Source organism: Cornus florida, unplaced genomic scaffold (assembly GCF_030987335.1).
Source record: "Cornus florida cultivar Cherokee Brave unplaced genomic scaffold, ASM3098733v1 CherokeeBrave_3.0.0_Hap2_Chr08, whole genome shotgun sequence".
In the NCBI taxonomy this organism is placed as follows: Eukaryota; Viridiplantae; Streptophyta; class Magnoliopsida; order Cornales; family Cornaceae; genus Cornus; species Cornus florida.
In genome coordinates this window covers 57640853-57701800 of record NW_026775578.1, presented here as the reverse complement: position 1 = coordinate 57701800, position 60948 = coordinate 57640853, and the positions used below count along the sequence as shown (strand labels likewise).

At 34.2% G+C, this 60948-nt stretch overlaps 1 protein-coding gene and 2 pseudogenes across 4 annotated transcripts; 1 reads left to right on the top strand and 2 right to left on the bottom strand.

The window, feature by feature from the left end:
• Nucleotides 1-2799: 2799 nt before the first annotated feature.
• LOC132271786 (rust resistance kinase Lr10-like) lies at nt 2800-19890 on the bottom strand (annotated as a pseudogene).
• LOC132270324 (rust resistance kinase Lr10-like) lies at nt 16236-18282 on the top strand (annotated as a pseudogene).
• LOC132271787 (uncharacterized) lies at nt 19574-33523 on the bottom strand. 4 transcript variants are annotated; one of them, XM_059773264.1, is made up of 8 exons: nt 33055-33523; nt 32618-32760; nt 31530-31728; nt 31250-31407; nt 30971-31059; nt 30753-30842; nt 30538-30642; nt 19574-19890 (listed from the first exon to the last, which is right to left on the bottom strand). In XM_059773264.1, the coding sequence occupies exons 4-8, from the start codon at nt 31290-31292 to the stop codon at nt 19852-19854; spliced, it is 366 nt and encodes a 121-aa protein (XP_059629247.1). In that variant the 5' UTR covers nt 31293-31407; nt 31530-31728; nt 32618-32760; nt 33055-33523; the 3' UTR covers nt 19574-19851. The 4 variants fall into 4 exon arrangements, with proteins under 4 accessions (XP_059629247.1, XP_059629248.1, XP_059629246.1 ...); XM_059773265.1 differs by having other exon boundaries at nt 32618-32739; XM_059773263.1 differs by lacking the exons at nt 31530-31728; nt 32618-32760; nt 33055-33523 and having other exon boundaries at nt 19574-21766; nt 30971-31383.
• Nucleotides 33524-60948: the final 27425 nt, after the last annotated feature.

The following is a 60948-nucleotide window of genomic DNA, read 5'->3' as shown; positions in this document are numbered from 1 at the left end:
CAATTGATGAACCAAATTCAGTCCTTTCCCTTCTCATTCTTCCACCAATTAGGCCCACTATTAATTAAGTCATCCCCATTCGGTCTCAAAGAAAAATGGCTTCCATTTTGAGACGACTTTAAATTACAGTCACTGAAAAAAAAAATAAAAAAATAAAAAACCTTCCATGCATGACAATTCATACTATTCAATGTTGACTGATTCTAAAGTCTTCATCTTTTGCTTACTTGAATGACTTTGATTTTTTAAAAGATTACTTTAAATGAAGCCAGCTTAAAATGAAAAGGACTCCTTTAAATTTATCTTCTTTTGCTTGACTTTGATTTTTCGGAGGACTACTACTCCGAAGTTGCCAGAATATATATATATATATATATATACAATAACAATTAAGAATATGATATTAGAACTCCACTTTTTTCAATTGCATTTCACTTACGTTTGACAAAAAGTCCTTTCAATTCATTAATATATCATCCCTTATTTTATAAGGTCATAATTATTCTATATACAATTTTAACCTTATTTTAGTTTATTTACTTCCTTTACGATTTTTTTTTCCCCCCCTTTTTCCAAAGGTTCTTTTAAAAAAAGTTAATTTTTTATATATAGATAATTTTATTTTTGACAGTCAAAAGAGATAAGTTATTCAATATTATTATTTTTATATATTTTTTACAATCTATCATTTCTTCAACAAAATTAAATATTTTTTTGGTATTTTTGTAGAGAGGTTACTTCTTTTTTTTTTTAATAATTTTTTATAGATCCTCCAAAACCAATAATTTGTTCAATAGAATTAACTTTTCTTTTTGTCTAATCAAAAGATATAATTTATTCAAAAAAGATAATTTTTTTAAAACTTCTTTTGCCTTGTCAAAAGAGACAATTTATTCAACATAATATTTTTATTATTTTGGATAACATTTTTTTATCATGTAAAAAAATTATTATTATTATTATTATTCTTTTCAAAAGAATTAAGCGAGCAAATATGAAAGAGGTTGTTGCAGTTAAAAAAGAAAAAGAAAATGGTATTATTTATTTATTTATTATTTTTTTTTTACAAGTAATAAGTGTTAAAAGTAAAATTAGTAAGGGTCAAAGTCTGTCACTCTAAAATCAGTAAAGGCACTAAACCATCTGCATATTATTTAGTTGTAAAGTTAGTTTTAAAATAACCATTCTTATTAAAATTAGAGTGAAAAATTAAAAAAATAAACTCTCCCTATTAATTATAATAAAGGCTCGTGTGCGCTTTACACCCATGTGGTATCGATATAGTGCATATAACCCCCCATTGTTTATTCACCTTTCCTACAATTTAAAAATGGTGCGGATTAGTTCATTTTGGGTGTTGACCTCTATTGACCGGTACCGGAGCTACAAAAAGACTAAAATAACCCTCTATCTATGATTTAAAAATAATAATAAAATAACATAAAATGAAAAAAAAAAAAAAAAAAAAAAAAAGACTAAAATAACCCTCTATCAATATGCAGTCGTTTCAAGTTATGGCATATTCACAGTTTACAGACTTGCACTCTCTCTGTCTCTGTAGAGAAAGTAAAGACAAACTAAGAATTGTAATGGTTGTTTCTGAAACTTATCTCCATTTCTTTTGGTTCTCTCAATCAGTATCACCTCCCTTCAAATTGAGACAACATCCATCTTAGGAAATTCACACCTCATACCATCTTATATCCAACTTTTTTAGATTTTAGTGCGGTTGCAGTCCACAGAAGAGTCGCCGTAACACCAGAACCAGAGGGTGCAGAAGTTCCGATTGGAGATGGAATGTGATTTCTTGATTTAGGGGGAGAAATAGTTGGACAAAACCAAAAGGTGAGTACAGAGTATATACATCATCTCTGAATATGTGTTTTTAATCAGCACCCATTTCATCATTGCCTCTGATTTTAGTGATACGGTGACGGGTTTTGTTTGAGGTGTTTAATTGTACATTTTTATAGTATGGATTTATATAAACAAATTTAACTACAAGGAGCTAATTTGCACAAATTTAAAAATCATAGGGGTGTTTTTCAAACTTTCCCCTATAATAAATAACTACTCATGCTTCTCCCCTCCTTCCTCTGTTTCTTTGTCATTACTGTCTAACGGAGGACTTTTAGTTTTAAGTCATCCTTGTTTGCTTTCATTACTTTTGATTTTTTTAGGGAACTACTTAGCATACAATATATATATATATATATATATATAGAGAGAGAGAGAGAGAGAGAGAGAGAGAGAGTGAGAGTGTGTGTGTGGTCATGTAATAATTTAAAGTATATCAATTACCGTGTGGTCCAATCAAAAGTATATATATAAACTGTACCTTCCAAATCAAAATAAAAAGGACTACCGTGTGGTCCTGTAATAATTCAGTTACATGTCAACTACCTTTCCCTCGTGCTTTTTACATCTTTATTCATATTAACCCCACGAACAAGTGATTCCAACTCATTCTAGATTAATTTGTATTTTTCATTAAAAAGGGTAATGTACTTAATGAGGTCTGTTGGTTATGTCCGAATCATTAAGTAAGCATATTTCAAGCTTCAACTCAACTAGTTCAACTAGTCTAGCCAATTTCAAGGCTAAGCTAAGGCTCAACTAGAACTCCAAATAAAAACTGACAAGGCTATATATTAATTATAATTTACAAATCAAGAGGCAAGTTTGCAAGTCTTGACTAGTTGTTTCACCACCATTTTTGCAAGTCTAACCAAACCGCGTTGTGGCCAGATTTTTAAGGTTTGACAACATAATTAAGATCTTTCTTCTAACAACATTAAATTAAACATTTCAAGCAGTCATGGAAACTAACATAAGAAAGAAAAAGAAGAATTATTCAAGATCCCCTGGATAGTTACAAAAATACAATACTTATTGACGAGTAAAACATATTGTGCACCAAACATTAACCAGAAAAGAGATAAAAAAATATGCTCTTTATTTCATTCTGAAATAACTGCCAACTCTCTATTGAAAGCTTTTGCAGGCTTAATTGAACTTGTGTTCGTTTCTGTTGCAGAAGCGATAGGATTTGGTGGTATGGTCAAGTTGTTTCCTTCTTTTTCAAGCATTTGAACTACAATTTTCATGAAAGGCCGATTCACAGGGTACCACTGAATGCACCACAGCCCAACAATAGCTAATTTCTCTCCTATCTTAGCATGTTCCTCTTTCTCGATGCTGTTCACACCCAGCTCTTCTTCTTGATATAAACGATTATAAATCCACTCTAGAAAGTATGTTTGGCTAGTGTTCTCTACTTTAATATCAACATTTTTCCTCCCACAAATCATTTCAAGCAACAACATTGCAAAGCTATATACATCTGATTTATATGACACATTCCCGAAATTCCTAGAAAAAACTTCTAGGGCAATGTACCACATGGTACCTCTTGCAGCAGTCATAGAAACAACACTTTATTCCTTGGAACACAACTTTGCTGGGGCAAAATCAGAGACCTTAGGATTGAAATTGTGGTCCAACAATATATTATGAGGTTTAATATCAAAATGAATGATTCTTTGATCACACCCTTGATGAAGATATTCAATTCCTTTGGCTATGCCTAGAGTGATATCTTGGAGCTTCTCCCAACCGAGGAAATGGTTCTCCTAATCTTTTGAAAAGATAATTTTTCTAAAGAATCATTTGGGCAAAACTCGTAAACAAGAGCTTGTCTAGATCCATCAACACATAATCCCACCAAGCGAACCACATTCACATGGTGGATTCTGCCCATTGTTCCCACTTCATTGATGAACTCTTCTCCATTTCCTATTGAATCCTTGAGGACCTTAATAGCTACAAAAATCTCATTGGAAAGTTTTCTTTTGAAAACTGTCCCATAACCGCCTTCCTCGAGTTTGTCCTTGAATTGATTTGTGATCTTTTTTATATCAGCATAAGAGTATCTCAAGGGCTTGAGTGCTCTATAGTCATCCAAAAACTTTTCAATCTTTACTTCATCTTCTTTCAACATTTTGTTTGAGCTATAGACACGTTAGAGCACAACAAGTACAAGAGCAAGAATTAAGAAAAGTGGGATCACAGTAGCTGTAATAAAACAGACAAAGTCAACCGAAAAACAGAAAAATCAAAAAACCCTTTTCCAGTCCCTGATAATAATAAACTAACGAAAGGTGATCAATAGACAACTTTACCTGTCACAACTAGTTTTCTTGATGGACCTGTAAATTAGGATCCAAGTATTAGTTTCCCATATATGCTTATGAGATAAGAACATCTGACTAGTATATATATATATATATATATAGATATATATTGTTTCAATTTTCCTAATGACGATATGATAAAGAGAAGTACCTTTAGTTGTTTTAGGCATGTGTAAACATTGAATATCATCATGTCCCGCAGAATGATTCTTGCTTTGTGGATCGCATATCCGAGACTTTGGTTCCAACCAATATAATACAAGATCATCTCTCTCAAATATATCATGAGGAAATGATGAAATGAAGTTGCGAATCTTTGTGCAGGAAGTCAGGAAATAAGGGTACCCGGAAGGGACACCATAAATTTGATATCCAGGCACGGGTACCAAGGCAAGGGATGAAGTCAAATGGATCTCTATCCGGTTCAGAAGTACAATTGTACAAAGCATAGCCGTCACCCACGCTGATATCATTACATATTCAGCAAAGCGAAAAGAAGAGGCAGATAAAGTGAGGTTTATAAGCTGTCTAGGAAGGCAGCCTTCCCCGTCATACAGCTGAATGGATTGAGACGTGTAATTAATCTTCTTGACAAGCAGATATACTGAATTTGGGAGCTCTAGCACGGTTTGATTTCTCGTCGCACGTTAACTCAAACTCCGGATAGCAGAGGTGACCGGGCAGGGACACCGACTAGCTGCCGTTTTTAAGCCAGAAGGGGAAACAGATGGGTGGACCATTCTCCATACACCTCGAAACCTTGTACTCATCGTGGCCTTCTCCTTGCCTTGCAAACAATATCAGAAACAGCAAGAGCAAGAAAAATTTGGCCATTTCAGAGTAACCGCCTAGGCTCGAGATATATGGCACACACATGTCTGTATATTAGAGAGAGAAGGAGTACAGAAAAATGTAGGAGTGGTAGCGTTTTAAAAGGAAGAGAAAAGGGAAAAAGTGAGAGAATGAGACATAGGAAGTGTGGATTGGTCCGTTATTTATAGTAATCATAAATCAAATTCAATCCTCTCTTCCCACACATGTGCCATATATGTCGGTGGATTCAACTCTCTCAAGTACATGCAATTGAAATTGAAGGTGGTGGCGTCACTTTCCATCTAAAGCCCAAAAGTAATAATTGGTTCATCACCCCTCACAACAAAATAAATAAATAAATAATAAAGTAACACTTTAAATTATTTAAAAATGGAAAAACTCATGTTAAAGGAAGCTTCCAAGAAAAATTAGAATGGAAAAGTAGTCAAGAAATGAGAAACGGCCGGTGTTACTTATTTCGCCTTTATTTATAGGGAAAATTACGTATAAGTGGTATTAGCATAGGTATATTACCATTACATGAACGTAGTTTGCATATTTACGAGAACATGAACTAGAAGTCGGGGCACTTCATAAAATTATATTTTTGCCCCTAAATCTTATTTTATGTACAATATATCTACAGAAGAACTTCTACAAACTCCAGAATGTTGCCAAAGAGCACTTAGACGCTGTTACTTCGCCCAAGAATTAGGAAACACAACGTGTAACCTACAACGAAGAATAGAATAAATTAGATCAAGAATTATTCGAATACAGAATATTTTAGAAGCAAGCTAGATGACAAAGATTTTAGTTCATGAATAGACTCGACTTTAATAATTTAGATACTTCTATAAAACGACTCGAAGAAAATCTTGATTATATTAAAAAACAAGTAGTACAAAATTATAGTCTAAATAATTTTAAATAACAAGATAGTATTAGTCGCAATTAAAGATATCAATAGTGATATTAAAAATATTGCTAAAAATCAAAAAATAATTATAGACTACTTAAAATCTCTTAAAACCGATATCCAAAGATTATTACAATAATTACAATAATTTTATGAACACTAGTAATCCTATTTATTTAACTGCGTTAGCTGAACTTTACAAAATTGATAAAGAACCTATAGGACTTACAAGTTTTAAAACAAACGTACAATCAACTAATATACATATTAGACAAAATAATTTTTTAATTCAGTTATTACTCAAGTTATCTGATAAAGTTAATAAACTTGAAGAGAAATTAGAAGTGATACAAGAAAGTATTCTCAGAGAATCTTCTAAAGAATTATCTGAATTATCAGAAAAAATAAAAGAAATAAAGTTGTCAACCAATAATCAGTCCTCTCCTACTACAACAAAGCGTGTAAATTTACTACAACCTCAACCTCATAAGCGAATACCACAATGGCCATTATCCTTAGAAAAGCCAAAGAAATAATAAGAGTAGAAGATCTATATGATAATGAACATAATGCTAAAAAATATATAGAACAAAGAATGAAGAAGGTAAAAAATAAAGTTAATCTTTATTCCAATAATTTATTAGACTTCCAGAGTAAGATCTACAATCATTTTAGCCAAAGAAAAATAAGTGTAGTTAACAATCAAGTTAGTTTAGACCTTATAACACCCGAAGCATGTCAAAAATTAACTGATAATAATTTAGAACTCATGCATTTAGGCGTCATAATGATAAGATTAGTAAGGATTAAACAGAGCAGAAATAGGAACTAGAGCACTTGCTTATATTTACGATGACCGATGGAATAACCATCAACAAGCACAAATAACTAGCGCCGAAATAAATTTAGCCGACAATGCAGCAATAGTAGGATGTATCCCCAATTACACGATGACTACTAGAGAATTCAGTAAACATATTAAGATAGCTATATCTACAAAATGATACAATATGACAGGACAATTTGAAAATTTATTAGTTAATACTTTATTTATGGGAAAAGCAGTTAATCAGTATAACTTAAAATTTAAAATCCAATTTAGTGAAATAATTAAAACCTTTTAGTAGCAAATATGTCCAGATGATAGAAGCTAGAAAAGTAAGTAGTATTACCCATAAAGGAACAGAATGGAAATTACCTAAACTTACTACTACACCTAAAAAGATTCTAGAAAATAATATGATATATGTTTCAAATAGCAAAGAAGCTAGCATAAGGTTTAATAATTATAAAAGACAAGACAATTTAGTAGATGATACCCAAGAAGATTTTTTAACTACACTGATCGAAATAGAATCTCCTGAAGAGATAAATGTCCTTTATGATAGATTAGAAGATGAAATTCTAGATAAAATAATGTACGATTTTGATAATTTAGAGCTAGAAGCGTTGCAAGACAAGTATTCATAACCTAAATACAAACTTATAGAAAGTATTTACTTAGGGCAAGGAAATAATAATGATATTAAGAAAAATATTCTAAGCGTAGGATTTGAATTATTTTATACAGCATCAGAGTTAAACCCAGTAAAAGAAGAGTTAAATATAATAAAACATACAGAAGGAAAAGCACCAGAAGAATCAGAATCTCAGTCAATTGACCAAGAAATGACTGACCAAAGAAAGACTAACGGCTCAAGTAATAATACCATAAATGACAACTATACTACTGGACAAAGATTAAATCCCTCACGTGAAACTTATGTAGAAAATAGAGATATACCAGATATGTACACATTAACACAATATCATAGACAATATGATAATATACCAGCACAACAAGCAGGAACAATATTAGACATAGCAAGACACGATCCCCAAGATTGGGCAAAAGTAATCGAAAATTGGAGCAAGATTGTATTAGACAATCTATTTCGACCAATTTTGACAATAGAACTCAAGCCCTATCCTATTGTGAAACCTTATTAAGAGGAACCATTCATGACTGGTGGCAGTCTTATAAAGTAACTTATCCCAATGATTATGCCCTCTTACGAGATAATTTTAAAATTCAAGGCTTTACCAGCTTAATCAAAAAGGTATCAGTTGGCGAAGATAGATTACTAGATGACACCTTAATAAAGTAAAACGGCGAAGATAGATTACTAGATGACACCTTAACAAAGTAAAACAAAGCTTTACGTAATTTAGAATTATTGCAGATTTGTGATTTTAGATACATAAAAGACTACACCAATAAGTTTTTCGAGTATTTTGCAGCCACTGGTAAAACAAGAGATAAAACCTTACTCGATAGGTATCTTCAGAAGCTACCCGGAAGCGTAGGAACTAAAATATAGGAAAAATGGTTAGAAAATCCAAGACACGATACGCTAACCATAGGAGATAGAGTTAATCATGTGTATAACATGTTAAAAGTAGAATGTAGACAACGTTAAGAATCCAAACAAATCAAAAAAGAATTTTATTATACGTATAGACAAATAGATTTTCCACCTCAGTATGGTTGTATGCCTCAGAAAAATTATAATTATAAGCTCAATAAACCTAAAAAATATAATCTACACAAAAGTAAGACCTACAAGAACTTTCGTAATAAAAAACTATATGTCAAAACTAACCCTAGGCAATTCAGAAAGCAGTTTTGGTATAAAAAGCAAAAAATAAATAAAGATAAAAAGGATAATAAAGACAAGGATAATAAGGTAAACACTTTACCCACAAAAGAAAGACATTGCAAATGTTTTATTTGTGGAAATCCAGGACACATTAGATCAAATTGCCCTCATCGATACAAACAGAATCCTATTAAAAGGATACAAGAAAAGATCAACATACTTGAAGATATTGAAGAACATATAGAAGAATTATATGAACTAGAAAGTATTTATGACTCTGACGATGATAATGAAAGTATATATAGTATCGAAAGCTTAGATAGCAACTTTGATAATGATGAAGACTCTGAACAAGGGTTTCATTCAATAAAAGATTTCGTTTACACTATAAGTAATCCATCATGTCAGTATAGCTTACTTAATTTTCAATTTTCTTCTTATAATTGTAAACAGTGCAATAAATCTATTTAAAAAGGTCATTACTGTGAAAACCATTGTAAAACGTTATTATGTCATAATTGCTATACAAAATATGAAGATAAACAAGAGGACATTTTAGTCGAATCTATAAATTTAATATATAAACCATCTAGTCTAATTCAATTCCCGGTGACATTAGAATTTAGAAAAAAATTAGTTCAAACCTCAGCTATGCTTGATACTGGCGCATCCAAAAGCATAATTCAAAAACATTTAGTACTAGATGAAGCCTTAGTAAGGTTAAACTATAATGTTAACATAAGCCAATATAATAATGAAAAACTTCCAATAACCCATTATGTCCAAAACAATCTTATATTAATTAATAATGAAAAGTTTGTTTTACCTCAGACTTATATAGTTAATAATATTCCTAGCACCTATGATTTTATCTTAAGATTAAATTTTATAAACTCACTCACCGAAGGATTCATGTATACCCCTACAGGTTTATAGTTTCTTAAGAAATGAACCTTTATTCCATCTAGAGATCCTTATATTCCTCAAAAAGAAAAAAGAACAATTACTTATGTTAATACTTTACCTATGACAGAAGAAACTACAGAGAATTTATTTGATGTATCCGAATTTTTAGAAGACGTTTCTGAAGCTTTAATATTACTTAGTCACCTAGATGAACCAAAGATTTTCCTTAATAATAGTGTTATATTAAAAAAACTCCAAACTAAACAAAGATAATCTTATAAGACTAGATGAAACCACAGAGATTTTAGGCGAAGATCCCCAGAAACACTGATATAAAAATAAAATTGAAGCAAAATTAAATATAATAAATCCTTTTATAACTATAAAGACGTAAGATAATCCTCATACCCTAGACAATCAAGAAGAATTCCAAAAACAAATTAAAGAACTACTATTACCAAAAGTAATAAGAAAAAGTAATAGTAGACATAAGAGTCCAGCTTTTATGGTTAGAAATCATGCAGAAATAAAAAGAGGAAAAGCTCGTATGATTATAAATTATAAAAGATTAAATAATAATACTTATGATGATAGTTATAAAATCCCTAATAAATATATTTTAATAAATCAAATCCAAGATAGAAAATGGTTTTCTAAATTTGACTATAAATCAGGATTTTGGCAAATCCGTATGACTGATGAATCCATTAAATGGACAGCGTTCACATGTCCTGAAGGACATTATGAGTGGTTTGTTATGCATTTTGGATTAAAAAAATGCACCACAAGAATTTCAACAAAAAATGGATACTATTTTCAATAAAAATTTAAAGTTCTGTTATGTTTACATAGACGATATTTTAGTTTTTAGTCAAACTAAAGAAGAGCATAGAAAACATCTTGAGATTATTTTCAACGAATTTATAATACAGGAACTCATTATAAATAGTAAAAAGATGATATTAGAAAAATAAGGTATTGAGTTTTTAGGTTTATACATAAAGGATGGAAAAGTATAATTACAATCCCATATTGTCAAAAAGATTTTAAACTTTCTTGATAAATTAAAAGAAACCAAATTGTTACAAGCATTTTTAGAATTATTAAACTATGGTCGCAATTTCATCCCAAAATTAGGACAGTTAGTAGTAGGACTATTGTATTCAAAGCTAGGCAAACATGGTCAAAAATATTTTAATACGCAAGATATAAAGTTAGTTAAGAAAATTAAATCTCTAGTCACTCAGTTAGAACCTTTACAACTCCCACTTGAAAAAAATTATAAAATAATTCAAACAGATGCATCAGCTCAAGGATGGGCAGGTTTACTTCTTCGAAGACCTACAAAAGAATCTTCTCGAGATGAATAACAAATTTGTCGCCATGCTAGTGGAACTTTTAATAAAGCACAATCTACTTTACCTTCAACAGATCTAGAAATTCTAGGAGTAACCAACTCTATTGAAAAATTTCATATATTCATTAACAAAGAATTTCTTATAAGAACAGATTGTGATAACATAATTAAATTTGCAAACAAAGCAAAGCAACAACGGATGTCTGCAAAGAGATGAATTTCCTTTATTGACTGTATTATTGGAAGAGATTTTAAACATATATTTGAACATGTCAAAGGAAAAGACAATTATTTAGCAGATATTCTATTCCGTTTACTAATTGATTGTTAAATTTTGTAGTAATGGAAATCAAGAACAACAACAGCTATAGCCTTATACCAGGCACTTCTAATCCTCTTTTGATTATCCAAAACCCAGCTCAACAGTTCCGCACTAGACATAATCTTTTTTCTGACCAAAAACTTATTTTAGATAATATTTGGTTTTCTAAAAACAACCCTGATAGAACCCTCGTCAGAAATCTAAATACTTTAGGTGAATATTTTGTATCATCTAATAAAGCATATCAGAATTTACAGTAAGAACATGAGACGTTTATATCTCATTATAAAAAGTTAAATTTAGCTTATCAAAAAACAACACCAAATCCCACAGAGCTAACTATTTCTGAGCAACGGACGGATGAAGATGAAAATCTTCAGAAAGTGTAATTTCTGCAAGTACAAACCAAGTATGCCAAGCTATTACCCATGTTTTCTCCCACATACAGAAAAATCCTGAGACAACAAGTTGAGCTCTTTCCTGAAGACATCAATGAACTTATCCTTGAAGAAATTAAGTCAGATTGGCTCAAGGAATGAGTTGATATCCAAAATTACCTCAAAAAAAATAGTCCACCCAAAGGAACCCGTTATAACTCTTTTTTCCTACGATTTATACAAATAGAAAACCTAATACCCATGGCCATTATCTTATTAGATGTAAACATCGTTTTCTTCTATCCTTTTGAAATAACTAGAAAAACCATTTTTCTCTACAAAAACAACCATCTTTTATTTAAGCAAGCTGTTAGAATTAAGAATGATTTACAGCATCACCATACCAAAAGATATGCTATTAGAATATCTAAACTCTTTAGGTAACTTTCCCAACCGTTTAAACCAAGCCATTGCCTTCGAACAAAAACTAACCAAAAATTTCATGCCAGAAAGTCCAATTCTCCTTCAAATCCACAATATTCCACTATAATGGGTAAAAGATGGAGCTATAATTCTGGGACAGCATCGAATTTACATTCACTCTGATCCTACGGAAGTCAAAGTTCTTACCCGACATACTGATTTTGTAAATAACTTTCGTAATGAGATAGAACCAGCTATCTTTAACTATCTAGTATACTATAAAGCCTATCGTCAAGTTAACCTAAGCTACAATCCTGGTTTCAGACTCTACAATCATAATATCAACATGGAAATTTTTGTTAAAGCAAGAATTCCTCATGTTCTTAAGTCTCCTCCAGAGATTGAGATATCCCCAAAAGTAGAAGAAATAAAAAATGAAGAAAAAATGTTGTTAAAACAATTTGATCTCGCCTACAGAAATGAAGAAACCAGCTTACTAGACAGTACTTATGAATACTTGGCCCACAGGAATGCAAGAGCAAGAGCAAGAGTTGACAGTCCAACAGATAGCACTACCGACAGAAATTTGTCCAATATGCAAGAATTCTAGAGAAAAAGAAAATTCTCCACAGTGTATAGGAAAAAGCAGTTTCAGCATTCAAGAAAAGTAGATTCTCAACATTGTACAGTTAAAAGCAGATCCACCGAAAGCAGATTCTCAACAGTAAAAGTAGATATAATTCTCCAGAAGAACATCAACAGTTCAGCAATAATTCATATCATCTTATCTCTAAAGCAAATTGAATCTTAACCATCCATGCATCATCTTCAAGCTCAGCCGACGATTTATCCCTCTCTTCTTCTATAAATGAAACTTCTCTGTTCAAGTAACAATCATCAAGTTTTAGAGTAATCAAGTCTAGAACCATCGTGTTTTGTGACTTCTTTCAGTATATTTCCTTGTAAAATATAGTGTGAGTGTATCCATATATAAACAGTGTGTATCCATGTATATATTTCTTATGAAATAAATTATCCAGTTTGCTCTTATTCAAAATTTCCTAATCCCAATTTAGTATTTTAAGTACTTTCGGGCAAAAGACTTCGGTCGACAATAAGATCAAATATATAGATTTTATTTAGCCAGACAGTGTAGATCCTAGAATTTTCTTGAATCCAACCAGTACAAGCAGCCTTAGAATTAATTTAGCAATTTTTTATGTAAGTTACTCGAACTGTTGGCTTGTTGGCCCATTCTTTGCTGGTGTTTAGGCGTTTTTACAGGGCGTTATTAGAGCGTTATCAGGTTCGGTAGTCATTTCTGTAATTTAATTGTTATATTATTTCTATGTTATTTTGTTTGCTTCTATCCGGTTAGATCCAACTCAATTTTGGTATCAGAGCCTATACTGTTTCGTTAAATTTAATTTATATATATATATATGATCTTTTGTCTAAAGAAGTTTATAAGTCCATAATAGCCCACTGAGAAACTTTAATTTAGATAAAAATACAAAAATAATTTTTTTTAAGGTATTCTATAAACTTATTTCATGTTTTAAGGTTTTTATGTTATAATAAAATATTGTTTGTGTCATTATAGCATTATAAATTGTTGTGTGGTCCATAATAGAATTATAGTTCATTTTGAAGAAATAGTACATTGATCCATCCACTTCTAAGAAAAAGTTGATTTGTTCTCTCATTTTCCAGAAATAACCCAAGTTTGACTTCATCACGTTGTAGTATTTGGGCCTTAAACCCATGTATTAGTAAAAATCCCTTATTTATATGGTAATACAAGGGTATTATTTCAATAATTAAAATGTGTGTATATATATATATATATATATATATATATATATATATATATATATATATATATTATAATACAATAAAATAAAATAAAATAATTTAATAAAATAATAATTCCAAACTTGTTTAAATCTAAATGATAACGCAACAACATATTTGACTTCAAAAGAAAAGAGATTGAAGATTTCGGGCAAAAGACTTCGGTCGACAATAAGATCAAATATATAGATTTTATTTAGCCAGACAGTGTAGATCCTAGAATTTTCTTGAATCCAACCAGTACAAGCAGCCTTAGAATTAATTTAGCAATTTTTTCTGTAAGTTACTCGAACTGTTGGCTTGTTGGCCCATTCTTTGCTGGTGTTTAGGCGTTTTTACAGGGCGTTATTAGAGCGTTATCAGGTTCGGTAGTCATTTTTGTAATTTAATTGTTATATTATTTCTATGTTATTTTGTTTGCTTCTATCCAGTTAGATCCAACTCAATTTTGGTATCAGAGCCTATACTGTTTCGTTAAATTTAATTTATATATATATATATGATCTTTTGTCTAAAGAAGTTTATAAATCCATAATAGCCCACTGAGAAACTTTAATTTAGATAAAAATACAAAAATAATTTTTTAAGGTATTCTATAAACTTATTTCATGTTTTAAGGTTTTTATGTTATAATAAAATATTGTTTGTGTCATTATAGCATTATAAATTGTTGTGTGGTCCATAATAGAATTATAGTTCATTTTGAAGAAATAGTACATTGATCCATCCACTTCTAAGAAAAAGTTGATTTGTTCTCTCATTTTCCAGAAATAACCCAAGTTTGACTTCATCACGTTGTAGTATTTGGGCCTTAAACCCATGTATTAGTAAAAATCCCTTATTTATATGGTAATACAAGGGTATTATTTCAATAATTAAAATGTGTATATATATATATATATATATATATATATATATATATTATAATACAATAAAATAATTTAATAAAATAATAATTCCAAACTTGTTTAAATCTAAATGATAACGCAACAACATATTTGACTTCAAAAGAAAAGAGATTGAAGAGAACCCACCTAACCCACCAACTAAATATTTGATGCATGTATCTAAGTTGTGGACCATTAAAGCTAGTTGGGACAACCCACGACTATTAAGTCTTCCTTTAGAAACACGCTTTGACTAACCAAAATTGACTGACTAAAGGAAATTTCCTCAAAGATAGGTATCCATCTCCCATCTTTGACTTAAAGCACAAACACAAATTATTGGGGGTAGACAAGTCAGAAACGGCCTCACCAAATCAAATTCAATTCTCTCTTCCCACACATGTGCCATACATGTCGGTGGATTCAACTCTCTCAAGTACGTGCAATTGAAATTGATGGTAAAGTGGCTGATAATCAAGTTGAAAAAGGATAGGAAGAAAAAGAAAGGCTTCGTGTATGGCACATGTGTGGGAAGAGAGAATTGAATTTGATTTAGTGAGGCCGTTTCTGACTTGTCTACCCCCAATAATTTGTGTTTGTGCTTTAAGTCAAAGATGGGAGATGAATACCTATCTTTGAGGAAATTTCCTTTAGTCAGTCAATTTTGGTCAGTCAAAGCGTGTTTCTAAAGGAAGACTTAAGAGTCGTGGGTTGTCCCCACTAGCTTTAATGGTCCACAGCTTAGATACATGCATCAAATATTTAGTCGGTGGGTTAGGTGGGTTCTCTTCAACCTCTTTTCTTTTTAAGTCAAACATGTTTTATTTTAGATGGTTGCGTTATCATTTGGGTTTCAACAAGTTTGGAATTATTATTTTATTAAATTATTTTATTTTATTTTATTGTATTATAATATATATATATATATATATATATATATATATATATACATTTTAATTATTGAAATAATACCCTTATATTACCATATAAATAAAGGTGAAATACGTGACACCAGCCGTTTCTCATTTCTTATCTACTTTTCCATTTTAATTTTTCTTGGAAGCTTCCTTTAACATGGGCTTTTCCATTTTTAAATAATTTTTAAGTTTTACTTTATTATTTATTTATTTATTTATTTTGTTGTGAGGGGTGATGAACCAATTACTACTTTTGGGCTTTACATGGAAAGTGACGCCACCACCTTCAATTTCAATTACACGTACTTGAGAGAGTTGAATCAACCGACATATATGGCACGTGTGGGAAGAGAATTGAATTTGATTTATGATTACTATAAATAACGGACCAATCCACACTTCCTATGTCTCATTCCCTCACTTTTTCCCTGCTATCTTCCTTTCAAAATGCTACCACTCCTTCTACATTTTTCTGTACTCCTCTCTCTAATATACAGACTTGTGCGTGCCATATATCTCGCGCCTAGGTGGTTACTCTGAAATGACCAAATTTCCCTTGCTCTTGCTGTTTCAGATATTGTTTGCAAGGTAAGGAGAAAGCCACGATGAGTACAAGGTTTTGAGGTGTATGGAGAATGGTTCATCCATCCGTTTCCCTTTCTGGCTTAAAACGGGCAGCCAGCCAGTGTCCCTGCCCGGCCACCTCCGCTATCCGGAATTTGAGCGAACATGTGACAAGAGAAATCAAACCGTGCTGGAGCTCCCAAATTCAGTATATCTGCTTGTCAAGAAGATTAATTACACGTCTCGATCCATTCAGCTGTATGACGGGAAAGGCTGCCTTCCCAGACAGCTTATAAACCTCACTTTATCTGCCTCTTCTTTTCGCTTTATTGAATATGTAATGATATCAGCATGGGTGACGACTATGCTTTGTACAATTGTACTTCTGAACCAGATAGAGATCCATTTGACTTCATCCCTTGCCTTGGTACCGTTCCGGGATATCAAATTTATGGGGTCCCTTCTGGGTACCCTTGTTTCCTAACTTCCTGCACAAAGATTCGCAACTTCACTTCATCATTTCCTCATGATATATTTGAGAGAGATGATCTTGTATTATATTGGTTGGAACCAAAGTCTTGGATATGCGATCCACAAAGCAAGAATCATTCCGCGGGACATGATGATATTCATTGTTTACACATGCCTAAAACAACTAAAGGTACTTCTCTTTATCATATCGTTATTAGGAAAATTGAAACAAAATATATATATATATACTAGTCAGATGTTCTTATCTCATAAGCAAATATGGGAAACTAATACTTGGATCCTAATTTACAGGTCCATCAAGAAAACTAGTTGTGACAGGTAAAGTTGTCTATTGATCACCTTTCATTAGTTTATTATTATCATGGACTGGAAAAGGGTTTTTTGATTTTTCTGTTTTTCGATAAACTTTCTTTGTTTTATTGCAGCTACCGTGATCCCACTTCTCTTAATTCTTGCTCTAGTACTTGTTGTGCTCTGTCATGTCCATAGCTCAAACAAAATGTTTAAATAAGATGAAGTAAAGATTGAAAAGTTTTTGGATAACTACCTAGCACTCAAGCCCTCAAGATACTCTTATGCTAATATCAAAAAAGATCACAAATCAATTCAAGGACAAACTCGGGGAAGGCGATTATGGGACAGTTTTCAAAGGAAAACTTTCTAATGAGATTTTTGTAGCTATTAAGGTCCTCAAGGATTCAATAAGAAATGGAGAAGAGTTCATCAATGAAGTGGGAACAATGGGCAGAATCCACCATGTGAATGTGGTTCGCTTGGTGGGATTCTATGCTGATGGATCTAGATGAGCTCTTGTTTACGAGTTTTGCCGAAATGATTCTTTAGAAAAATTCATCTTTTCAGAAGATTAGGAGAACCATTTCCTCAGTTGGGAGAAGCTCCAAGATATCGCTCTAGGCATAGCCAAAGGAATTGAATATCTTCATCAAGGGTGTGATCAAAGAATCTTTCATTTTGATATTAAACCTCATAATATATTGTTGGACCACAATTTCAATCCAAAGGTCTTTGATTTTGGCCTAGCAAAGTTGTGTTCCAAGGAACAAAGTGCTGTCTCTATGACTGCTGCAAGAGGTACCATGGGGTACATTGCCCAAGAAGTCTTTTCTAGGAATTTCGGGAATGTGTCATATAAATCAGATGTATATAGCTTTGGAATGTTGTTGCTTGAAATGGTTGGTGGGAGGAAAAATGTTGTTGTTAAAGTAGAGAACACTAGCCAAACATACTTTCAAGAGTGGATTTATAATCGTTTATATCAAGGAGGAGCTGGGTATGATCGGCATCGAGAAAGAGGAACATGCTAAGATAGCAGAAAAATTAGCTATTGTTGGGCTCTGGTGCATTCAGTGGTACCCTGTGAATCGGCCTTCCATGAATACAAGTTCAATTAAGCCTGCAAGAGCTTTCAATAGAGAGTTGGCAGTTATTTCAGAATGAAATTAAGAGCACATTATTTTATCTCTCTTCTGGTTAATGTTAGGTGCACAATATGTTTTACTCGTCAATAAGTATGATATTTTTGTAACTATCCAGGGGATCTTTAATAATTCTTCTTTTTCTTTCTTATGCCAGTTTCCATGATTGCTTGAAATGTTTAATTTAATGTTGTTAGAAGAAAGATCTTAATTATGTTGTCAAACCTTAAAAATCTGGCCACAACGCGGTTTGGTTAGACTTGCGAAAATGGTGGTGAAACAACTAGTAAAGACTTGCAAACTTGCCTCGTTTGATTTATAAATTATAATTAATATATAGCCTTGTCAATTTTTATTTGGAGTTCTAGTTGAGCCTTAGCTTAGCCTTGAAATTGGCTAGACTAGCCGAACTAGTTGAGTTGAAGCTTGAAATATGCTTACTTAATGATTCAGACATAACCAACAAACCTCATTAAGTACATTACCCTTTTTAATGAAAAATACAAATTAATCCTAGAATGAGTTGGAATCACTTGTTCGTGGGGTAAATATGAATAAAGATGTAAAAAGCACGAGGGAAAGGTAATTGACATGTAACTGAATTATTACAGGACCACATGATAGTCCTTTTTATTTTGATTTGGAAGGTACAGTTTATATATATACTTTTGACAGGACCACACGATAATTGATATACTTTTGATTATTACAGGACCACACGGTAAATGATTTACTTTAAATTATTACAGGACCACACTATATATATATATATATATATATATATATATATATAAATCAAAAGTAATGAAAGCAAACAAGGATGACTCAAAACTAAAAGTCCTCCGGTAGACAGTAATGACAAAGAAACAGAGGAAGGAGGGGAGAAGCATGAGTATTTATTTATTATAGGTCTGAAAAACACCCCTACGATTTTTAAATTTGTGCAAATTATCTCCTAGTAGTTAAATTTGTTTATATAAATACATAGTAGATATAAAAATGTGCAATTAAATACCTCCGGTGAGAATTCCGATAGAAATTCAATGCAAAATGGTCATGTGCCATGCACATGACCATTTTAAACCCTTTATTCCCAAAATTGCCCTTCTTATATTCCTTTACTACCCCTCACCATATATATATATATAACCCTAATCTCTCTCTCCCTCCCTTATCTCACCAGCAAATTCACTACTGTCAACCCTAATAATGGTCATACAAATATCAACGTCAAAAAGAATAGGTTGCAGAGAGCAATCCGATTCGATCTCACAGGGTTGATCTCTCACGATTTCTTGATCTCATTTGTTTTTTCACACAACGATTCCTAAATCATCAAAACAAGATCAAAAATCAAAACCCATCACTATATCACTCAAATCAGAAGCAATGATGAAATGGGTATTGATTAAAAACACATATTCAAAGCTTATGAGTGATTCCAAAATCATCAAATCAAGTTCAACAAACAAAATCAGAAGCAATGATGAAATGGGTATTGATTAAAAACACATATTCAAAGCTTCTGAGAAAATTTCCAAAATCATCAAAACAAGATCAACAAACAAAACCCATCACCGTATCACTCAAATCAGAGGCAATGATGAAATGGGTACCAATTAAAAACACATATTCAAAGATGATGTATATACTCTGTACTCACCTTTTGGCTTTGTCCAACAATTTCTCCCCCTAAATCAAGCAATCACATTCCATCTCCAATCGCAACTTCTGCACCCTCTGGTTCCGGTGTTACGGCGACTCTTCTGTGGACTGCAACCGCACCAAAATCTAAAAAAGTTGGATATAAGATGGTATGAGGTGTGAATTTCCCAAGATGGATGTTGTCTCAATTTGAAGGGAGGTGATACTGATTGAGAGAACCAAAAGAAATGGAGATAAGTTTCAGAAACAACCATTACAATTCTTAGTTTGTCTTTACTTTCTCTACAAAAACAGAAAGAGAGAGTGCAAGTCTGTAAACTGTGAATATGCCCTAACTTGAAACGACCGCATATTGATAGAGGGTTATTTTAGTTTTTTTTTCATTTTATGTTATTTTATTATTATTTTTAAATCATAGATAGAGGGTTATTTTAGTCTTTTTGTAGCTCCGGTACCGGTCAATAGAGGTCAATACCCAAAATGAACTAATCCGCACCATTTTTAAATTGTAAGAAAGGTGAACAAACAATGAGGGGATATATGCACTATATCGATACCACAGGGGTGTAAAGCGCACACGAGCCTTTATTATAATTAATAGGGAGAGTTTATTTTTCTAAATTTTCACTCTAATTTTAATAAGAATGGTTATTTTAAAACTAACTTTACAACTATATAATATGCAGATGGGTTAGTGCCTTTACTGATTTTAGAGTGACAGGCTTTGACCCTTACTAATTTAACTTTTAACACTTATTACTTGTAAAAAATAAATAAATAATACCTTTTTCTTTTTCTTTTCTTTTTTTAACTAGCAACAACCTCTTTCATATTTGCTCTCTTAATCTTTAATCTTTAATATTTTAAGTTTCTTTTGACAAGAATAATTTTTTTTTTTTTTTTTTACATGATAAAAAAAAGGTATCCAAAATAATAAAAATATTATATTGAATAAATTGTCTCTTTTGACGGGACAAAAAAATTCTCTCTTTCATCAAGATCAAAAAATAAAAATAAAATAATAATAATAATAATAATTATCTTTTTTGAATAAATTATGTCTTTTGATTAGACAAAAAGAGAAGTTAATTCTATTGAATCAATTATTTCTTTTAGCAGGATCTATAAAAAATTATAAAAATAAATAAAAGTTACCTCTCTAAAAAAATACCTAAAAAATATTTAATTTTTTTTTAGAGGACCTTCGGGAAAGAAAAAAAAAAAAAAAAAAAATAGTAAAGATAGTAAATAAAGTAAAATAAGGTTAAAATTGTATATAAAATATTTATGACATTATAAAATAAGGGATGATATATTAATGAATTGAAAGAACTTTTTGTCAAACACAAGTGAAATGCAATTGAAAAAAGTGGAGTGCTAATATCTTCTTAATTATTATTGTACATATATATATTCTGGCAGCTTTCAAGTGGTAGTCCTCTGAAAAATTAAAGTCCAGCAAAAGAAGATAAATTAAAAGCAAAAGAAGATAAATTTAAATGAGTCCTTTTCACGAGTGTGGGGCATTTTAAGATGGCTTCATTTAAAGTAATCTTTTGAAAAATCAAAGTCATTCAAGTAAGCAAAAGATGAAGACTTTAGAGCCAGTCAACATTGAATAGTGTGGGGCATTTTTTTTTTTTTTTTTTTTTCTATTCAGTGACTGTAATTTAAAGTCATCTCAAAATGGAAGCCATTTTTCTTCGAGGGTTTCAGCTTGAGTTTTGGGATTCTGACTAATTAAAAAACAAGCAGTGTTTCACAACTCACAAAATATATATAATCATAAGGATTATATAAATGGTAGAAAGTGAACCTGTCCGGAGGATATTTGCCACGAAAAGAGCACTGATCCTTGTCTATTTGGGAATATACCACTCTTATGCTTCGATTTTCATAAGAGATCTCTTGGACATAGAATTTTTATCCAGTCAAGTCCAGAGTTGTGCTATTGTTCTCACAATCCAGTTGGTGGTGACCGGCCCCGCAGCTACAAAATAGTCTGTCAAGTGAAAGGGGTAGCTGATGTTACTGATGTTTCCGCAAGAAAGGGAGCAATGTTTTCTTACTATTATTTGGGAAATATAAGCTTCAGGAAAAAGAGCAACTACAAGAGCCATAAGCCCAACTATACTACTAAATGCTCCTGACATTATATATATATATATATATATATATATATATATATATATATAATATATGTGTGTTAATTCTTGCTTGTGGGTATTTGTATATGGCTGAGACAGACAAAAAGGATGAGATCAAAGACTGGTAGCGAGTTGGATGAGACGAAGATGAGGATGAAGATGAAGATGGAATATTATTATATTCTATTATTGTGTGGCTGTAATAATATAAAGTTTTATGAAAAATCAAAGCCACTCATCAGACAGATGATGGGACGACTTAAAATTAATAGTGGGCTGTGAGAAGAAAGAGAAAGGAAAAAGATTGAGGGGTTCGTCAGTTTTTTTTTTTTTTTTTCCCTAGCAAAGACAGCAAGACAAACAACAACAAAACCATTAGAAGAAAAAAGACAATCAGAATGCATCTGCCCACATGACAAAGCTGCAAGAGCATGAGCCACACAATTCGCACTACGCCGAATATGAGACACTGTAGCCATCGGAAAAGACTTCAATGCTGCAAAAATATCAAAAACCAACGACGCAACTGCAATCGCAGCATCAACCAGAACCCTTTGGACATTATTAATACACTTCCCCCCGGCTTTAGTTTCAAGAAGAGCAAGAATAGTAGGAGAGTAGTGACTACATAACCTTTTAAGTTGCTGGACCGTGAGAGGATTACCCAATCCCCGACAATTCCATACAAGAATTTTCGCTGGTGGAAGAAAAGGTTGAGTTGCCAAAGCCAGCACAGATGGTGTCCCCGATTGCGGAAGCAAAGACCCCAAACGACCAGAGGAAGACCCAGGCTCTAAACCCACCAGACCAATCCACGCGATGGTGAGGCAAAAGAATGGGCCCAAAGAAGATCCAGTTGATGCAAATTGGTGCGGCATTAATAGAAAGCCCAGAACAGTAAAAAGAAGAGGCACCAAAAAGTGGGCCAAAAAATGGAGGCCCAATGCACCAATGGCCCCAAAACAAGGCAAAGAACAAGATACACTTGGGTCAAACCCTACGAAAGAATCAGCGCACAGCAACCAAATAGTCACCGCCGACACCCCAAAGAGGCGATACCGGAGACTTCCAGCAACCAATCAACCGGAGACAAAATCACCACCCAACACTACCAGAGAATCAGAGAGAGGAACAACAAGCGAACACAACCCCCCAAACAAATAGAAAAGAAGAAACCCCCCAATTGACACACAAATCCGGCAAAACAAGCGAATCGGTCAAGCCACCTCCCAATCCAACCAAGCTCAAAGCAGTAGATCCAAGAACAGCAACAACAAAACACCCATCACAAATCAAGGAGAGCAGCAACAAGCACAACCACGAAAGCCCACAAAAAGAGACAACGCAAGAAAAGGAAGAAAGAACAAAAGATACCAGATCCCAACCTCAGATCGGAAAAAACAAGCAACTCTAACCAGTAGAGACACAGTGATTAAACGGAGAACTCCGACAAGTGCGAGAAATAGGACATGAGAGAGAGAGTCGTTGGAGGAGGAATTAAGGTTTCACGGGTTCGTCAGTTGGCAGCTATAAAAAAGTAGCAAGAAACAAACAAACCACAATACATTGGCATTACTTTCTCTCTTTTCATTTTCTTCTTGTTTGACTAAAATAAATAAATAAATAAATTTTGACACTGTAACTTATGATGCATTATCCATCTTTTCTCTCACGTTTTATTAAACACCCTCTTTTATTCTAGGATCACTTTTTGGTTTGTATTGAAAAACCAAATTTGTAAGAAAAAACTTCCCAATGTGTAAAAGTGATTATGAATGGTGTAGCAAAATTCATAAAAAGTTACTACATATTTGTTTATATATTAAATTCTTTTTAAAAATTTTGGTAGATGAAAATTTGGCCCTAGGACTCAAAAAATATAAAAATAAAGTTAGACTTCTGTCGAGTGCAAACAATTTCTTGAAAGATCGAGGATGTGTTATATCAAAAAAAAAAAAAAAAAAAAAAAAAAAAAAAAAAAAAAAAAAAAGAAAGAAAGTTATTCATAAATATGAGGCTTCTTTTCATATTAGAGGAAAAGGAGTTTTATCAATTTTCAATATCAATTATTAATTAGATAGGAATTAATATAGATTAAATTAAATTCTATTAGTGGGGACCTAAAATAATTGGTATACAATATTTTCCTCCAAACCTATGTGTAAATATCCTCTCTTTTCATAATACTCATAGGCCATACTATATAAAAATGGAATAACTAATTTCGAATAAGTTTATTTCAAGTAAAACTAGGTTAAACCAATTTTCGCTAACTTTTCTTTTGTTTTTTTTTCTTTTTTCTTTTATAATATTATGAATTATGAAAGACTAGTGTTACATTCATATTTTGTCAAAGTCTTACAAATTAGTGTTAGATTTTGCAATGGCATATAATCTTATAATTGAAAACATCTATTTAAAAAGATAGATGAACATTTAATAACTTTAAAATTAGATCAGATGTGGGCCAAATGAAATACAACATTGGCTACTAGTTTTAGATGTAATAAATGGACAATCTAAGAGGCCAAACAGAATTAATTGGGTTGTAGTGGTAGTGACTTGGGCCTAATGGGCCTAATTCATTGGGTTACCTTTTCTAACTAATTGCTATTAGTTAGATATGGTATAATATGGGCTTGGTTAGACCACGCCACGTCTCTGAGTCCAGGCCTTAACATATGAAGAATGTGCATTTTACAATTATTTTTATTTATTTATTTTTATTGTTTTAAACATTGACTAGATACACACCAAACTACGACTTTTTGTATGTATATGAGTAAATTACTCTAACCTCCTTTAAAATTTGTCCAAATTATTCGTAACTAAAATTAGGTGAAATTAAGAGTTCCTGTGAATTACTTTCTAAGTATCAAAATTACTCACTCTCACCCTATCCTTTTCTTTCACTCTCCTTATTTTTTCCTTCTCTGTCATTCTGGTTATATAAAGTATTTTCTCTCTCACACACATTGTCTCCTCTACCGGTCTAATCACCTTCAACCTTTGTCCTTGCTTCTCTCTCCCAACCGATTATCATCACATTTTTTAAAAAAAAATCTCTATTTTCTCGGTACCAATTAAGTCGGCCATAGTATTCGACTCTTTTTTTGGCAAATTTTGCATCTTTTGATTTCGTAGAAGAAGACCCAGAACCTGACCTCCCTCTTGTTCTAAAACTTTGATAAGGAGACTTCACCTATGAAGTTTGACCGTCACACAAGTCTGTAAATCAGGATAAACTCTATTATCTTGGATAAAAATAAGAAGTACTTTCCCCCTTCCGTGTTGGAGATGTAGGAGGTATAATACTCCTTTAATGCAACTTGACAACCCTATAAAGAGGGCGTTCGAGTCAACAGAAAAGGTACGACACAAATCCCTAAGAAAGTTTTTTAACCTTCTTTCCACCCTCCTGATCTAGCACTAACTTGATCGTCGGAGGCTCTTAGGCCGGTATTACACGGGTATCCCGGTCACTTTTTTCTTCCTTTTTCAGGTACGACGTTACTTCGGGTCGCCGCAGAATCCTGCATCATCAAACTTAATCTTTACTTTCTTTGTCTATATTTTTTGATCCACTGTTCTTTAATATCCTTCACTATTGATTGTTTTTCACATATTTTTCTTCCAAACTTATATTTAGTCCTGTTGCAAAAAATGCAACAAAACCAAGCAACAATTATGAAACATGACAGAAAAATAAACATACCACACACAAATAATACAAGATTTATATGTGGTTTGGCAAAGCCTATGTTCACAGTGGAAATCCGGCGAAAGTCCTCAATATGTGTAAAATCAGAGATTACAAGTTCCGGTCCCTTGCTCTCTTTTTGTACAATTTTTAGTGTCTCTCTCTTCCCACTCCAAACCCTAAACACCCTTATATATTGGGTTACAAGAGAGTACTAATTAGGGTCCACAACAAGTAACGCAAAAGCGGGTTGCAACGTGAAAGCAAGTCACGTGCCAAATTCGCGACACAACATGACAAGTTCTAAAAGCATAAAACCCAAAAAAAAAGTTTCTGAAGCTAAATTTATGTGTAACATTAGTTATTCAGCACTATATGAATACCTTGTGTTTGAGGGTAAATGGTGAGTGAGTAAGCTACTTTGTGTAATTACCGCATCCAAATGCGGTCTCAACGGCACTTAAACAAATAAGGATGTGGCCAAATATAAGTTAATTAATGTGCACCACATGGGACAACAAGGCAAAATGACTTCAGAGGATTCGAGCCCCTAACTAGATAGCCTAATAGGAAAAAATGTAATATAACAAGCTGATGGTCGGGAATTCGAATTCCTTTGAAATCACCTCCACTATTTTTTTTTTTGGTAATTTAGTGATGTGGAACAAGGACCCACTGAATTTTTTCAATAGTTGTCCAGTGCACGTGGGATGAATGGGACTAGTGGACTACATGTGTGCGTCCGGTAATGAATTATGGGATATTTTAATAGGCCGGACAGCACCATCGTTGACACACAAAATTGAGTTGAGTAGTTTGAGAAATGCCCCCGCCCCCAACTTCAATTGAAGATCTTTTCTAAAGATAATATATGGAAATAATGAAACTAAATAAATTAGATTAATAAAATAATATGAGCATAATATGAAATGGAAAAAAATAAAATGCCAAACACCGTTGAATTTTCTAGATAATTGCTGTGTAGATGAGAGCCCGATGATAAATTATGAGATGCTCGAGGACAAATAGCACCAACGTTGATGCACGCACACGAGAAACATTCCCTCCCCCAAGTTCAGTTGAATCTTGAAAAAATGAAACTAATTAATTTAGATTAATAAAATTATATGTGCATAATATGAAATGGAAAAAAAAAAAATGTAGGACTATATCGAATGTTTTCGGTAATTATTCGATGCATTTATGTGCTTAATATTAATTTATAACGCCACCATAGTCAACACACACAAAAAATTGAGTTAGTGTTACTGGGATAGAGAAACATCTCCTCACCCCAACTTTCATTGAAGATCTTTTCTGAACTAAAACATATGAAAATAATGATCATATAGATTAATAAAATCATGTGTGCATAATATGATGTGGGAAAGAAAAAAAAAATGTCAAACCCCAACTCACCGATTGTGTTGTGGTTCCTACACCCACTCAGCAATGAGTAGTGTTTATATGAAATTTTGTATAATTTTGTTTCCAACTCTCTCCATTTAGAATAAATACCCATCCAAAATGAGCCTAATTAAAGATAAATAGTGAAATAATTTATTTATTATTATTATTAATAAATTTTCAACCATAAAAGAAATTTTATACATATAAAAAAAATTTAAATTCTCAAATAAAACTTAAGAGATTTAATATTATGGTGGGATTATCATAATAATAAATTAATATTATCAAATAACAATAGTAAAAAATACCGAAATGCATTAGAGCTTAGCAACATTTCCAAGTTTTATTTGAGAATTTAAAATCATGTGTGCATAATATGATATGGAAAAAAATAAATAAATAAATAAAATAAATAAAATAAAATAAAATAAAATAAATGTCAAGACCCCAACTCACTAATTGTGTTGTGGTCTCTACACCCACTCGACCAATGAGTATGAAACCCTTTAGAATAAAGACCCCTCCAAAACTATTTTTTTAATCTTATTAAGATAGTGAAATAATTTTTTTTTACCATTCACTTTGGGAGATGGAGGAAAAACCACTAGGCCACAAGACTTTGGTAGTGAAATAATTTTTCAATCATAATAATAATTTCTTCTTTTTATGCATATAAAAAAAATTTCAAATTCTCAAACAAAACTTAGAAATTTAATATTATGGTGGGATTATCATAATAATAAATTAATATTCTCAAATAACAATAATAAAAAATAACGAAATGCTTTATAGTTTAGTGTAACGGGTGGACGCTTGTCCATTTACCCAATCACTTTTCAATCCAGATCCAATATAAGACGAATGACCCTTGTTACATTCTCCCCCACTTGAACCCACGCAACGCTCTTATTGTAGTCGTACCACCCTACCTATCCGGGATGAAAAACCCAAACGCCCTCAGGGCCGGGCGCTTGGCGTAACACCGGATCAAGAATTGGGTCTAATTCTGATACCAACTGTAACGAGTGGGCGCTTGCCCATTTACCCAATCACTTTTTCATCTGAATCCGTGGCTTAGCAACATTTCCTCGCAGTAAGTAGTCAAGTCTTAAAAGGGATGAATCGTTGCATGAATTTCTTGTGTACCACAATTGAGGAGTTGTAATGGTTTGCCAAGTGCATTTTTCCAATAAAAAAGAAATAGAAAAATCAAAGATTTCAGTTTATTAAAACCACCAAACCCTCATTCTTCAATGGATATTTTGATTGCACATCAAAATTAGCCGTTGAGAGGATGATCAGTCTTTCTCTTCCCTCTTCCGCCAAATTGATCCCGCCATCGCTCAAACCCATAAACCCTTCCTGCCAAAAATTATCGTCCATCCAATCCTTGAAGAACCCCAACTTCGAACCTCTCAAGAACCGTCTGATTCGTCTGGCCAATGTGGGCCACCTCCACCAAACAATCTCTACCCTTGATCTCATGACCCAACATGAACTCGCCCCAGACCTCATCATCTACTCGGTTCTCCTCAAATCCTGTATCAGAACATGAAACTTTGAACTTGGAAAGCTTGTTCACAGCAAATTGTCCGAGTCAGGACTCAAACTTGACTCGGTTGTGCTTAATTCACTGATAAGCTTGTATTCTAAATGTGGGGATTAGGTAACTGCTAATTCTATCTTTGAGACAATGGATGAGAGTAGAGACTTGGTTTCATGGAGTGCAATGATCTCATGCTTTGCACATAATGGTATGAATTCAAAATCAATTTTGTTTTTTGGCTGTGATTCAAGCTTTTGATTGATATGTTTGCAAAGGGTTGTGGTGACTTGAACTCTGCAAAGAAGGCGTTTGATAAAATGCCTGAGAAGAATGAAGTTACGTGGACTTTGATTCTAACTAGATATTCCCAACTGGGTCATGCAAGAAATGCCATTGACTTGTTTCCGGAAATGGTATTGAGTGGATTTAAACCGGACTGCTTTACTTATAGCAGTGCCATTTTCAGTTGTGCAAAATTAGAATTGTTATCAATTGGGCAGCAATTACATTCTCAGGTGATTAAGTCTGGATTGGCTATGGATATTTGTGTTGGGTGCAGTTTGGTGGACATGTATGCAAAGTGTGTAGGTGATGGATCTTTGAATGATTCAAGGAAGGTATTTGATCAGATGCCTGATCATAATGTCATGCCTTGGACTGCAATTATCACGGGATATGTGCAAAGTGGAGGTCACGATAAGGAAGCTATTGAACTATACGGCAAGATGGTTCAGGGTCAAGTTTTACCCAATCATTTCACATTTTCCAGCATTCTCAAGGCATGTGAAAATCTTGCTGATTCAGGGATGGGTGAACAAGTTTATACCCATGCACTTAAATTGGGTCTTGCTTCAGCTAATTGCGTGGGAAATTCTCTTACTAGCATGTATGCTCGATCTGGTAGGATGGAAGATGCACGGAAAGCTTTTGATGTTCTATTTGAGAAAATTTTGGTTTCCTACAACACTATTTTTGATGGCTATGCCAAGAATTTGAATGCTGATGAAGCCTTTGAACTTTTCCATCAAATAAAGTATGCTGGAATCATGTTTGATGCTTTCACATTCGCCAGTCTATTGAGTGGAGCTGCAAGTATAGGTGCCGTGAGTAAGGGCGAGCAAATCCATGCTCGCTTAATTAAAGCTGCGTTTGAGTCAAACCAATCCATCTGTAATGCTTTGGTCTCTATGTACTCTAGATGTGGGAACATAGAAGCTGCTTTTCAAGTTTTTAATGAAATGGAAGATCGGAATGTAATATCGTGGACTTCAATAATCACTGGGTTTGCAAAACATGGATTTGCAAGAAGAGCTTTAGAAATGTTCTACCAAATGCTTAAGGCAGGTGTAAAGCCGAATGAGATTACATATATTGTTGTTTTATCAGCTTGTTGAGCTAATGACAGTATTGGTAATAATCTTCAGCTAAAGGGTCATTTTTTGTTTAAATTTACTTTCTTCAACAGTATTTATTTCAATAAATCATTGAGCTAATGACTCTTTCACATACTCTATCAGTTCTACCACAGTTACTTTTATAACTTTTAAGTGAAATTAAAGTACTTTTCTTGTTTTTTTCTTCTTCTAAAGTTCAAGCAAATACATACACTCAAATTTGATAATTCTTTAGCTAAACAAATTAGATGAGAATTATGGTTGATTTAAATAGAATTCAATATGTTGATAGGCCTATTATATTTATATGACCTATGACCATGCATGCACAATACAATTCAACACAAACAACAAATACCAAATACTTCTCCTCCATAACACAAATCAATCAACAAGCCTCCACATACAATGATCCCATACTCACATGCTTTTCAACAAATGCAAGAAAGTAAATTGTCTCCACACGAGCTGATGATTTACACTAAGCAAGAGGAGTTAGAAACGCAAAGAGTTTAAAAACTGGTCACTTGAAGGCACGTGACCCCCTTTTTGCAAAATGGAAGCATGAAAACTTACAATCATCTCTGAAGCAGCAGCATCAGTATCCTTGTCATCCTTGTTTATATGTGTACGAATGAATAAATCAGCACGAGAAAGCTGAATACCTTCTTTTTCCTCAATCTATAAAAAGAAATATAGACATTGTGATATATATTATTTACCACTAACATTTACAATCATTCAACAACATAAGAATTGAAATAATTTATATTGCCAAAACTTCAACTAACCTCAGCAGAAACACGTGCAAAGCTTTTTGCCCGGGTAGTATGAAGCATTGTTTGCTTCCCACGACGTTCTTTGTTTTTTTCGCTCACCTCCTACAAAAAGTGAGAAAAAGTAAACATTCTTTGAGTACAGAACATTCCACCTAAAATAATGACTGAAAGCAAGTAAACTATAAATTCAACTCATTCACTTTAAACAAAATGGGTAGATGAAGGATTACCTTCGCCATAGGCATACCCCAAAACCTAACCAAGAATTCCCAATGCTCCTTCTCAACATCAGGTGGTGAATTTGCCAATCTTTCTGCATCTGTATCCCAAACCGAGTAGTATTCACTTTTTAGTTCACACTTGTACCCCTCCATTTTGTTCCGATAGAGGATAATGTTCATTGTTTTGAAATGATTCCCACATCATACTTTCCTTGAAAATGTGATAATTGTTGCATGATAATCCACTTTTCCCATCAAAATTATTTTAATGTCATTGAAGGGTTTTACCTTTACAATGGTCCCCACATATCCTCTTAAGCCGTTTAGGCATCTCCCACCAAGTTCTGTAGCACAAAGGAGCTAATCTACTACTCAGGACAATTGTTCCCAAATAATTACCATATGTACCACTTCCATTTCCGATCGACTATCCATATTTATCGACCCTAAACAAAAATTAACAATTGTAGATGTTTAGTACAAAAATAAAGATAGAAATTCTTTTTTCTCCTTCATATTGAATATAGTCTAATTATGTAAACTATATAAGATCTCTATATATATGTACCTTAAAGGTATTAAGCTTGTAGCGTTTACGACATTCTTGCATCGTGTAGGGCCCTGTCTCTTCTTCACCAGTGGTTGCGATGATTCAGTATTATCAGTTTCATTCAAAGATTTTGAAGTTGAAGCTTCGGTATGTTCTTCACTCACTTTTTCAACTTCACTAACCCTTCGTTTCATTGTGAGATTATTATTTATCCTTCCTGAAGAAGCAAACAAAAAAGTGAGAATTCATTTAAGAGAATGCAATCAAATTGTTAATATATGATATTTTGTAGAGTTTTCAATGATATTTATATTTTATTTTTCGTAAAAGAAAATTCCAGTAAAATATCTCAAAATAGGAGAAATAAAGAGAAAACAATAAAATATAGAAAGAAAGAAAAGGATATAACAAATCAAACTACATACCTCTCCTAATCACAATAGAACTCCTCCTAAACATAACTAAAACTATAAGACCTTGTACTTGAAACTCTCTGAAACTAAAACCAACACTACCTAGAGAACTCCAAAAAATAAGGGCTGATAATAATAAATTTCATAGTGCTCAAAGAAGACCAATAAGCAACTCCAAATCCAAAAAATTTAGACCAACGATAACCTCTTGCAGAAAACCCTTTCATATCATAAACTACATTAAAAATGTTATGCATCCAGTGTTTCACCAAGTGAAATCAATGATTTTTTCCTGTACCACTAATAGTAATTAAAAAAAGCTTATATCCCAATAATTGGAACCTCTCATGCAGGCAAGCATTCATTCAGTTATAGATCGAAGCCATGACCCTAATTGCAAGAATAAAAGATAAAAATAAAAAAATAAAAATAAAAATAAAAAAAGCACAATAACTCAGGTTATAGCAGAGTACACAAAGAAACAAGTACCAAAAGGAACTCAACTTACAATACTCGATCCATTTCTTGCCCATGATTATTTTTTTAAATACCATAATTGATTTCCAGGAAAACTTTTCATACAAAAGACTTTATATGTATTTCCATGAAATCGAACCATAATAATTTTTAATATAAACATATAGAGAGTGAAGGGGCAGAAAATTCCCCAACCATCACAAGCAAAAAAGTTACCTGAGAGTTATGGAGATCGAGCAAAGGCGAGACGGCTTGAAGAGAAACCTAGGGCTTCAACTTTGTAATCTCAGATGAAATACCCAAAGAGAGACGGGTTAGCCTTGCAGCTGAGAAACGGCCTGATCAATCAAGGTCTTCAGCTGAGAAATGGAAATAATCTTGAACAATCATATTGTTTACTACTGAGATGGAAATTTTATAAACCCTAATTTGATGAACCACAATAAAATTCAATCGTCTGAGAATCCAAACGATTGAATTTTGTAAAACTAAAACAGACCCATCCTCGTGTAAAACTAAAACAGACCCATCATTTTATGGGGCCTGCTGAATCAAAAACAAGCACGACTAACCCTAGAATTGCGCAAAATGAATGATCAGTGAGAAATAAAACAACAAAACCACGAAGAAATTAAAATGAAACAGAGAGGTACCTGAGGGAGGCTTTAGCGAGAACGTTTTGGGAGGAAAATCTAGTGAGTAAGATCTCGAAATGACATAAATTAACAGCTCTTGGAGATCGAGTAGCTGGCTAGAGATCAAGACAGACGAGAGACAGCCTGAAGAGAAACCTAGGGCTTCAACTTCGTAATCTCAGATGAAATAATGCTAAAAGAGAGATGGGTTAGCAAACATCAATCAAGGGCTTCAGCTGCGAAATGGAGATCGAGCAGTGAGAGATCGAGACAGAGTAGAGGAGTCTTGCAGCTGAGATCGAGACAGAGTAGAGGAGTCTTGCAGAGATCGAGCAGTGAGAGATCGAAATAGAGCGGGTTAGCAAACATCAATGAAGGGCTTCAGTTGAGAAATGGAGATCGAGCAGTGAGAGATCGAGATAGAGCAGAGGGGAGACGGATGAACAAACAGCCAGGTTAGGGCACAGAGTAGATGGATGATGAGGTAAATTGATAAAGTAAATTTATTAACGCCAATTTTTCCCACAATTAAAAATACACTAAATTTCGCACTTACACCTGCATTCATTTAGGGCTATTTACTAACACTTCCACTTTCTTACCTTTACTTTCTTCTAAAAGTAGAATCATACTATAAAGTAAAATTATGTTATTAATTTGTTATGCTTTTAATATTTTTAAAGTAAGAAATTAGAAAGCAAGTTTAATAATTATAATTTTGATTTTGCTTTTTATTTGACAATTAATGTTTTATATATATATATATATATATATATATATATATATATATATATATATATCATCATTGTTGCAATCCTAGGGTTTCTTGATCGGTCAAATATCATGCCGTACCTCCCTGTTCTAGAAACTTGAAAGTTCATAAAGAATTGCCTTCCAATCCTAGCGTCTTCATTCTGGACGGAAGAATTGCCTTGCAATTGACGCCGGAATGGACCACCACCAAGCATGGGATGAAATTGGTGAAGAATCATGTTCACTATATATATATATCATCAGTCTGCAAAATTTTCTAGAGAGAGAGACTGTTTAGATGAGGCCAAAGATCCTCTGAGGGCTTCACCTGCCTTTCAATCATATGAATAAGAAGACTTGGTTTATTCAAGGATTGTGATTGAAACCAAATGTACAAGGCATGGGAAGAAATCCTTTGATTTGAGCCTCAATTTGCTCTTCCTTTAACGAATTTGAGCCGCCCGACAGAGATCCTCTGTTAAATACTTTGATTTTGATGGTGGGTTTCGCCATCGACAATAGCTCCTCTGTGGGAAGCGAGTGTTTGTAGAGAGAGAAAGAGAGAAACATAGGAGGGAGGCGTTCTAACATTAACTAAAGAAGATTTCGGATGTGGCGATGGTGGAGGTCGTTGTCAGCAATGGCGATGGTGGCGGTGGTTGTCGATGGCGAGGGTCTGCCCTTTAGGGATATTTTTTTTTTTCTTCTTCTTTTTTTGTGACTGGTTGATGGATTTGGGTATATTGTTGATGGTGTGTATGAGAGAGGAGAGATTGGTGCTTCAATCCAATTTTGAATACAGAGAAAGAGTGATTGGGGTTTGATTCGATATCAAATACAGAGAAACTAAAGCTACATCGTCATCTTCTTCAGCATCGTCGTCTTCGTCCACATAGATAGAGAGCGATACTGATAGAGAGAGAGTGTGGTGGTCGGGTGGTGTCTTCCATCGTCGTCGGTGGTTAGTGTCTTCCATTGTTGCTGGTTGGTGGGATGAGATGATGATGGTAGAGAGGGAGAGAATGATGGGTGATGCTCAGAATGGGTGATGCTCAGCTGATGGGTCAGTGAATGCTACAGTAACAGAAAATATTTTCTGTGTACAGTGGAGAAAATAGAGAAAGTAACAAATCTTCACTTTCTCTTTCCTTCATTACATGTGAAAGTACTTTCTAAAAGCTGAAAAGTAGAATCATCTTAATAAACATAATTTGTACTTTTACTTTATATTTTTAGGAATTGAAAGTAAAAAACAGGAATGATTCCTGTTAGTAAACAGGCCCTTAGCCAACTATCACGCTCCGCCCATGGAGGTTATGACATGCAGGCGACACGCAGGCGCTGAGTAGGACGCTGCATGGTAACTACATGGCAAGTGGAGTTTTCAGAGTCTTTCGGAGTTGTCTAGAGTTATGTGGAAGATTCTAGATATGTGTAGTATATTCTAGAGTTCTCCAGAATTGTGTGGAGTAGTATAGAGAGTTCTAGAATATTGTAGATATTAGTAGATAAGTATAGAAGTGTGAAGAAGGTGGGAGAAGATTCTAGAGAATCGATCTCCACCGTTGATTAGAATGCACCCTAGCCATCCATTGGGGATGGGGATGCCTATAAATAGGAGTAGGACTTCATTTTGTAGCCATCAAGTCATAGAGTGAGTCTTGAGAGCCTTGTAGAGAGTTTGAGTGCTAGCCTTGTATAAAGCATTCTTTGAAGTAATAGAAGTGTTCTTTCCTTGCCAACTTAAGTGCCTTAGTGTGTGTAAGTGTGCAAGCCAAGTGAGGAGAGGGCGAGGGCCACTACAACACTAGTAAGCACACGAGGGGAGTGTGTTAGCTAAGGTGTGCATGGGAGTTAGGCTGACCAAGCACTTGCGAGAGTAGAAGAAACGTCTTGGTGCCGCACGGGAGTAGCTAGAGTGGTGCCGAAACTCTAAGCCCATGACACAACGCTGGTTAAAGCACTTATATACCACCGTTTTTTTTTACTTTTTATACCAGTGTTTTGTAAAAGATAATTACCTACTACACAACACCGTTCTTACAAAAAAAACGCTGGTAAAAAGCATGACTGTAGTAGTGACAATATACTCCTCGCCTTGTGCCTCGACAGCTACTTGCCGCATCTCCTATCGGATCTCATCGTCAAAACCCTACTCGCCCCGCCTCACCTTCGGCATATGTAACTAGACATTTCTCCACTCCTGAGAGCGGAACACTAGGCACGCCGAAACATATGCCTTATTCCGAGGGAACTGAAAGAGCTCTAGCATGAGGAGGCCGGTAATGAGGCGGGGGAATAAGAGTGGATGCTTAGGGGTTTGCCTATTGGACCCTATCTCCCCAAAGCTTCTTCATTTGGCCGAAGACAACTCTGGGTAATGAAACCCAATGGCCAACATGAAAAGCATAAAAGTGTCTCTAAAAGGTCATTGCGTTGCTCTATTTTGTGTCCAATAGGGCGCACATTGGCAGCAAGAACGATATCGATAAACCAAAACCTCCTCAGAAGTTGCGATTTCTGGGTAGATTGCCAAGTACTCGCATACCTCTCCTTAGAAATCAACTAGACCATGTCCTCGTGTGTAAGCCCAAGAGGGACGGGAGTGAACTATCCTTGAAGAGCCTCTGGGAGCTCGTCGTAACACCCCAAAGCAACTGCTATAGAAGCATAAGAAATAATGATCTCTACCCTGTCCATGGTAGAAGTAAAGAAGTCCTCCTCACCCTCCTGTCACCGGCATGAAGAACTAATGGCTGGTAAAAATCCCGAACTAGTCGAGGGTAGGCTCTATCTGCGGGTTGTATGAGGAACTACATAAGCTGTCGGGCTCTAAAATCCTCCATCACCCAAAAAGGGAGCCTATGCTCATCAAAATCAGCCATAACGAACTATGTCTCCATCTGAATAAGACATGCCCTCCAAACGGACTTTATAGCACCTGGCATAGCTCGTGGTGCTCTCCGAGAAGCCGGTCCTCTAGCCATAGCAATATATCGTCTAAAAACCAACTCCAGACAAATCTTGACTCCAACCTCCAAAAAAAGTCAACCCCCCCCCCCCCCCCCAGCTCACCAACTACGCCCTTTATAACAACACACAAGTGAACAAAGCCAAACAACCCCAAAAGTCCACTGCTGGTCAAAAAGCTCTAGCTCTGTCTGAAAATTGCTCGAGCAGAGAACCAAAGGCTTGAGCAAAAACTAAGTTGTTCAATTCGAAACCAAACAACTCCAAACTTGTACCCAATCCTCCAAATTTAACCCCCAACACTTCCACACATCAACAAGCAACCAACAACACTCAAATATCAACCAAAAGATCAACCCATAAATCGTTTTTTTGTTCGTCAAACCTTTAAGTGAGATTTGGAATTTCTACAAAAAACGGGGTGTGTAATGGGTTAAGATGATGATGATGATAATGTAGAGAGAATAAAGGACATGATTTTGGGCGAAAACAAAGAGAGTGGGCTCGCTTTATACACACATATACATATATATATATATATATATATATATATATGAACATATAACCACATACATATCAACATTAATTACTAATGATTACATAAACCCTAACATACTTCTATACAATTGGCATCAAATTAACATGTAAAAATTAGGGAAAAACATGATTTTGACTACAAAATTAGAGGATTATGCAAGTCAGACAACTTTACCTCCTATGACGCAAAAACCTTAAAATTTCAAAAATCCCTAGGTCCTCCAAATGCAACTTTGCTCCAATCACATTGAAGCTCTCATCGAGCTCTACAATTTTGCCTTATATGGGAAAGATCAAATCATGAAGGAAAGAGGTGAAATTGAAGCTTGAAGGTGTAGATTTAGAGAGAAAAAAATAGAGAGAGAATGGGCTGGTCTCGGCTGAAGGAGGAAGGTTTATGAAAACTTAAAAAAAAAAAAAAAAAAAAAAAAAAAAAAAAAAAAAAAAAAAAAAAACTTGTTTTCAGATATTGTCTTTTATAGTTCTCTTATTTTATTTTATTATTTTTTTTTCTATGTTTTTGAGAATTGTTTTTAGAAATTTGAACTAAACAAGCCGATAAATTTGAATGTAATGCACGGTGAGCATCTAAAGGAAACACAACAGTTAGTTATCTTATATTTTATTGAACACTAAAACAAGACTCAAGGAATCATCTAGAGATCGACTTTTACATAGAAAATTTAGCATAAAAAATATATTCTCTCATCTACAAGTTTGTTAATTATTGGAAGAAACCAATATTATGCTTTAGACACTGTATAAATTTTTTGAATCGAAATTGCAAATCAAAACATAATTGTGGCAAATAAATTAAAATGGAAATATGCCAACCTTCACCACAACTACTCAGGTTTTAATAAACATCTGTATATGTTTCAATTTATAAAAAATTTTATTCCATAGGAGGAGCAGGGAAGCATGGAGCTCAGACTTCTTTTTTTTTTTATTAACCCGAGGTGTTCGGGAAGGCACGAACTCTTAGGGTCCCTCAACAACCTGACTAATCCCCGAAGACCCGGAAGGGCGCTTCCCCACTCAAGTCGGTAAGGCACAGCAGGGCAACGGAGGCTAGCCACCAAGAACACCCAGCGAGGACTAAAACCCCAGACTTAGGGCTTATGAAGTACTTAAGTCTAGTGTGAGAAACCCGCTAGGCCATATCCGAAGTGGATATGGGGCTCAAACTTGTTGCTCTATAGTCTTTAATACTTCTTCCTTTTGTGTGTCAAGAAACTCAAAATTATTATTAACAAAGAAAGCAAAGAGCATTTCCAATAAGCTATGAATTGAATATAAAAAACAAAAAAAATCGTAATTTATTACTCTAAAAGTGTTGAAAGGAAAAATTGATATTATTTCTAATGAGGGATGGCAATGGGACGAGTTTGGGATAGGGTCCTTTCCCCATCCCCGTCCTTACCCAAAGCCATTTATTAAAAATTCTCATACCTAGTTTTGGTGTTTTAGTTTAATTTTATATCTTTTGTATTATATAGGGGCATTTAAGTAATTATACAATATAAACTGGTGAGGTGTAGGTACCTATCTCCATCCCTACCCTGCACTGGTGCAGGTTTTTATCTCCTCACCTAGTTGCTGGTTAAACTACTCTAAATTTATCCACATAGGGGTTGAGTATGGAATATAATTCGGCTTCCCTATTTGTGGTATGATTGGTATCATAGGTTCGACTACTACAAGTAGTAAAAACTTGTAGTAAGTGATATGTGTGATTTGCAACTAGTTTGCCGCCAAGACAATCTCTTATAAGAATTTCTTAACAATTTTAAGTAAAATAAATTAAATGGTTATATTCAATTTTTAACTCATTTTTATACCATTTTATTTAAATAAAACAAGTTTATATAAACACTAGAGAAATACTTAAATATACAATTAATTTTTATTAGGGGTGTGTATTTATAATACAAATGTTTTATATATACTAATAAATGCTCACAAAAACATTCCATTCCAATTATACTTTCACAAAGAATTAAGCTTATGAATTACAGTGCTCACGTGCATATCACGTGCTTTTACCATTTCCAAATCCTAAAAGACCAAAAAAAAAAAAAAAAAAAGGTGTGGTTAATTACCATGCCTTCTTTGTCTCCATGCTGCAAAAGACTATGATCACTTATTTAATAAATGCACATATTTGAATATTATTTGGAATGTCATACAAAAAAAGTGTGGTTCCTACACAAATCCCAGTTCATGGAATGGTTTTTTATCTGGACACCTCAAATTGAAAACAAAAGCTGAAGTTTAGTAGAATCATGACATAGAAGATGGCAATGGCCAACCTTTTTTTTTTTTTTTTTTTTTTCCCGGGCAATACAGCAACACAGAAGCAAGTGAAACACAAAGAAAACACAAAACACAACCCACCCCTTACACCAACCAAATAGCACTAAGGACCTAACTTATGGCATCAACTTGAGCAAGATTAACAATCTGAGGCGGGATAGGATCCAACATCCGATCAACATCCGAACAGGCCCGAGACAATATTGCAATAGTATGAGCCACCCGATTTCCCGAGCGACAAATATGATGCAAAGAGGCCACAGAGAAGGCTGAAGTTCCACCTAAATATCAAAGCAAAGTGCCGCAATCACTATTGGACAAACTGAGGCATCCGCCACCACCTCAACAACAACCTTAACATCAGATTCAAAACATAAAAATTGATAACCCAAAAGGGAGGCCCAAAAGATAGCGTGCTGGTAAGTAAGCGCCTCAGCCATCATTGCCGACGAAGCATAGAAAGGCCGAAACACCACTGCATGAAGAATATTTTCCATAAAATCTCGAAACACTGCACCCCCACTTCCATGGGAACTATCCTGAGAAAAACTTGAATCAAAATTACATTTAATCACCCCTTGGTCAGGAGGAACTCAACATACCGAAGAAGATGAAAAAACCGTCTTAGCTAATTTATTGCTTTGGATCTTAGCCTCTTGAAATTCCCAAAAGCTCGCTATAGCTTTGTCCACCACTTTCCCCCGTCTCCATAAAACCCCCTCAAACACTATGTGATTCTGTGCTTTCCAAATACATCATGCACAATCCAAGAACAACCGATTGATCCGGCAAGGAAGCAGCCCGTAACACCAGAAAATGGCCAACCATCCAAAAAAGATTGGAAAGAGAAGTTGAAAAATCAAATCGAATTGGATATAACTTCCATACCTGAATAGAATGAGGGCAAATGAACAAGAGATGCACAATCGATTCCTCTTCCAACCCATACTGAGGGCACACACGAAAGTCCACACAGCCCCTAACCAACAAAGACACACCAGTAGGAAAAACATTATAACAACACCGCCACAGAAAGTGCTGCACCTTGGATAAAATATTATAACGCCATACCGAATGCCAAGAGAAATTCACCAGTTGGTCAACAAGAGAATCAGGCAACGACAAAGCAAGATAGTAAGTAGATCGAACAGAAAATTTACCCGTCCCCTCAGGCGCCCAAATTTGAACATTCGGCTTATCCCAATGGCTAACATGTAGCCTTAAAATTTCCTGAACTACAGAAGGAGAAAAAAGCTAATGCAAGACATCCACTTTCCATGCCATAGTATGCGGATTAATCAAATCTGCAACATAGTGAAAAGAAACCTCAACCTATGGAGGCGGAAGCTTGAATGGAAGTGCATGAACCCAATGGTCATTCCAAATGTGAATAGATTTTCCATTGCCAATTAGCCATTGCAAACCTCTACACAGAAGGGGCTGGGTTGACCAAATACTACGCCATCCCCAGGACGGATTGCGAAGCATCCAAAAATGAACTCGGGCCATAAGCAACTCAAAAGCGAAACCTTTCTGGAGCACTTGGAAATTCCACGCATGTTTCGCCAAAGTGCCCAATTGAATGCCTTAAGATCCTGAAAACCAAGCCCCTCCCCCCTTTGCTTACTTCGACATAAAAAATCCTAGTGAATTCAATGAATTAAACGAAATTTTCCTTTATTACACCACCAGAAAGATCGAATATGTTGTATTAACTCAAGACACAACGTACGAGGAAGCTTGAAAGAAGACATCACATACGTTGGCAAGGCACTCAACACGGCCTTAATTAACACCTCTTTCCTACCAGCAGATAGCATTTTGGCCTTCCAAAAAGCTAACTGCTCTTGTAGCTTAGATAACAAGAACTGAAAAACATCTCGCTTAGATTAACCCACAATAGTCGGCACACCTAAATACCGATTATGCAATCCTTCCACCTACAAACCCAAATACTGGCTGAGAAAGCGGCGCATGTAAAATGGAGTATTCTTTGAGAAAAATATAGACGACTTTGCAAAATTCACTTGTTGCCTAGACGCCCTCTCGTAATCATCCAAAATTCTTTTCAATAGACGGACTTTAGAATCCACAGTCTCGCAAAAAATAATAGAATCGTCCGCAAAGAAAAGATGAGAAACTGAAGGAATAGCCCTGCAAATTTTGATACCTGACAACAATCGTGCTTGCTAAGACCGAAGAAGAGCCAGAGAGAGGGCTTCAGCACAGAGAATAAAAAGATACGGGAATAGGGGGTCACCCTGGCGCAATCCCCGAGAGGGATGAAAAAAGCCAACAAAATTTCTATTAATTTTCAGAGAACAAAACTGTAGAGACACAAACCTTAATCAACTAAATCCAGCGAGAATTCATCCCCAGTCTGTGTAACATTTGAAACAAAAACCCCCATTCAAACCTGTCATAAGCTTTACTCATGTTGAGATTCAGCGCCAAAAAAGCTTTCTGTCCCTTTCGTTTATTTTTTAAATAATGCAAAATCTCATGAGTAATTAGAATATTATCCGTAATATGTTTACCTACAACAAATGCACTTTGGGTTATCCGTGATATGTCTACCTGCAACAAACGCACTTTAGGTCTCGCTAATAAGGGATCCAATAATTCCTTTCAATTGGTTAATCATAACCTTAGCAATAATTATATAAGAAACATAGGCCAATGAGATAGGCCTATAGTGAGATACAAGAGTAGGAGACGGAATTTTAGGAATCAACACTATGTTGGTATGGTTAAAACTTGATAACAGATTCCCAGTTTCAAAAAAACTAGATATAGCACTAACAATATCAAATTTAATTACCTCCCAATATTTTTGATAGAATAGCGGCCTTATTCCATTAGGTCCTAGGGCTTTCAGTGAAGCCATAGAAAACACAGTCTGTTTCACTTCCAGTTCTGAAGGGGCGGCAAGAAGAATTAAGTTCATCTCCTCATAAATTCGATCAGGAACATGACGCAAAAATTGCTAATATTTGGAGGGTGTTGAGATTGAAATAAAATTTTAAAATAACTCAGGAACACCATATGAATCTAATCTTCCTCAGCCACCCACCTATTGTTGTCGTTATAAACACCCGAGATCATATTCTGGGCTCTTCTCCTCTTAATAGTGGCATGGAAAAATTTTGTATTCCGATCCCCATCTTTCAACCACTGAACTCTAGATTTCTATTTCCAAAAAAATTCCTCCGCCAACCAACAAGTGCTTAAAAATATTTCAACCTGAATGACCTCGGAATGATGATAATCAGAAATTATAGTTTTAAGTTCCCAAAGTCGTCATTCCGCGCAATCAATTTAAACTCTGGAGTTAGAATTTTTTACTTTAACCCAATGTATGAGATCACCTTTACATTGACGTAATTTTTGAGCCTACCTAAATTGACAAGAGCCACGAACTGAAGTAGACCAAGCAACATTAACAATGTGAGCATAGTCATCATTCAAAGTCCAACGGGCATCAAAATGAAACTATCGTTTTAGCCGGTGAAACACAGGTTGAAGCTCTAAAAATAAGGCATAATGATCAAAGCCCAAAATTGTTAAATGTGATAATTTAGCTTTAGGGAAGGAAAATAACCAATCCTATGTCACCACTGCCTGATCAAGTCTCTCTTGAATATTTGCCTGCCCATCTGCTAATTAAAACCCACATAACCATGATCCAATAAAGCACACCGGTCCATCAGAGATCAAAATGATTTAAGCTACAAACCCTATTTAATTTTTCCGCCACACTTTTCAGAGACATGAAGAATATCATTAAAACCCCCAATAAGCACCCAACGACTAGACAATAAACTAACCCGTTGTTCTAAATACTGCCATTGCATAACCCACAAACTATCAAATGAACTCGCATAAATAATAAACAAAATCCATGAGGCCTAATTAGGAGGGAATATGACAGTAGTAATATAAAACCGCGTTTTTCCAAAACTCGCAACTGAACATCATCCATCCACCAAAGAGCCAAACTCCCAGCAAGACCGACAGGTTCCACCAAACAACTATGGGAAAAACCCAACAAATTTTGTAAAGAATCAAGACAACGCCTACCATTTTTTGTTTCAAAAAGACCAACAATATCTGGAGAAAACTTGACCTTGAGACGTTAAGTTGTTGAACCGTCGATGAAGAGCCCAGACTTTGACAATTCCACACTATAATTTTTGGGTGCCGGTGGTGTGAGCATTTTGAACCTCTGGCCGAACCGCTTCCATCCGTATCTGATCTAGTGGAGAAGTAGACGAGGAAAGAAGAGACATACTAGGAAAAAAGGGGAGAGGTGTAGAGGATGATGGAAGCTGTGGCCGCAGACAAACACCAAAAATGCCGGCTGAGAATTTTGAGTAATCCCCAAATATGGCACCGACTCCTGAAAACCCATGAACAAATCTGGGCTAACCGGTTGCCTTTGAGTCCAACATCTTTGGTCGCTATTTTTATGGCCCATTAACCCAGAGTTTGGGCCTAAAGAAGAGGCCAGTGTGGGGCTAAAATGAAGTTGGGCCCTCTCCACAAGAAAAGAATGGTGTACCTCAAACGATTCACATTGACATTGGGATTATTGCTGCAGAATCAACCCCCTCCTATTAGCCATTGCCAGATCGGTTAACTGCTCGAGATCAACCTCACAACCCAAACAAGACATGCTTATGGCAGCATGAAGCCTCTCAACAAGGAAAAAAAAAATCTGTCTTGAACGGATCCAGTACGGAAACAAGTACAAATTGAAAATCCGATCCTGCTGCGGCACCAGACCGACCACAATAGAATACACAAATCCAACAGCACATGAAGAACACAAGAAGAATTGGGTAATGTACTCCCCAATAACACATGAAAATAGAAACCATTACAGCCCAAACCAAGGAAATAGGAAATCAGAGAAGCAAGAAAAGAAAAGAGAAATAGAACAAAGACAAGAACCAGAAAGTCGGATATGAAACAAAGAAACGCAAAATGAGAGACAATAAGAAAAACCCCATAGCTCTCCACCCCTGAGGACCCAGGGAACCTCTACGTAGAGAGGAGGCCTATTGTTGTCTACATCGGTTATATGTGGCAATGGCCACCTATGTGTAGCATCTTTGAAAAAGAGGAATGACATAATGTTTAGAAACAAATCTTGACCTCCTCTGCAAACCCTTAGAATTGATAATTTATACAATGCAAATGAAAGCTTTCTCAATCAAGAAATGCGATTGCCGATATGCAAAGAATATTAAGGGCTTGTTAAATGACTAAATTACCCTTATGATATATTAGTTTATTTAAAAAATAAAAATTAATATTTTACAAATTATAAACTTACCCTCAGGCACAAACCTAAAAATTATAATTTAGTTCAAGTCAATTTATGAATATTACATTATGTATTAAATTATAATTTAATTCATTTAATTTAAATAAAAAAATATTTTGTAGAATTCACAATTTGGTAAACAAAAAGCTAAATAAGTCATTAAAATATCATTATTTATTATATATTTTTTTAAAATTGAATCATTTTCATTCAAAAAATTGACTAATTACTACACAATTTTAATATAAAAATTGACAATAATTACGATAGCTAATAATTGTTTTTTCAAATATGTTTAAATGGTGAACTAATAGATTTTGGATAACCACTAAATTTTGAATAAAAATCTAATTACAAAAGTTTAATTCTAATTTTGAAAAATGGTATTGATTCAAAACTCAATTGGAAGAAGATTTCCAAAGTTAAATTTATTGTATTTCTAAAAAATAAATTAAATGAAAGGCCTCATATGTGTTTAAAAAGGAAATGCATAATTTGATAGTAAACTTTTTAAATAAATTGTTTTAAATATTCTTTTAAAGTCTTCTGCCATTAATTATTTAAAATTTTAATTCAAATATTAAAATTCAATCATTTTCAGTGGATGAGTAAATGACAGCTTCTATTATTTAACATGCTTAGGGGCATTTTTGGAATAATAAAAAAAGTGTAACAGCACACACAGATTTTTGTTGGTGTAATTTTGTCACTAAAATTATTTTGTCAATGCAAGTGAGTAGCACATGTACTTTAACGCCCCAAACTAATAGAATTGGAGCAATGTGATAACTTTGTAATAGTGTTGGAGTTTTTAGATAGAGGTTGAGATTTTATTATCAAAAATTGAAAGTAGTAGGATTTTTATGATTTTAGCACAAAAAATAAAACAGGCTGACAAGATTTTTAGAAAAAGTAAACACAATCACAAAAGCAATTATCTTTGTAGACACTAAAGTTTTAGTGGCCTTTGGTTTTGACAAATGGACCCATTAAATATGGGCCTAATGTTTAATTAAGTTATTTAATTGGCCCAAGTTTGGTCCACTTAAATTATTTAATTAGCCCAGCCCGGATGGTTAAATATAAAGATAATTATTCCTAATAAAATATATTTGGAATAATTATTTTTAAGGATAATTATCATAATATAACCGGCTCGCCCAGTTATGATTTTTTCCTTAGCAGGAAAGGACACGTGTCATCATCCTATTAATCCAAGAAGCCTATAAATAGAGGCCTGGGGGAAGGAAAATGGAGACAAATTCAGAATTTAGAAGGTCCAGAAATTGAGAGAATCAGAAATCCAAATGGCCAGAAATCCTGAGGGCAAACCTGAAGGCGAAGAACATCAAACACATCCAAAGTCGTTCCGTTCTTCACCAAATTCAACAAATTCTCTCCTTTCTGAAAACGAAGAACAACAAGCACATCAAAAAACGTGCTATTCTTCCTCAAATTCAACAAAGGACACAAATTCATAATTCAGAAGTTCAGAAATTTAGACACAAATTCAGAATTCAGAAGTCCATAAATTCAAACACAAATTCAAAATTCAGAAATCCAGAATTCCAGAGAGAAATACAGAAACTCTGTCATAACATCCAAACCCAAAGACGAAGAACACCAAGCACCTCAAATCGTGCCGTTCTTCATCAAAATTCCACGGTGATCAACAACAAGCACATCAAATCGTGCCGTTCTTCATCCAAATTCCAGGTGATTCAAGATCAAGCTCGTGCAGCCCTTGGATCCAACCAACCAAAAAAAAGGAGATCGAATCAGAGGACTTTCTTCTTTGTAAAGAATATTATTACAGAGGATTGTACTCCAAATTCACAAATTAATAAAAGTTTTATTTTGCCCATATTTTCTTTCTTATTATTCAGATTACAAAATTTGTGTGTACAAATTTTTGGCATGCCCGGTGGGATATCCTCTGCCTCTTATCTCTTTCTCCTACATCAAATCCTCAACAAATTCATCGTCAGATTCTATGACTTCCAATAAGATTCAGACGAATAATAAGAATACCACAAAAGACATGGCAGTCATGATGGACAACATCACCATCACAAAAGGTGGCAAGAAGGTTGCAACTTCATCAAGTGGTACAAACACCTTTGCAAGTTCAATGATGTGGAGCATGTTCAAATCATCCGTTCCTGTCAAAAGACAGCACGATGCGATGAGAGTCAATTTTACCAAATGTGTTAAAGTAACAACTCAAAGTCATACCGCCTTCACCTCACTGGGGGCAAGGAGGAAGGTTCCTACAACCTCAAATGTTGCTCCAGTCACAAGTTCAAGTTCTACCTCGCTGGGGGCAAAGAGGAAGGTTCCTACAACCTCAAAGGTTGCTCCAGTCACAAGTTCAAGGCTAGTCCACCCAATGTTAAAGATTTTTTCTGACTCCATTACTATACCAGCCATGATGACGAGTACTACTTAGTATGAAGAGCAATTGACGACTATGGCCCGTGCAATTGAAAGATTACAACACTCTCTCAAAGAGCAAGATTTGAAAATTGCCTCGCTGACAGAAAAGTTAAAATTACGTGACGACAATGCTGAGTCAAGTAAAGACCGAATTTTTTATTCTAATTCCATGCGAGAGAACACTCTAATTGATGATCAAAATGACGTGTCCGCCAATCCAACAATTGATGCTGCTTCCGTCACCTCACTTTCTGTCCAACAACTTCAAGACATGATAGTGAATTGCATAAGAGAACAATACAGTGGCATTCCTCAAAGTGATCTCATGTACTTAAAGCCTTACATAAAAAGAATTGACATCTTGAAAATGTCGGTTGGGTATCAACCTCCAAAGCTTCAACAATTTGACGAAAAAGGCAATCCTAAGCAACATGTCGCACACTTTGTAGAAACTTGTGGCAATGCTGGTACAAACGGAGATCTCCTTGTCAAGCAATTCGTTCGTTCCCTTAAAGGGAATGCATTTGATTTGTACACAGACCTCAAAGCTAGAGGTATTGACAGTTGGGAGCAGATGGAACGAGAATTTCTCAACCGATTCTACAGCACTCGTCGTATTGTAAGTATGCTGGAGCTTACAAACATAAAACAGATGAAGGGTGAACCCGTGGTTAACTACATCAACCGTTGGTGAGCTCTAAGTCTTGACTACAAGGATCGTTTGTCTGAAATTTCTGCAGTTGAAGCATGTATGCAAGGTATGCGCTGGGAGCTTCTTTACATCCTACAAGGGATTAAGCCTCGCACATTTGAAAAGCTTGTTACTCGAGCCCATGACATGGAGCTTAACATGGAAAATTATGGTGCTAGGAAAGATGTTCCAGATATATTCGACAACCTTCAAGAAGATGAGGGAAGTGGGTCTAAAGAAGAAAACAATATACTTCATAACTCGAATGATGAAGTAGCTTCAGCTTTCATTATAAGCATCATCTCGAAAGACTTGCATCAAGAAACGCACCATGCTACAACAATGACTTCAACCAAAAGTGCAAAATCATAAGGGGCATTAAGTCAAGGAAACTAAGAAGAATATCTTCAAAGTGACGACGAGATAGTCCATGCCCTCCAGTATAAGCTTGGATTGTCGTCTGATTCTTGCAAAGTTGAAGAAAATTATTAAAGTTAAAATGCTCCCAGATACGAGCCTAAACTGTCGATGATACTCCGTGACACGAGAATAAACTGTCAACTTGAAAAAAAATGACACTCTTTGACACGAGTTTAAACTGTCTACCTGAAAAAAAAAATCAAGAACTCCTTGATACGAGTTTAAACTGTCTCCCAAACAAAAAAATGACACTCCTTGACACGAGCTTAAACTGTCTACCTGGAAAAAAATTGACACTCCTTGATATGAGTAAAAATTGTCTATCTGAAGAAAAAAAACTACACTTCTTGGCACGAGTATAAATTGTCCGCCTAAAAAAAAAAAAAAAAAAAAAAAACTCTTTGACATGAGTATAAACTGTCTACCACCAAAAAAAAAAAAAAAAAAATTGTGAACTACATAATGACTTGATCCTTGTTTAGGGTATGTAGGCATCTTGGAAGTTTGTTCCAAGTTCAGTCAATCTAAAAAAAAAAAAGGGCAAAGTGTGTTCATCGCATGATATCAAAAGTGCTCGTCGCACTTGTCAACTTGGCATGCCACCAAAGTGTAGTTGTAAAGAAAAATTTGGTCTATCACCAAATTGTGCTGCAACAAAGAAATTTGGCCCACCGCCAAAATGTAGCTACAAAGAAGAATTTTGGTCCCTCGCCATAATTGTAGCTACAAAGGAAATTTTGATCTGGCAAAGTGTAGTTGCGAATAAATAAATTGATTTGTCGCCAGACTTTAGGTGCTAAGAAAAATTCTGCTCACCACCGAAGTATTGCTGAAAAAGATTTTCGTTGAGTTATCGTTGGGAAAAAAATTTCGTCATCGAGGTATGGTTGGAAGAAATAAATAAAATTGACTTGCCACCAAGGCGTCGCTGAAGAATCCGGGTCATCGCCAAAGTGTTGCTGCAGCAAAGTTTTGACTCATCGTCGAGGTGTCACTAAAAAAAAAAAAAAAAAAAAATTGCTTGCCACCGAGATGTTGTTGAAAGAGAAATTTTGTTTTTTATTGAGGTATTGCGTCAAGAAAAAATTCACGGCGTCGCCAAGATGTTGCTGAAGTAAAAAAAAATCACCACACAGAGGCATATGCATGTAAGCTTTGTCTGTCACATCCTTACAACATCTGCAACAGAGCTCTATCTTCGAGACAGATATGCACAAGCACACTTGCGTAACTCGGTAACTTCATGACAAGTGACTACTGGTGTCTGGTGCATAAGTAAAGTTATACACTGAGTCAGATTTTTTGGTGGAGTTTCGGCTTGAAATCATCATCAAAACTGATAATGGCTAATGATGCTGGTGGTATGACCTCTCAGAGTATGGTCTCACTCTATCAATGGTTGTTAGATGATCCATGACTGATGAAGACGTTCTGACGATGGCTAAAAATGCTAGTGGTATGACCTCTTGGAGTTTGTTCTTAATCTCTGAATGGTTGATGTCTGATCTGTGGCTAATGAAGTCTGCATCTGTCGTTACTCTCTAGATTGATTTATGGTTGCTGACAACACTGTCTGTGCTGGTGGCATGACCTCTCGGAGTCTATTTTTTCTCTATCAATGGATGCTGGATGATCTAAGGCTGATGAAGACGCTCTGGCAACGGGTGTCGATAACGTTATCTGAGCTGTTGGTAAAGCCTCCCTGCGTCTACATATCTCGCTGCTCTCCAAGTTGATTCGTGGTTGCTGACGACACTATCTGTGCTGGTGGCATGACCTCTCAGAGTCTGTTCTTGCTCCAAAATGGTGATAGTATGAGGCTTGAAACTCTTGAAAAACACCATGGTTGCCTAGCACCTCTTGCAAAAAAAAAAAAAAAAAAAGTGCGGATTGGCATGCATGGAAGATTTTTTGTTCCAAAAGAATAATGGGTCCTTACGGACTAGATGCGTTCCAAAGGAACAAAGGCTTACGGACTAAATGCGTTCCAAAGGAACAAAGGGTCCTTACAGACTAGATGCGTTCCAAAAAAACAAAGGGCTCTTACGGACTAGATGCGTTCCAAAGGAACAAAGGGTCCTTACGAACTAGTTGCGTTCCAAAGGAACAAAGGGTCCTTGCGGACTAGTTGCGTTCCAAAGGGACTAAAAAAAAAAAAAAAAAAATTTATTTCTCCAGCAAGCATGGAGAAGAAAGAAAAAAAAGGAAGAACAAAAAAATGCGTGGAACAAAAAAAACACATGAAAAAAAAGAAAGAAAGAAAGAAAGAAAGAAAAAGGAAAGAAAAAAAAAAAAGAGAAGAAAAAAAAAGGAAAGAAAAAAAAAAAGGAAGAAAGAAAAAACTGAGAGAAAAAAAAAAGGGAAAGAAAAAAAAACAGAGAAGAAAAAAATGCGTGGGAAAAAAGAGAGAGAAAAAAAAAACACAAGGAAAAAAAAAATGCAAGGAAAGAAACGCGTGAAAAAAAAAAAAAAAAAAAAAAAAAACGACTATCAGTTTTGAAGAAAAAAAAAAAGGTTAGTAATCCTTTGTTTTCTTGTTTGGCATGTGTAGGGATTGTGCAATATGTATGGTGTATATGAATCTGGAAGCTCCATGTGACTAAAGTGAAAAAAGAAGAAGAAGTTCATGCAAGACAAAGGCTACATGTAGATAGAGATTACATGAAGAAGATGAAAAGAAAGGGATGAAGAAACACTCCTCGGGAAAAAAAAAAAAAAATTCGTTAAAAGAAGAAGAAGAAGAAGAAGAGTGAATAAAAAGTCATACCAATTATTTGTTTTTAAGCAGATGCCGCAATCCAACATAGTCTTCGGAGGTTGTAATCTGACAAGTCTTCAGAGACTATTAGAATTGATGTCAAACTCTATAATATTGGTGGTATATATAGGCAACCAAATATCTCCTATTTGTATTGGGATTTGTATAATTTGGTAAAAGAGGATATCTTACAATCCAAAGTTGAATAAAAAAAAAAAAAAAAAAAAGAAGAAGAGGAAAGTTGGATACTTCAAGTCCCACTTGAAAAAGGAGAAGTCTTGTCAAACATGGGACTCGAAGTGGGGACAATTTGTAGACACTAAAATTTTAATGAGCTTTGGTTTTGACAAATGGACAATTAAATATGGGCCTAATGTTTAATTAAGTTATTTAATTGGCCCAAGTTTGGTTCACTTAAATTATTTAATTAGTCCAGCCCAGATGGTTAAATATAAAGATAATTATTCCTAATAAAATATATTTGGAATAATTATTTTTAAGGATAATTATCATAATATAACCGGCCCAGCCCAGTTATGATTTTTTCCTTAACAGGAGAGGACACGTGTCATCATCCTATTAATCCAAGAAGCATATGAATAGAGGCCTGGAGAAAGGAAGAAGGGAGACAAATTCAGAATTCAGAAGGTCCAGAAATTGAAAGAATCAGAAATCCAAAGGGCCAGAAATCCCGAGGGCAAACCTAAAGGCGAAGAACATCAAGCACATCCAAAGTCTTGCCGTTCTTCACCATATTCAACAAATTCTCTCATCTCTGAAGACGAAGAACAACAAGTATATCAAAAAACGTGCCATTCTTCCTCAAATTCAACAAAGGACACAAATTCAGAAGTCCAGAAATTCAGACACAAATTCAGAACTCAGAAATCCAGAATTCCAGAGAGAAATACAAAAACTCTGCCCCAACATCCAAACCCAAAGACGAAAAACACCAAGCACATCAAATCGTGCCGTTCTTCATCCAAATTCCAGATGATTCAAGATTAAGTTCGTGCAGCCCTTGGATCCAACCAACCAAAAAAAAGGAGATCGAATCAGAGGACTGTCTTCTTTGTAAAGAATATTATTACAGAGGATTGTACTCAAAATATCCAAATTAAAAAATTACTAATTGCTCCATATTTTGTTTCTATTTGCAGGACTACAAAATTTATGTGTACAATCTTAAAAAGCCAATTTGTAGAATTAAGGGTTTATAATAGTAATTGGATTTTACAGAGTGTCTCAAGAATTGTATTACCATCGTTAAGAAATCATAAACTGCCCTTGATAAAAATAAGAAATCTAACACGCGCAAACACGCACATATATATAGATTCGTTCGAATTATTAAAATTTTGATAATTTCCTCCTTTGAATATGATAATACTTTACTTTTTTATTTTTAAACTCATATAAGAACTAGAACAATTTATTTTTATTTTTATTTTTATTTTTTTATTTTTATTTTTATGGTGAATCGAAAAAATTATTGAACTTTATTAAATAAAGTGCAGAAAATAGAAACACTCGAATTATTACAACACATCACTGATTACAAGATGATGGAGTATATGTTTCAATTCTTAGTCTCACCATTAGTCTCTGCTATTGGTGGGGTTTCACCCAACCTATAGAAAAATCTCTTGGATTTTGGCGGTGTTACATCCAATGGAAAGAAAAGTCTCTCGGGATCTGTGTCATTATATCCATGTACTCCATCTTGTTCCACTTTCTAAATACATAGTTTGCAATTAATCGAGTACCTTACTGTGGTGTAGATGTCAAAAACCACATGCTTATTTTGCCATGACATACCACAAAAAAAACGTGTAGTTCCCCAAATGTTATCTTTGAACTTCCATTGAAAGGAGTTTTCAAAAGACAACACATGGACACCAAGATCATCATTCTTTGATTTACAATGGATGTTTAGATCTATCCCCCGTGTGAGGTTGTTATAAACGATAACTGTACGCGTATGGGGTATGGTTATATCAACGGAAGCAGAGTTGACAAGCCCATTCCATTGGACAGTGAACAAAGCAGTGAACATTAGAAATTTGTTAAACAAACCCATCTTTGTGAGTTCTTTGGAGAAGAAAGAAAGGGATTCGAAATTGCGATGAGATGCAACTCTAGTGTTTGCAATCTTATACATATATATATATATACAAATATATATGTAACAATGATGGAACATATCGTGTTAATATTTTATACAATTTAATATGTGATTATCCTTGCTTGTAAAAAAGGAAAAATTATTAAATGGTCCTTTATCATTGGCACTTGGTAAACTACTTCAATTCAATTCTTCAATTAAGAAAATGACCTCAAAAGAGTTTATTAGTAATGTATTTGAAAGAAAATCCCAACATAGTTTAGATTCAATTGGTCCACAAAAGTGTCAAATGGTAAAGGACATCTAATCATTTCTCATAAAAGAGCATTTTATTTATTTCTGATAAAAGAGCATTTTATTTTCTAAATTTAATGCCCTGGTCAAACAAAATCACAATTTTATAATATAATTATTATCCGTGCATAGAATGTCTAAATGACGTTATTATACTTATTTACTCAGTGGTGAGTATGTGATCTCCACCGACTCTTAATGTGATCCAATTATAAATACACATATAACCTACAATTACAAAATATAGAAAGTATTAAATAAGGAAAACCCAAGGGTTGCTGAATTTATTCCCACAAAAGTTTTTTTCTTAATTTATTATTTTACTGATTTTCAAATTACAGACAGGAGTAATTTGAGTAATTAAGTACTTTCTCTTTCTTGAAATTAATATTGTCCACGTCACTTGCCATAAAATAATTTTTAATTTAAGAAAAAAATTAGATTTTGGTGATCAAAATTGAATTTTTTTGCTTTATAGTGACCTTAAATTCAATAAAAGGTGTAATACCCCTAGTTTTGAAAGGGATATAATCGGAATTTTATTATTTATTTTATTGTTTTCAGTATTTATTTTATTATTTTTAAGTGCTTATGTGGCTATGTGTGGAATTTGAATGACGTGTTGTTTGAATTGATTTGTGGATTTAATTTAATTATATGCTTAATTTTTATTTCATTTTTTTTATTTGGTATTTTTAATTAGATTAAATGTGTATTTTATTTCTGGTTTAAAATGATGGGCTTGGACAGTAGCGATGTACCAACCGGTTGGGTCTCATGGACTACTCGAATAGGAGAGTAATGGGTACTGTTAATATCCATGGATGAATATACATATATTTTTTTGGTATATGTGTATATAGGGTAAATCAAATTAATAAGATTTTAGGGTTGTATATAACCATGAAATCTGTAGCCGACTTATATATTATTTATTTTATATTTTGTTTTATTTTCTTTTGTTTTTAGTTTCCTCCTAGAATTAAAATTAGGTTTTCCAATACACCTATAATTATATTGTGTTACAGCTGGTTAGGGTTGAAAAACAAAACACAGACCCTATTCACGTTCTGGGATATTAGGAGGAAACAGAGAGAGGTTTTTGAGAGAAACAGAACAAGTTGTGAGGTTTTTTGGCTGGGGCTTCAAGGCTCGACCTAGGAGAAGGGAAGAGCAGAAGTAAGGGGAGGCTAGACAGTAACTCAGTATTGCCGGAACAGTGGACACGATGCCAGAATTTCATAACTGAAATCAGAGGCAAGTTCTATTCTGTCTCTCTCCCTTTGACTTGTGTTCTGTGCATTCTTAAATGTTCTCTAGGATCTTAAACGGATATTAAATGGATCATGCATGCTTAGTATAGGTTAAATTAATTATATGTATGGGTTGAAATTAAACTAAAATCATTTTATTTGGTTTCACTGTTAAATCTTTACGCATGCTAAATCGGTAGCACCTTTAATCTCTGTATTTGATTCCAACTGGCATAATCAAACCTCTGGGGTGCTACTGGATATTTCTAGGACTCTTAGGACCAGGTTTATGAAAGAACAGGAGGGTAGGAAAGAGTCAGAGATGAGAAGCGGCAAAGGAAGCAAACAGGGCTCTCAAAGGAGGAGAGAGCCAGCTCCAGGAAGTTGGGGCCGGCTCCCCCCCTTCATTGAGCCGGCTCCAAGGGAAAGGGAGCCGTCTCTAAGGTGTTTTAGAGCCTGCTCAATTTTTTTAGAGCAGGCTCAATTGGTTAGTCTTCGTTTGGTTGCAATCCGGAATAGTTTTTGGCACTTTCGGGCACTGTTTGGGTCCAAATTTGGTTTTCTAAACTGTGTTAGAGTGGGAAGAGGATTTTAAATATTAATTCATGAGGTTCTAAAGCCCTAGGATGCAACAAATTATTTATGCTAATATTTTCTTAAAATGATATGTAAATTTAGAACAAGTCGCATGCTGTTCACGGATGTAACGGATAGAGAGGATTTAAATTGTTTCAACTGTGTCTAGGAATTCAATGGATTGCAACTTGGATCCCAAACATTATATTATAATTGAATCCACAATGCATATTTTATCTCTATATACTAACGGTATTCACCGTATGAAAGTTTTAAGCAAATGTCGCACACAGTTGACAGTTGTAAAGTATTTAGTTGCTTACATTTGTTTTGCAGTCTAAATAACTGGAGTAGGATTTTAAAGATTGTTTTGGATGCATAGTAGGACCTTTTACATATTAGATTTTAATATGTTTTTACCTGGATTTAATTAAAGAATTAGTTATATAATTTCTGTCAATTTACATGGATATTGGTCTAGTTTTAATTGCAGAATTGGTAAATTACATTCTGTTAGTTACATGGATGTATACTAGAATTTTAATTGATGATTTTATTATATCTTATCTCATCAATTACATGGACGAATTTTGGATTTTAACTTGACAAATTAGTAAACTTTGTCTTGTTTAATTATATGGATGGATTCTGGATTTTAACTTGATGAAACATTAAACTTTGTCTCGTTAATTACATGGACGGATTTTGGATTTTAACTTGACGAATTAGTAAACTTTGTCTTGTTTAATTACATGAATGGATTCTGAATTTTTAGTTGATGACTTGTTTAAATTTTGTGTTTCTTAACTCTATGGATACTGCGGACTTATTTGATGTACTGCTTATAATGTTGCATCATTTACGGATTATATGCATGGTATGTACCAGTATGGGACGGTGACATGCGGAGGGACGGATTAGATCAAAACACTAATTCGAACCCATTCATACATACGGAATGGATTAACTAAAACCGTTAAATCCTACATGGTTTCATGTCCTGTCAACTAAAACAGTTGAACGACATACTGGATGGTTGTTTATATTTCTGCGTTAGGATGGATAGGGTTTTAACTAAAACGTTTAAATCCTGATTATATGTTGTGTCTTGACCAATGAACTATTGACCGGCACAACATTGTATTTGGAAGGAACTTATATATATAATTGGAGTAGGGATTTAAGTAAAACATTTAAATCCTAAGTTTATGTCGTGTCATGGCAACGAATCAGTTGAGCGGCATTATATTGGTTTGGATGGAAATTTATATATATAAATTATGGTACCGCGATTTGAGCTTGAGTCTCATAGTCGACGGTTAGGGTGCGTATATGCAATAGGATACGTAGCTAGCTGGGTTGGTTGAGGTATACCCTGTTAGGCTTAGGTAGTCATGCCCACTCAGGTGCGTATTGCATGTTACCTTCTATTCAGGTTGAGACCCTCAGCATAGTTAGTGAGAGTCCTGTAGTGTGGATATATATTTATCTATTACGGACTATATAGATATGTTTGAGACGTCTAGGATGTATCTGCGTATCGGGTCTTTGTTTGGATTGTAGTTAGGATAGAACTTGTTCGTGGGCCTGACCCACTATTATTTTTCAGGTAACGGACGGTTCCAGGTCTTAGAGCTTGTTCGTGCTTAGCAGAGATGACTACTCATTCTACCGACGATGTAGGGGGGGTTCTTCATGGTTTAGCAGTGGACTTGTTTTTAGTTGTTCGCTTTCCAGTATTGGCTTTTGATTAGGGGTCCACCAGATGGATTCCCGAGTTGTATTATAATTGGAGAAGTTGGATGTAATAGACTAGTTCTTATTTATAAAATTTATTCTGAAGTTTTTAATAAAGGATTTTCATTTAGTTTCTTTCCAGCGAATTTTATTTACTTATGTTTATCTTAATTATATTCTGTGTTCGATTATTGCTAATTGATTTGATATCCTCGGGTAATCGGGCGTGGGCCTGGCCAACTTGCATCCGGAAATCCGGGGGTATCACAAAAGGTAAATAGTGATCAAACTTGAAACATAATTGCTAATGAGTGACTATTTAATTTTAATATCCAAAAGGTTACTAATGTGGACTAGTAATAAATGGACACATCTTATTTTAGTTACCAAATCATAGATGGTAATTAAATCACTATATCTGATTTGGTAATTAAGTATTGACCCCACCATCTTTGATTTGATAATTAAAGATAACAAATTCATTTATTATTGATCCACATCAATAATGAGTATGAAGACCTAGGTACTGTCCCTAAAGATGACAATGGGGCGGGGTGGGGCAGGGATCTCATTCCCCATCCCAACCCCGGTCAATTTTTTTACCCCCACCCCTGCCCCCATACCCATTTAAATTTCAACCCCCTCCCTGCCCAACCACATTAGCCCCCATCCCCGCCCCACCCCGGCCCGCATAACTTTTTTAAAATTCTAATTGACCTTCAACAAAATCAACACAACTACAATATTTTTCAACTTAATAATTTAATAAAGTTTTAGTACAATTATAACAATTTAAAACATATCGTTTCAACCTGATCAAACTTATAGCAAAACCACATATAACATTTTTTGGAATAGTCTGGAAATTTTCAACATAATCAATCAAAACAAATAACATTCTTCCAACAACGACTATGCTGCGAGGGAATAGATTTAGGGTTTCAGAAGTGAATATATTATATATATAGTTATATAATTTAGTAATATTTTATAATATGTAAGGGCAGTTTTGTAAAAATGCACAATTAACGGAGCGGGGAGGGGCGGGGTTACCCGGCCCGGCCCCGCCCCGTCCCCCGCCGGGGTTTCAAATACAATCCCCATCCCCTCCCCATTTACATAAATAGGTCCCCAAACCTGCCATAACAGGGGCGGGGTGGGGCGGGGACCTGCCATGGAATTTCTTTATTTGGTATATACTTTACTGTTTTCTCATTAAAAGGAAAAGACTGATTTACTAACATTGAAGAAAGCCATATAAATCCTTGGGTGCAAAAGAGGTCTGAAACATTTTATAATTAAATACTTGTAGATACTATATTTATTAGTTAATTAAGTTGGTGATGTGGCGCCTTAATAGCCTAGGATTAAATACTTGTACATGCTAGGAGATAAATTTCCTTGGAGAGGTTTTTAGTCCAAATGATACCATATTTATTAATTAATTAAGTTGTTGATGTGGTGCCTTAACAGCCGTAAGATTAAATACTTGTAAATGTTAGGAGACAAATTTTTTTAGAGAACGATACCATATTTATTAGTTAATTAAGTTGTTGATATGACGTTTTAACAGCCGTAGGATTAAATACTTGTAGAGGCTAGGAGATACATTTCCTTAGAGAGGATCCGTTCTCCAACCTTACACCTGTTGTTGCCTTCCTTTTGTTACAGCACAAAGGATTCCTTCGTCATACTATCTTCATCACTCTTGGATAGGATTCTGTATAGCTTGAATGGCATGGAGTGATTTTGCTTCAAATCTCTAAGGACTAGTTTGGTGTGATAGAATGGAATAAAAGAAAGTGGAATGGAATGGTTTTTTTTTCCATTCCCCGTGTTTGGTGTCAATTTTAAAGTTAGAATCATCATTCCCCACTATTCTTGGAGAATTGTCATTCCATCAAAATCATTCTACTTTCAAACAAAAGGAATGGCCATTCTATTCTATTATATTCTTATTCTATTCCCACCTCCATTCTCATTCCATTCCAATTCATTCCACCACACCAAATTAGTCGTAAATTGACTGCGAAAATAATTGTTTTGCCTAAATTACATATATGTATTTTGCTGTTATATTTACCAGCATATGTATAGTTTGTGAATCTTATTATTCATGAAACTTTTCTTAAATTCTTGTTATGATTTTTTTTTTTTCCCTAGTGGAACCTTGTCTCCCCCCAATCATTTTTCAAGTACAAAGGTCCAAGTGGAAGAGTTTGTGTGCTGATCTGTTTTGATATTTGGAGCTTAAACCATGTCTTTTAGGTTGAAAGCTATTTTGTGAGGTAGCGCATCAGAGTAGCAAAGGTCATTTGATGTATGACATTTGTATATTCTATGAAAATCGTAATTGAGAATTATTAATGAAATTGATGTATTTTGAATTCGGGTCGTTACAGAAGTTTCGGCGGACGCATAACCTTTTAATGAAAAAGAATCAAGAGTACTATGTATGCAAATGAGAGTGTGATGTGCGGGTGTGACTAGAAAAAATCTAAAAATAGAAAACATACACTAATGTGTAGGATTTGAGGAATGAAGTAGGAAAAATGACTATTTTTATTTATCGGAAAAAATTATACTTAGATTGAATTAGGAGTAGATTGAAATAGGAGTTCTAAATAATAATTTGCTTTATTATATAAGTTTATTTTTCACTTTTATTGAATTAAACAAAATAATTACATACATATATATATTTTTTTTCAGAAATAAAATATGTATCAGAATCATTGTTCATGTCTAAAAATTTTTTAAACTCTTATTTCAAAATATCAAATTATCCTTCTTAAATAAGATAATTCCATAAATCGATATCTTATCACAAAGTCTGATTTCATGCCAATAATTTTTTTTATTAAAATAGGAAGAAAAAATTAACTTTTATGTCAATAATTTTGTTTGCCCTGACAATTTTTTATTAAAAAAAAAAAAATTAACAAACTGATAGTTTGAATAATATTGTTGGATCATTTTTATTAGTTAATATAGATAGGGATGCAGGTGAGTGAAAGCGGCCTCATTACAATTTTTTTTATTTTTTATTATACTATTATTGTTCTTCTTATGTTGACAAACTAGGTGGAGAGGGAACTCAATTATGGGCACATCTTGGGCACTGGTTAATATCATTTTTCATTATATTAATGTTATACAAATAGTATTTGATTATTTACCACTAAAAATTAAACCTATTTTATACAACTTGTACTATTGTAAAATTCTTATAAAAAAATTAATAATATATGTACTATTATATCCCTTATCTACCATCTAGATTTCTTGCATACTATACCATTGCTTTGAATGTAGTAATCCAACCCTAATTCAACCTTAAATCCTAACTATTCAATCCGAGCCTAACCCATCATTGAATTTTTAAATTCGAATTAAAATGTCGGGTTATGAAAAACTACACTTATATTAACTTAGTAGTTTTAAATAACAAAATAGTTTATTTTGAAAGTGCATTTTTCACTTTGATTGAATTAAACAAAATAACTACATATTCATTAAAAATCATTGTTTTTTTATTTTTTTTTGTTGCAGTAAGTAAAATCATTGTTGATGTCTAAATTTCCTTTCAAATTCTTATTTCTAAATACTTACCACTATAAATCAAATACATTCCTTTCCATCAATAACAACCTATGATGAAGAAGCGTCCGAAAATTTTCAACTGGTGTAATCCTAGTAGTCCTTTCCTGTAGTACC

Coding starts and splice junctions, on each gene's coding strand:
- LOC132271787 (XM_059773262.1), bottom strand. CDS start 31,141: ATGAACATTATCCTCTATCGGAACAAAATGGAGGGGTACAAGTGTGAA. Junction 30,643..30,752: donor TTGCACGTGTTTCTGCTGAG/GTTAGTTGAAGT, acceptor TTCTTTTTATAG/ATTGAGGAAAAAGAAGGTAT. Junction 19,891..30,537: donor CTGCTGCTTCAGAGATGATT/GTAAGTTTTCAT, acceptor CAACTTTTTTAG/ATTTTGGTGCGGTTGCAGTC.